Source organism: Oryctolagus cuniculus, chromosome 12, assembly GCF_051225735.1.
Source record: "Oryctolagus cuniculus isolate XC-2025 breed Fujian yellow rabbit chromosome 12, ASM5122573v1, whole genome shotgun sequence".
NCBI classification, from domain to species: domain Eukaryota; kingdom Metazoa; phylum Chordata; class Mammalia; order Lagomorpha; family Leporidae; genus Oryctolagus; species Oryctolagus cuniculus.
Genome location: NC_142878.1, coordinates 3,105,745 through 3,173,776, shown reverse-complemented (window position 1 = coordinate 3,173,776; position 68,032 = coordinate 3,105,745). Strand labels below are relative to the sequence as shown.

The 68,032-nt window shown below is 62.3% G+C and overlaps 1 protein-coding gene and 1 long non-coding RNA gene across 2 annotated transcripts in view; both read left to right on the top strand.

The window, feature by feature from the left end:
* Positions 1 to 3,092, top strand: part of LOC149122913 (uncharacterized) — an 8,168-nt gene extending 5,076 nt beyond the window's left edge. Inside the window, exons 2-3 of the long non-coding RNA XR_016218654.1 lie at positions 1,353 to 1,448; positions 1,769 to 3,092. This is a non-coding gene — a long non-coding RNA (uncharacterized LOC149122913). The remainder of the gene's footprint in view (positions 1 to 1,352; positions 1,449 to 1,768) is intronic.
* Positions 3,093 to 12,417: 9,325 nt separating this feature from the next.
* On the top strand, positions 12,418 to 35,260 carry FAM174B (family with sequence similarity 174 member B). The gene is made up of 3 exons (XM_070053480.2): positions 12,418 to 12,841; positions 26,730 to 26,861; positions 34,018 to 35,260. Exons 1-3 carry the CDS (start codon positions 12,432 to 12,434, stop codon positions 34,019 to 34,021), a joined length of 546 nt encoding a protein of 181 aa, XP_069909581.2. The 5' UTR covers positions 12,418 to 12,431; the 3' UTR covers positions 34,022 to 35,260.
* The last annotated feature ends 32,772 nt before the right edge of the window (positions 35,261 to 68,032 follow it).

The window sequence follows — 68,032 nt, the reverse complement described above, 5'->3', positions numbered from 1 at the left end:
CTAAAATCCCAAGAGGAGCTACTTGTAGGGAAGCGGTTGATTTCCGTTACAGCTGCCGAGGCTCGCGGTCCAAGATCAGTGTCCCCTTTCGTCTGCAGGGCCGTGTGCAGAAGCAGGGAGACAGGAAGTGCTCTCTCTGCGAGGACACGCCCTGGCCACTCACAGGGCCCCGTCCGTGTGCCGTCACCGTCGGCATTCACGCAGTCCATCAGCTGCCGCTCCAGTCTGCGCCAGGCCTGTTGAGACCACGGCAGTGCTGGAAGCGGAGGTGGAGGCAGCTTAGGGCCGTGAGGTCATAAGTGCCGACCTGTGCACACTGAGCAGGCGAAGCTCGGGGCCAGCCCAGCGATGCCTCGGAGGGAGGGCGGGGGGTGCCAGGTCCACAGCCCTGCAGGGAGGTCTGGGCTGAGCGGGGCGGCCGTGCCCTCGGCGTGGGAGTGAAGCCAGCTGGCGGTCGGCTCGTCTGAGGACCTTTCATCCATATGGGACCACGGTGCACCTGCTGCACCTCGGAGTCTCTTTTGCTTCTACTGCCTCGTGCCAGCGGAGCGCTCACTTCCCCCGGGGGCCTTCTAGGCCCCCTACACCTGCGTCCAAGCCCCCACGAGTCACGGCCGTGATCCTCCGGCAGGCCTGCGATCGCCCTAGCGTGTTTCAGATTCACGGTGAATTGAAACTGCCAGCACCAAACACTGCCCCAGGCGGGGTTCACGGCACTGGTGGGAGGGAGCGCATCTGTCCCCTGAAGGAAGACACGGGCCAAGTGGCCTCCCTCTCATTTTTCCAAAATCCTCTGAGAACTCCAGCTGTGAAGACCCCACCGGGAGCAGCCAGGGGCTGGTCTGAAGGCTGGGAGGGGCTTGGGGCCAGGCCAGGAGTGGCTGCATGGAGGCCACCTGCTCCCTCAGGCCAGCTGGGAGTTCTCCAGTTCTTGTCCTGAAGGGCACAGAGGGAAGGAAGCAGGTGCAGCTGGCCCAGATAACCGCCTGCAGTGAGGAGGCGGGAGCAGCCAGCCCCGCCCTGCAGGCCGAGGTCCCAGCCTAGCCGGCTTGGATTGGGGCTGATGGGTGGCCTGGCCAGGGAGATGTGGATTCAGGGGCCAGGGGCTGGCTGCAGGTGTTTGAACAAGTCCCCCCGGGGTCTGAGTGTGTAACGCAGGCTTCCCCACTGCCCTGGGGAAACCTCCTTGGTGCCTGTGTTAATCATTAGCTGGGGGAAGGGAGCTGACCGTAAGGAACTGTATGCTGACTGTAATGAACAGAAACCCAGTGCGCGTGTATTGGGAACCTGTTGCATTCCTGGCGTCCTGTGGGCCACGTTCCACACATGGGTCTTGTTATCTCGCTTCACAGAGAGGAAGCGGCTCAGCGACCCCAGACAGTGCCTGCAGCATCCAGCCACGAGCAAGCGGATGCATCAACCCAAGCGCTAACGCGCCCAGGCTCAGGGTGAGGGCCAGGATCGGAGCCGCGACCCAGCGCTTCATAGCACCCAGCAGCAGGGGCTGGGCTGAGAGTGGGGGGTAGCACCCAGCAGCAGGGGCTGGGCTGAGAGTGGGGGGCTCACGGAGGGAGGGGCCGGAGGTGGAGCGGCACTCCGGGGAGGTGGAAGACAAAGTCGCTTGTGGGACAGACAGGAAGGCTGGGAGTGGGCCCAGGACGCAGGGACAGAGCCGGGAGACTTGGGACCGCGCTGTGGGGAATGGGACAAGCACGGCTCCTCCTGGGGTCGTCTCAAAGCTGGTCTTTCCCGTCCGCTCCCCTCCAAGGCCCGAGCCCTGCCTGGGAGTGAAAGCACACATCCTTGCTCCGGTGAGGCCGGAGCCTGGCCTTTGCCGCCTGTGGCAGCAGCCAGCAGGGACGGCTGGAGGGACATTCCTGAGCCGGGACGACAGCTGGTGCGTGTCTCAGGCCGGGTCCGGCCCCACGGTCAGTTCTGACTGTCCAGGCAGCCCGGGGCTGGTGAATGGCCCTCCCCGCCCTCGGCTCTGCTCTGCCGCCTCCCGGGAAGAGGCCTGAGGGGCACAGCGGGCAACAGGAGCCACTCAGGTGGGCGCCCTTGGCTCCCGGGCTGCCCCACCGCGCCCCTCGGGATGGCGCACCCTGCTGAGTCCCCAGTGCGTGAGGGTCTTTAAGAATGTCACAGAAAATGTGGAATGTGAAACAGCTCTGCCTGGATTTCCGTTTTCTTGCGCTGAAATCATCGTTTAATTCCGTTTTGCGTGAGCTTTCTGAAGTCGCTCCTCTTCCTCCACCTGCTGTTGGCAGGACATTAAGACCTGTTTTCTGGGGGGGGGTGACATACTCGCTGGACCAGTATGCCTGAGGCATGCAGGGCGTGGCTCCATGTTTTTAAAAAAATATTTGTATATTTATTTGAAAGAGAGGAGGAGGAGGAAGAGGAGGAGGAGGAGGTGTTACCGGAGAAACAGCAGGGTGTTACCGGAGAAACAGCAGGGTTCTTGTCTTCGCACAAGAAAGAATTCAGGCGTGAGACAGAGTAGTGGAAAGCAGAAGTAGCAAAGTTTATTAGGGCAGGGACATCTGCAAGAACGGATGGGCACTTCTCCAGACAGGACCTGAGAGAGAGTGCAGAGAGTACACCTGGCCAGACCAGGCGGGCGGCTCAGCAGAGAGGCAGAGGGCTGAGCGGGCAGTGGCTCAGCAGAGAGGCAGAGGGCTGAGCGCCGCCTGGTTGAGCGGGGGAGTTAAGGAGATGGGTCTCTGTCTTCACACATCTCCTCCTGAAACAAAGGATTTTATGGCTGCAAATACTAAGAAGCTCCTATCTGAGTTTTTCCTTGAAGGTATCAGACAGGAGGAAGTCTCGCTGGTGCCATCCTGGTTCAGAGGAAGGGTGAGCAGGACCCCCTGGAGAATGGGGATCCGGAGCAGGGTGTTTGAAATGCAGATACTGGGCTGCATCTGGGAGATTGTGGAAGATTTGTCAGGCAGAAGGGGCGGGACCCCCACCTGGCAGGTTATCAGGTAGAAGGGGGCAGGGCAGGATCGAATACAGGGCTGCCCCTGGAACATTGTCAGGATGACTTTGAGATGCAGATGCAGATGCTGGACGTAGATGTCTTCTCTTTAGGCCTGTCACACAGACATAAGCTCATACCTAACTTCCTGCCTAACAGGGGGAGGTAGGGAGGGAGGGACAGAAGGAGGGAGGGAGGGAGGGAAGGAGGAAGGGAGGGAGGGAGGGAGGGAAGGAGGGAGAAAGAGAGAGAGAGAACTTCCGTATGCTGGTTCACTCCCAAAATGGCCACACGGCCTGGGCTGGGCCAGGCTGAAGCCATCTGGGTCTCCCACATGGGTGCAGGGGCCCAAGCACTTGGCCATCTTCTGCTGCTTTCCCAGGCACATCAGCAGGGAGCTGGATCAGAAGTGGAGCAACCAGGACTTGAACCGGCACCCATATGGCATGCTGGCGCTGCGGACGGCAGCTTAGCCTGCTGCACCACGGCACCGGCCCCACGGCTCCCTTTGCTCCCAGCCCTTCCCCAGGCCCCCAAGGCCTGTGACCCCTGCTCCTGGTTTGCCCAGAAGGTTCTGATGTAGCCGTGGGAGTCTTGGCCTGGGGCCTCCTCAGTCCAACAGCACTGTGAGCTTCTTTCTGAAGATGTTTCCAGAAACATCTCAGCATTTCAAAGACTCATCACAGGTAACAGAGGTCTTCCTTCCCTCTGAGAGAGAACCAGGGCTGCGTGTTGGGGAGATACTGCGGGCCCCCTCCAGCTGTGGTTTCCAGTTCCCACGGTCAGTGATCGCTCCACTCAGTGTCTGGCTGCCCTCTGCCGTAGCGGCCACAGCTCCATGTGCCTTTGTTTATCTCTGGGTTGGTATCAGCAGGCATCTGTGCCCTGGGGGCTTGGATTTCCCAAGGGTCTCCCGTTACTTGCACGCGCAGGTGCAGGTGCTGCTGAGGGGGAGCCCGCGGGGGGAAGCGGACCTGCCTTTTCCAGGCTGGATGATACGTTTTAGCTTGGGGACGTGGTTCTCCAGCTCTCTGCGAGGCGGTACATTATTATTTTATGAATGAGGCATTGACGCTTCTTTCAAATATTCTAGCTTCAGGCTATTTTACTTTTGTGCAGAAAAGATGAATTATTTATGAAGACAGGCATGAATATCATATGATAATGCTCTCATTTCAGAGGAGGCAAAACGGGCTACAGCTGGTGGGCCGGGGGAGGGGCTGGCCCTTCCCCTCACCCCCACCCCACCCACCCTCACTCTCCTGCCCCAGCCCCCCCCACCTCCTCCTCACCTTCCAAAGTGCCCCTCCCCCTTGCAGCTGTGCATCCTGGGCAGGGGCTGATCTCTGAGAGGCAGCAGGTTCTCCCAGACTTGGGGGGGCAGGAAGCCGCCCCCCCCCCCGCCTGTCACTCAGCCCTCTTCTCCCCCTCCTTCCCTTCCCTGTGCACACTTCACGTGCGGTCTGGAGATGCTTCACCCTCTTTCAGGCTCAGAGTCTGCAGCAGGGGCCACCACTTCCCCCTTGGCCCCGTGTCAGAGGTCCGGCCCCAGGTGGTGTGTGAGTGGCAGCTGTCACTCTGTGTGCCCGTGGGGGGCTGGGACCACTGGCACCTGAGGGCTGTCCCCAGCTGTCCCCCGGCTCTTCCTGGCTGGTTTGAACGCAGACCGTCCTGCATCCTCAGAGGCTCGGCTTGCCTGGGCCCCTCTTCCTCTCCTCCCAGGGGGCCGCAGCCTGAGGGTACTTCCCGCCTGCCTGGGGCCCGGGCAGCTGAGGACTCCTGCTGGGTGGCACACACGTGGGCGGGGGTCACCGCCCAGGGATGGAGCCTGGCGTCTGGATCCTGCCTCTCGGGCTGGATGCCTTTTGGACCGTGTGGGCTGCAAATCGCAGTGGCCTCCCTCGAGGCCAGAGGCCACAAGTCACCCGTCTGTTCCCTTCCTGTGGCGCCCAGCATGGGAAGCACCTGCTGCCCAGGGGAGGAAGCCCCCACCCCGCCCAGGCCCGCTCTGCGCTCCCCACGCCACGCTTCCTACCTTGTGGTTCTGGGCTGTTGGCCACTCCCCAAGTCCCCCAGGGGAGCCTGCACCGGGCCACCCCTTTCCCCCACAGCCAAGCACAGGTGCCCACCTGAGAACTGCTGATGGGCTCAGGCTGCCCCTCTCCCCCCAGTTCTTATTCCTTTGAAAGGCAGAGTTGGGTGGGGGCAGAGAGGGAGGGTGGGAGGGAGAAGAGAGCCTGCAGTATCCAGACGGCCACAACCACCATGGCCGGAGCTGGGCCGATCTGAAGCCCGGAGCCAGGAACTCCATCTGAGTCTCCCATGTGGGTGGCAGGGACCTGAGGACTTGAGCCCTCGCCTCTGCCTCCCATTAGCAGGGAGCGGGATCAGAAGCAGAGGCAGGACTTGACCCCAGGCACCCCGATATGAAAGGCAGCTCTCTGCTATGGCCTGGGAAACAGTGGAAGATGGCCCAAGTCCTTGGGCCCCTGCACCCACGTGGGAGACCAGGAAGAAGCTCCTGGCTTCAGATCGGCCCAGCTCCGGCCATGGTGGTTGTGGCCATCTGGGGAATGAACCGGTGGATGGAAGACCTTTCTCTCTGTTTCTCTCTCTCTGTAACTCTGCCTCGCAAATAAAAATAAATAAAACCTTAGAAAAAAGGTGAGTCTGTCACTATTAGTTTTTTTTTTCTTCTTTTTTTTGACAGGCAGAGTGGACAGTGAGAGAGAGAGACAGAGAGAAAGGTCTTCCTTTGCCGGTGGTTCACCCTCCAATGGCCGCCGCGGCCAGCGCGCTGCGGCCGGTGCACCGTGCTGATCCGATGGCAGGAGCCAGGTGCTTCTCCTGGTCTACCATGGGGTGCAGGGCCCAAGCACTTGGGCCATCCTCCACTGCCTTCCCGGGCCACAGCAGAGAGCTGGCCTGGAAGAGGGGCAACCGGGACAGAATCCGGCGCCCCGACCGGGACTAGAACCCGGGGTGCTGGTGCCGCAAGGCGGAGGATTAGCCTAGTGAGCCGCGGCGCCGGCCACTATTAGTTTTAAGCAACAAAATAATGTTTAAAAAATATCATGCCTGTAAAAATTACAAAATTAATATGTATTTATTATGGAGACTAGAAAATTCTGTTGAGGAAAACACCAGCACCCTGGGATGCACAGCTGGGGCAACCGCTGTTAACGCGTCGCTGTATTTCCTTTCCATCTTTTTTCTCTGGGGTCCTTCACTGTAAGCCAACTTTAGTCCCAAAGAATGTAGAGCGTCTTCCTGCCTGAGGCCCGTGCTCGCGCTGACGGATGTGGAACCAGGCGTCCCGTGGCTGCACCTGCTCCGAGCTGGAAGGTGAGCCAGACCACGTGACCTGGGACGACCAGGTCAGCTCTCACCTCCCACAAGTGTCCCAGGCAGGACGCTGCTCCCTGGGTACAGGCAGCTAATTCCTGCCACCTCGGCGCTCCGGCTCCACCGTGCTAATATCGGATTAATAATTAACATTTGCCGAACTGGTAACCGTTTCTTAGATACTGCACTGAGTGTGCTGCAAGAATTAAACTCCTTGCGTCCCTGAGAGACTCTCGCCTGCTGGGACCTCTGATTTTACTTTTGAGGAAATTTAGGTGTGGGGGTCACACAGTTAGTGAATGGTCTACTGGTTGCATCACTTGTATTTCCCGTGCTTGTGTAGTCCGTGCACGCGTGTGTAAAATGTGTGTAAATGAGTGTATTTCTCTCTCCCCATCACCTAGCCGTCTCTGCTTCTCTCATTTATCTCACGTCTCTGCCATCAGTATCTGTCATCCACCTGTATCTTCTATTTATTAATCCCGTCTGTCCTACATATCTCTAATTATATCTCCATTTCCCTATCATCTCTCTGTCTCCACCATTTCTGTCATCTGTCCTATCTGTCCTATGTCTAATTCTATCCTCTATTCCTCTATCATCCATCAATGTCTATCTTCCTACCTGTCTTGGATTGATCTGGATAATTTCTGAAGACTCTCCATCTGGGGCCAGCCCTGTAGCATAGCAGGTAAAGCCGCCGCCTGCAGTGCCGGCATCCCATATGGGCATCGGTTCGAGTCCAGGCTGCTCCAATTCTGATCCAGCTCTCTGCTATGGCCTAAGAAACGGTGGAAGATATCCCAAGTGCTTGGGTCCCTGCATCCGCGTGGGAGACCCAGAAGAAGCTCCTGGCTCCTGGCTTTGGATCGGCACAACTCCGGCCACTGCAGCCATTTGGGGAGTGAACCAGCAGATGGACGACCTCGCTCTCTCTCTCTCTCTCTGCCTCTCAAATAAATAAATATTAACTAAAAAAAAAAAAAAAACACCCAAAAACAGAATCTCCGTCTGCCGTTTACTGCCCCCACAGCCCTGTGCGCTTCTCATTCTGAGGGTCCTTGCAATGGTGTAGCCTTGGTGCAGGAGGACCCCGTCTCCCACGTGGAGACCAAGAGGGTGGGATCGGCCCACCGCCCTCCTGGCACAGGCAGGTCGATGACACGGGGCTTAGGTCAGCCCACCGTGGAGCAAGGCGGTTCCAAGTCACTGGGCGGTGGTGGGGGCAGCACCCCCAGTCCAGTGGCAGAGGAGGCAGAGGGTGGTGGAGGCCGGAACCCCTGGGGGCAGTGCTGTGTCTTGACCGGATTCTTCCTGAGGGCTGATTGTGGCTCTGGCCCGCCAGCCCCAGCTCCCTGTCCCCTGCCTGTCGGAAGGGAGCCGTAGCCGTGCTGCACCCATGCCTTCCTCCTCCTCACTCTCCTCTGGCCCCAGCTCCAAGGCCAAGGCAGGGCACGGCATCACTCGGGGGACCAATCCTGCAGAGAGGAGACCCACCACCGTGTGGATCCCACACGCGGAGAGCACTTTCTCTCTCAGCACCTCTACAAGGGCACGTCACAGAGTTTGTGCCAAAATGGAACAAAATGGATGGAATGTGCTTATCTTGATGCAAAAACAAAGTGGGGATCCACGCAGAGCTTTCCAGCACACACGGTTCCCGTGAGCTTTCGTAAGACCCCTCAGGTATGAGCAGAAGTCAAGCCGTCCTGCTGGCCAAGAGGCTGCCCTTCTAAGGTTGACGCCAATGCTGTGGGCAGCAGAGCAGAGTGATGGGAAGACCCAGGGTGTTCACTCCATGCACCTGCTGAGTGCTCCCCGTGACCTGCTGAGTGCTCCCTGTGACCTGCTGAGTGCTCCCCGTGACCTGCTGAGTGCTCACCTGTGCACCTGCTGAGTGCTCCCCGTGACCTGCTGAGTGCTCCCTGTGACCTGCTGAGTGCTCCCCCTGCACCTGCTGAGTGCTCACCTGTGCACCTGCTGAGTGCTCCCCGTGACCTGCTGAGTGCTCCCTGTGACCTGCTGAGTGCTCCCCGTGACCTGCTGAGTGCTCACCTGTGCACCTGCTGAGTGCTCCCCGTGACCTGCTGAATGCTCACCTGTGCACCTGCTGAGTGCTCCCCGTGACCTGCTGAGTGCTCCCTGTGACCTGCTGAGTGCTCCCCCTGCACCTGCTGAGTGCTCACCTGTGCACCTGCTGAGTGCTCCCCGTGACCTGCTGAGTGCTCACCTGTGCACCTGCTGAGTGCTCCCCGTGACCTGCTGAGTGCTCCCCGTGACCTGCTGAGTGCTCACCTGTGCACCTGCTGAGTGCTCCCCGTGACCTGCTGAGTGCTCCCCGTGACCTGCTGAGTGCTCACCTGTGCACCTGCTGAGTGCTCCCCATGACCTGCTGAGTGCTCCCCATGACCTGCTGAGCCAGCCAGCCCTGAGCGCTCCCCTAGGCAGCTACTGAGTGCAGAGCCAGCCAGCCCCGGAGCTGCCCAGCCAGGCACCTCTTTGCACAACAGAACAGATGCCTTTAAGTCAGCTCAGGGTGAGTGTTCTGTCTCTACAGCAGGACCACTCCTAATTGGTTTCCCCAAAGCTTGGCTCTCTGAGCTCAGCATTTCTCAAACAACTTTCTGGATCAGGACTCCTTTCCACTCTTAGGAAACACCGAGGACCCCAGAGAGGTTTTGTCAGGTGATATTCACCGTGTGAGAAATTAAGATGGAGAAGTCCTCAGAATATTAATTCATGCAAAACAAATCCATTAGCATGAATGACATCTTTATGAAAAATAATTTCCAAAACAAAAACATCAGAGAGAATTATGGCTTTGTTCCAGTTTTTTTTTTTTTCAAATGTCTTTAATACTGGCTTACTGGATAAGAGGCGGATTCTTGGACCTGCCTTTGCAGTCCGTCTGTCGCACGTGGTTGTTTTGGTTGAAGAAGGAAGCAAATCCAGCCTTGCCCCAGTACGTGCTGTAGGGGGTGGGCACTCCTCTGATGCTACACCAAGATGTGCAATGAAGAGTTCTTCAAAAATTTAAAATTTAACTTACCTATTGAAAGGGATGGAGGGACAGACAGAGATCTTCCATCCACTGCTTCAAGACTTCAGTGCCTTAGCCAAGCCAGGGCCAGGAGCCAGGAACTCCATCTGGGTCTCCAGGGACCTGAGTACTTGAGCGGTCACCTGCTGCCTCTCAGGGTGCACGTTAGTGGAAGCTGGATCAGAAATGGAGGAGCTAGGACTCAAACAGGCTCTCAGATATGGGACGCAGTTGTTCCCAGCGGCCGTTTGAACCTGCTGTGTCACAACGCCTGCCCCTGACTAGCCTCATTGTGAAACACGCAACTGTAGCACAACGTCTTGTTCTTTGTTACTTCCCGGCCAGTCCCTGGGATGCTCTCTGCAACTGCGCACTGTGCGCTTGGAGACACTTGCTGGCAGACTTAGCCAGATCCTACCCATCTTAGTGTGTCTTGTTACAGTGTGTAAAAAACACTAAACTCACCCCCAGGCATCAGAACAGTTCTAAAGATTGGCAGCTGTCAAACTCAGGGCAGAAAGCACCTGAACGGCCACGTTTTCTAAAAACTTCGATTTTTGCTCGAAGGCTCGCATTTCATCTCTGGCTCCAACGCTGCCGGTTGGGATCCTTGAAGCCTCAGCCGCTCCTGATGCCTGCCAAGCGCCACTCTTGGGGTTAAAAGTGCTCCAGGAGGAAGTGGCTGCTCAGCTGGCCACTCTCGGAGCTGCACGTGGGCTCCCCTAGAGCCGGTCCTCAGGCTCAGGGCGCTTTAGTCTGTCCTCCACGCGAGATTTAATCATTTCATGTTTTCCTCAGTCAAGTGCAGTCTAAAGTAGAACTGGCTCTTCTGCTTTTTATAAGATTTATTTATTATTTGAAAGGCAGAGTTGAGAGAGAGAGAAAGTCTTCCACCCGCTGGCTCACTCCCTAAATGGCCACAATGGTCGGAGCTGTGCCCATCCGAAGCCAGGAGCTTCCCCAGGGTCTTCCACGTGGGTTCAGGGGCCCAAGCACCTGGGCCATCTTTTACTGCTTTCCCAGGCCCTAGCAGAGAGCTGGATTGGAAGTGGAGCAGCCAGGACCGAACCGGCACCCACATGGGATGCTGGCACTGCAGGCGGCGGCCTCACCCGCTACGCCACAGCGCCAGGCCCTTTTGCTTCTTTATAAGCAGCGCTCAGGTGTGAAGACGTCCATCACCGGGACTGGGCTCTGCCTGGGTCCCAGCTCAGGCACCTTCGGATTTTCTCTGTGCATCGGCACCACGAGTGTGGATGTCCACGTGGTGGTCGGGGTGAGCCGTGTCTTGGGATCATTACGGGGCTGGCGCTTGCTCCAAAGATGCCCTGGGGTCCCAGGGACCCCAGAGGTGCCAGGCCACACGTGACCAACGCCGGCTGTGGCTTCTGGTTGACTCCGGGACTTCCTCCTCCTGAAAGCAACCACAGTGGGCTTCTGCCGCCCGTGACCAGTGTTCCAGGCTACCAGTGCCGTCGTTCATGGTTATGTGAGTCAGAATGCTGAAGGCACTGAGGTGTAGGGCAAGCGCTAAGCAAGCGATGGTCAGGAGGACCAACGCCTCCCACAGCCTGGTGTGCAGCCGGTGTTAAGCGATCAAACCCACGACCTTGCCGAGGTGGCTGACATTGTCCTTATTTATTTTTTTAGATTTATTTATTTATTTGAAGGGCGGAGTTACATAGAGGGGGGAAGAGAGATCTTCCACCTGTTGGTTCCCACCCCAAACGGCCACAACGGCTGCAGCCGGGCCAGGCCAAAGCCTGAAGCCAGGAGTTTTATCTGGGTCTCTAACACGAGTGGTAGGGCCCCAGGATTGCGTCATCTTTTGCAGCTTTCCCAGGTGCATTAGCACGGAGCTGGGTTGGAGGTGGAGCAGCCGGGATGGCACCCATATGGGATTCCAGTGTCTGAGGTGGCGGCTTGGCCCGCTGTGCCGGCCCTGGCGCCCTAGATTACGTGTTCAAACTGGCATTCAGCGGTTAGGTCACTCCGTGGGCAGACCTCTTATCCAGACTGCGTGGATCCCAGCTCAGGAAGGCAGGAGGCTGCGGTGCCCGAAGTGCTGACACGGAGAGCGGCTCTCCAGGGAATTCTCTCCCGTCTGTCATCTCTGACCCTGAGAATGCGACCTTTTAGTTGTGTTTTATTTGGGACGCTGATGTGTGTGTGTGGGTGGTGCTGTGGTAGAAACACAGGGAGCTCCTCTCTGTTGGTTCTCTACCCAAACACCGACAACAGCTGGCGCTGGGGAGAGGACCTCAACCCAGGCCTCCCCCGGAGGTGACCGGGACCCACCGGCTCAGGCGTCACCTGCTGCCGGCGGACGTGTACATCAGCAGGAATCTACGGCAGGACCGGGCCTGGGACTTCCTCCTCAGGGCACGCTCGGGTCTCCAGGACGGGGCTCTCCTGGCGCTGGGCCGACTCTCGCTACTGCCCACGTGGCCTGTGCACCAGGGTGGGGCGAGCTGCTCTGTGAGACGGCCCACGTGGTGAGGGACTGAGCGTGGCCTGTGGCCAACAGCGCCCAGGGACCGAGGCTCGGGTCTGCAAGAGGCCGGACCTGGCCAGCAGGTGTGTGGTGAGCCTGAAGCAGACCCTTCCCGCATTCAGCGTGCGGGACACTTGACCGCAGCCTTGGACAGCCCCGGGCAGAGCCCCGCGCGTGCCGTCTGCAGCTACCATGTTTCCGGGTAATTCCTGCAGCAATGGCTGGCTCCCACCAGCGCCAGGCTCTGGCGTAGGGCAGTCCTGGCCCCGGAGGTGCCCTCGCCACTCCCACAGCAGTGATGCCCCGCGTCTGAAATTCGGCCTGGGAGGGGGCGTCAACCCCCCAGCCCGGCCCCCAGCGGGGCGCAGCACGCGTGGAAAACTGAGGTCCCGGGTGGGAGACCCCGAGAGCAAGCGGGCACCAGGGGAGCCGCGGGCACCAGCATCCTGCTGGGCGCTCCCGCCGCGCCGCGGACGAGGGCAGGGGGGCACCTGTCCCGGAGGATGAGCGGGCACAGAGGGGCCGCGAGCCGCGTCGGGCTCTCCCCGCCCCCCGGGGCCGCCGCCGGCCGAATGGCTCCGCGCGACGTGTCGGTGGCGGCGGCGACGGCGCGGGCTCTTCCGGGAGCCGCCGCTTCCTGCCCAGCATCGCGCAGCCTCGGCGCCGGCGCGCACGGCTCAGCCGCCGCACGCGCGCTCGCCCGCACCATGCGCCCCGCGCCGCTGCTGCCGCTGCTGCCGCTGCTGCTGCTCGCGCTGCTGGCCGCGCCCGCCGCCGGCGCCCGCACGGCCGAGTCTGCGCCGCCGCCCGCCCCGCGGCCGGGCAACGACACCCGCGCCGGCGGCTTCAACGGCACCGGCGACGCCCTGATGACCCGCGTGTCCACGCTGCTCCGCGACCTGCCCGCCCTGAAGGCGGCCGTGATCGTGGCGTGCGCCCTCTCGGCGCTGCTCGTCGCCTGCCTGCTCCTGCGCGTTCTCAGGTGGGTCCCGCGCGCTCCCCTCCCGTCGCGCGCCGCCCCGCCGGGTCCCGGGGCTGGCAGGGTCTCCCGGTGGACGCCTCCGGGGCTGGCAGGGTCTCCCGGTGGACGCCTCCGGGGCTGGCAGGGTCTCCCTGTGGACGCCTCCGGGGCTGGCAGGGTCTCCCGGTGGACGCCTCCGGGGCTGCCTGGGTCTCCCGGGCGCGTCGTCGGGCGTCTTTTCGCTTTTCTTTAACCACGCGGAGCGCAAGTCCTGGGTTCCATCTGTGAACGCCGCGCCGACGCTGGCCGCGAGGTTTAGCCTTGCACCCATTTCCCAGAGGCACGAGGGCTTATCCCAGTCTGCACCAGGTCGGTCTGACCTGGTCCTGCGCTCCCTGTTCCGTTCCTGCATCGGCTGCCCCTCCCCCTCCCCACCTGCCGCATTTCTTTCCCTACAGTTTCTAATGCAAGGGCCGGGGTAGGTCCCCAAGAGCCCGTTGGGGGGCGCTTTGAGCCTGGGGTTGGAGCCGGTTGCCTGGTGGTCCTCGGTGGCCCCCGTGGCTTTCTGTTGCGAGGTGGGTGGGTGTGGGGCTGGTGTTGAGGGGAGAGGGCTAATGGTTCCCCTGCCTGACCAGGCTGCCCCAGGAACAACCTGGGGTGCCCTTGGAGGTTGCTCAAGTTTGCAGAGAAAGTGTCCGGGGACTTGGGCCCGATGACCCGGGTCCCTGGAGCGGCCAGGTGGCTGGGACCCAGAGAATGCAGGCCGACGGCCCTCTGAGTGCCTGGGAAATCCTGTTTTTGCAGGAAATGAGCCCCGCGTGCCTTGGCCCGGAGCTCTGGGTGTGTGTGTGGGGGGGGGGGGTCGCTGCAGGGCCAACCCCGCCACTTGCAAGTGCAGGGGTGCTCCAGTGTTTGATCAGCTGTCGCAGGCTGGGGCCCAGCTCACCCTCCCCGGCAGGCGGGCAGTGTTTTCCATGCAGGGGCAGGAGCCAGGCCCCGTGGAGGCAGGGGGAGGGGCTGCCTGCTGAGGTCTGCCCTGGGCTCAGCCACTTGAGGCTGGGTGTTTGCCGCGGCCTCACCCCTCTCCCCCCCAACTTCAGGGGCGCCTGTGGGGCCCCAGCTGGGCCCAGCCTACTGCAGCCGGCTGCCAGCCCTCCTGCGCTCTGTTGGGCTCAGCTCCTGCACAGGGCACAGTGCCCCCTTAGGGCAGGGGTATCCGGCTGGAGGCGGGCCTGGCACTCAGTGGAGACGCCACTGTTTGTCATTAAGCGGTCCTGATTGCCTTGGGCTGACCATGAGCCAGGAGCAGCTCCGAGCCTGCAGGTTGGAAACATTCAGCTCAAAACAGGCAGTGCCCTCGAGGCTGAGTTCTCTTTAAGAAGTGTTTGAACTACTTTTCCTGTCCCCTGTTATCACCCAGGAGTGGGTGGGGGTGGAGAGGAGGCAGCAGGCGGCCAGATGTGCGGCCCGGCCTGTGTCTGAGCGGGGGAGCGGCACTCAGTCCTGGGCGATGGCAGGGGGGATGCCAGCGCCGGGCAGGACCCGCCTCCTCTTCCCGGAAGGCGCTCTTGCCCGGCGGGTCCCCCTGCTGCTCCCTGGCTCCTGCAGGGTTGGACAGCAGGAAGGCCCCGGGGGCTGCACAGACCCGCTCCCTCCTCTGCAGGTGAGAGAGTTGAATCCCAGAGAGCAGAGGAAGTGGAGATGCCAGCACACTCTGCAAGTTGGTGTGGCCCCCGCAGGGCTGGCACCTCCAGCTGCTGCTCCGTGGTCGCTCCCCCCGCTACAGCCTCTGCGGGTCCCTCCATCAGGCTTGCCAGATGCCTGCGCTGTTGGCTGGGGTCCTCTTAGCCATCTGCTCTCCACCGCCTTTGTACGCAGGCACCGAGTCCTGCTGTCCCCTCTGCATCCCCCGGGCCGGTCTCACCCCTGCCCACACCGCCTTCCCCCAGGGAAGCTCCTGCCGCTGCTGCCTGCCCGCCCTGAGCCTCACAGTGGCACCCGTCCTTCTGGGGTCCGGCCTCTCTGGGGTGCTGGTCTCCCGCCCACCCCCTCACCTCCCGTCCAGCCCTGGTGCAGGGGCAGGGCTGGCTCTCCACGGCCCTCTGCCCGCTGGACCTCCAGGGCTTCTGCAGGGGTGTTGCGCGGTGGGGCTGCCTCGTCCTGCTCTGACCCTCTCCCCTGCTGCGGCTCTGGGTGCGTCCCCGTCTCTCCAGGCTGGCGGCTCTGGAGCAGGGCTGGGCCTTGCCCTGTGCATCTCTGACACCCAGTGTGGCTCCTGGCACAGCGGTGTTTTGTGGATATTTTTAGCCAAAGAATGCTGCTCTCCCAAGCGTTTGCTCTCTCTCTCTCTGTGACGGGGCGCGCGGCTCTGGCCGGACCCCGTGGGGCTGGGTTATGCTTGGTGGGGGGCTCTCCTTTGCACGCGTGTAGACAGGGGGACAGTGTCGCGTGCGTCCTAGCCCCTTGGTGGCCTTCCTGTCTGTTTGCCCGGAAACCTAGCCAGACTGTAGGAGGTCGTGGGTCTCAGGACACTTGAAATCAGAAGCAGCGTACGGATTCTGTTAACTGCACGCGTGTCCCCTCGCACAGCGGTCCTGATCCCCGGCGTGTGTTTCACGGCAGCGCCTCTGGAGTTGATCAGAGAAAGGCCGGTGCCTGCGCGTTGGTTCTTGGAGAAACCGCTCTGTTGTGAAAAAGGTTGAATGACCCACACGGCCCAGTGCCCACAGTCGGACCTTGGCTCAAACACCCAGCAGTTGGGCGTTGGTGAAACAGTCGGGGGTTAGAAGGAAACCCGTGGAGAACGGTGCTGACGCCGGGTGGAACAAGGGGCCTTTAAGAGCTGTGGGGAAACGGAGTTGAAGGTGAGGTCGCTTTGGGTGCGAAACTGCCGTGAAGTCCACGCGTGCTTTTCGTGATAGGCGTGATCCGTGAACTTTCTGAAGGACACTCGTGTGCACGGGTTCGAAGTGCTCTTGTATGGAAACACACGTGTCTTTCCACTCCATTTTCCACGCAGCCCCTTCTCCTGCTACAAAGCAGCGTGTGTTCTTCGAAGTCACTGAAAGTAACCCTAAATTATATAGTGGGTGTGCAGATCGTGTGTGCGTGTGGGAGGGTGACTGTCTTTGTAGTGTGTTATTCGTGACCCGTTTCCCTGCCGCCTGAATGCTTTATGCCCAGCCACGCGTGTGCATGACGTCCCGCAGGTGCCCTCTGCTCCATGCTGTGTTTTGGGGTCATTGTTGGCCCATCCACGCGTGTGCATGACATCCCGCAGGTGCCCTCTGCTCCGTGCTGTGTTTTGGAGTCATTGTTGGCCCATCTACGCGTGTGCATGACGTCCCGCGGGTGCCCTCTGCTCCTTCCATGTTTCGGGGGTGTCGCCCTGGCACCCAGCAGGACAGCCATCCTTTCGCTCACGCTGAGACCTGAGGGCAGCTGTAGAAGTGGCGAATACTCACCTCCCATACTCAGTTTGTGTGAGAACGGGGAAGTGTTGGACACATTGGACACAGCAGAGGGTCAGGTTTTTCCCTCTCTGAGTTGGGAGCGTGGCTTTGATGCCTCTCTCCGTGAGGACAGGAGCCGGCCCCTGGGTGGTCTTCACCGGGGCAGAGTCGTCGGTTGTGTCCGGAGAGCTTCGGGTGGGGCCGGGGACCTTGCTGCTGGCCTCTCGTGAGCAGGGCCCCCAAGGCTGCTCAGCACCCAAGTGCTCGGGACAGCCCCCTTCAGCGGGTGCCCTGGGGCGGCTGGGGCTCCGACGTGAGCAGGTTAACCGGCGTCTGTTTCCCATTGTTAATTAGTGCTGCGCAGAGGGAGATTGTATGAGCCCAGGTCCTGGCTTGGCTTTATGCCCTGAGTGTCCTCTTGTATTTATTTATTTATTTTTTGACAGGCAGAGTGGACAGTGAGAGAGAAAGACAGAAAGAAAGGTCTTCCTTTTCCGTTGGTTCACCCCCCCAATGGCCACTGTGGCTGGTGTGCTGTGCTGATCCGAAGGCAGGAGCCAGGTGCTTCTCCTGGTCTCCCATGGGGTGCAGGGCCCAAGCACTTGGGCCATCCTCCACTGCACTCCCGGGCCACAGCAGAGGGATGGCCTGGAAGAGGGGCAACCGGGACAGAATCTGGCGCCCCGACCGGGACTAGAACCCGGTGTGCCGGCGCCGCAGGCAGAGGATTAGCCTAGTGAGCCGCGGCGCCAGCCTGTGTGTCCTCTTGTTTTTAAAACACTCCGCAGACAGGTGTGTTTCACACCCGGCCTGCTGCTCCTGCTTCTGCCCAGACGGCGGCCGGCACACCTGGACAGGTGCACAGTGACAGGTTCATCTGCCGCAGAGCCCCTACAGAGGAAGTCGTGGGTTTACCGTTCACGTGCGCTGTGATGGGGGTACCCTGTGACTGCCCCCGTTCCCAGGCCGTGAGCCCCGGTTCCTTCTGGAGCGAAATCCTCTTTAACCCAGGCTCCCGCCCTCTGGCGCACTCCAGGACAGCAGGCACGTGGAGGGCTGGGTGGGGGCGGGGAGGACCCCCCCCCCCTCGGGAGTTCCACAGGGAGGCTGGGTGTCTCGTGTCCTCTCGGGGACCATGTTTATGGCTGATGTTTCGGGCCTGGCTGGGACCGTGGATTTAGGATCATGCTGTTAGGATTCCACTTGGAGACGTCTGTGCAGTTCCAAGGCGCCCTGCCGGGAGTCCGCGTTGCGGGTGACTCCCCTAGAGAGCCGGCAGGAGCGTGGGCGGGGCCCTTCCCGCCCTGGAGGCTGCGCTGTGGGGGTCTCTGCATTCGGAGCCCCTCTCACCTCCCTTCCTCCACCCCAGGGCAGAGTGGAGGGCTGCGGGGGGCACCCGGTGAGTTTGTGGGAAGGGCAGGACGGACGCCCCCTGTGGGGGTTCTGTGTCCGGCTGGGTCTGTCCAGCACCGGAAGACACGGCTGAATGGACAGAGCATTCTCCTGGGGTGTCTGACGAGCGCCTGGGGAACAGAGGGTGCTGAGGTGGCCGGGCGCTCGCTGGAGGGTGCTGAGGTGGCCGGGCGCTCGCTGGAGGCCCAGGGACATTGCTTACCTCTGGCAGGGAGGGCAGAGCCCTGACGGCTTCTGCCCGGTGGGTCAGGAGCCCCAGTTCCAAGGGGAGCCACTTGGTCAGGTGAGGAAGGCTGGCCCTGGGGACAGAGGAGCGGGCTAGCCAGCATGGGGGTAAGAGGGGTCCTCCCGGGCCAGGCCGGGGTGGGGGAGGCAAGTGGGCTCCTCCCGGGCCAGGCCGGGGTGGGGGAGGGAAGTGGGGTCCTCCCGGGCCAGGCCGGGGTGGGGGAGGGAAGTGGGGTCCTCCCAGGCCAGGCCGGGGTGAGGAAGGGAAGTGGAGTCCTCCCAGGGCCAGGCTGGGGTGGGGGAAGGGAGGTGGGGTCCTCCCGGGCCAGGCCGGGGTTGGGGGAGGGAAGTGGGGTCCTCCCGGGCCAGGCCGGGGTGGGGGAGGGAAGTGGGGTCCTCCCAGGCCAGGCTGGGTTGGGGGGAAGGGAAGTGGGGTCCTCCCGGGCCAGGCCGGGGTGGGGGAGGGAAGTGGGGTCCTCCCAGGCCAGGCTGGGGTGGGGGAGGGAAGTGGGGTCCCCCCGGGCCAGGCTGGGGTTGGGGGGAGGGAAGTGGGGTCCCCTCGGGCCAGGCTGGGGTGGGGAAGGGAAGTGGGGTCCTCCTGGGCCAGGCCGGGGTGGGGGAAGGGAAGTGGGGTCCCCCCGGGCCAGGCGCAGGAGCAGGTTTTGCTGTGGGTGGGTTTTGCAGTCACTTGGAAATCAGGATGTTGATCAGAACCACGATGACCAGTCGTTGTTAATTATTATTATTATATTTAATTATAATTATTGATCCCTTCCTGTGTGCCGGGCTGTGTGCTGAGGATTTCACATTTCCTCCAACCAGAGGTGCAGCTGGGTGGGCAGACCAAGGCCCTGAGGGTGGTCTGGCTGACTGGCCGTCACGGTGGGTTTAGGGAGACAGCAGCGCCCGCTGGAGGGCTGGGATCTGTAGTAGGAGCGGGGAGCGAGTGGAGCAGGTGCATGCGGGAGCGGCCGGGACGAGGTCAGCGTGGCGATCAGCGTTGCGTCTGCCGAGTGAGCCCGTGGTGGTACGTGGCTGCAGCCGGGCACAGGTGAAGCTCCATCACACAAAGGCCGGCCCTGCAGCAGGGCGCCTGGGCTCGGAGTGGAGGGGTTGGGAGCGTTTGCCAGGAGGAGTGGCCTCTGGAGTAGGGGTGCAGAGGGCTGACCTGCCAGGCCTCCCCCCACGTGGCAGGGACAGGTGGCCGCCAGGAGGAGCGCTGGGGCCTCCCGGCAGTGGTCAGGCCCCCGAAAGCCCCTCCTGTCCCCGTGCTGCTGGCTCCCCGCGTGAGCCCCACCCCCCACCTGGCACCGCCTGCAAAGTAAAGCAGACCCAGCCCTTTGCAAACGCGGCAGCACCAGGCCCTGGGCACTGCTGTGGCTGGGCACAGGTCACACGGGTGGGGGTGGGCTGATTCTGGTGCGGACAGTGAGGGCTGGGCCTGCCCCCCAGGGGCCGGGCACAGAGCAGGTGAAACCCACGGAGTCACCCGTACCCGGGCTCCGTGGCAGGATCCTGCAGGGCAGGCTGAGCCACGTGCCGGCGGCCAGCGTTGGGGTCACCGTGGTGCTGCTTGGTCAGTCCTGAGGGGGCGCAAGAGGAAGCAGCTGGGGTACACAAGCAGCAGCAGGGACCCCTGAGCCGTGGTGCATGCTGGGGCCAGCGCGTGCACCGGTCCATCGCCTGTGCTGTGCAGCCAGGACCAGGTCAGCACAGCCAGGAGCAAGGGCAGAGGCTGCCCAAGCCTGGCCCCCACGAGTGATGTGGTGTCTGGCCCCCACGAGTGATGTGGTGCCTGGCCCCTACACGTGATGTGGTGTCTGGTCCTCACACATGATGTGGTGTCTGGCCCCCACGCGTGATGTGGTATCTGCCCCCACGCGTGATGTGGTGTCTGCCCCCATGTGTGATGTGGTGTCTGCCCCCATGAGTGATGTGGTGTCTGGTCCTCACACATGATGTGGTGCCTGGCCCCCACGCGTGATGTGGTGTCTGGTCCTCACACATGATGTGGTGTCTGGCCCCCACGCGTGATGTGGTGTCTGGCCCCTACGTGTTATGTGGTGTCTGGTCCCCACGCGTGATGTGGTGTCTGCCCCCACAAGTGATGTGGTGTCTGGCCCCTACGCATGATGTGGTGTCTGGTCCTCACACATGATGTGGTGCCTGGCCCCCATGCATGATGTGGTGCCTGGCCCCCATGCGTGATGTGGTGTCTGGCCCCACGCATGATGTGGTGTCTGCCCCCACGCGTGATGTGATGTCTGCCCCCCACACGTGATGTGGTGTCTGGCCCCCACGCGTGTTGTGGTGTCTGGTCCCCATGTGTGATGTGGTGTCTGGTCCCCATGTGTGATGTGGTGTCTGGCCCCACGCGTGTTGTGGTGTCTGCCCCCACGCGTGTTGTGGTGTCTGAACTGCGTGCTGTTTTTAGCAGCTGAGGTGGTTGAGAACACCTAAAATCTGGGGTCTTCACGTGAGTCTCCTCTCCTGCTCCCCCGGGCAGATGGGACAGCTGGAGGTGCCAGGCCCCTGTCCACGGGTCGGACGGTCAGGGGCTGGGGAGGTGTCCCCACCTGGGCTGGGCATGGCGCTGCTCTGTCTCCCTGGCTCCGGACGAGCACGGACACTGCGTCATCACGTGTGCGCCGTGTTTACGTCACACATGCTGGTTGCGCTGGTTCGTGTGTCGTGGTTTCCTGGGACAATGGGGTTACTGACCTGGAACTCCAGTCACTGCGCTTGGCTGGGTGTTGGGACACAGGAGCTGCAGTGTGCAGGGAGGGGCAGCCCCAGGCCAGGGGTGGGGCTGAGCCCACGCGCCCGGCTGCGTCCACTCTGCAAGCCCTCGCTGCACGCACACACACACACACACACACACATGCACACAATCTGCCATCTGCTGGTTTATTCCCCAAGTGGCTGCAACAGCTGGGACTTGGCCAGGTCGAAGCCAGGAGCCTGGAACTCCATCCGTCCGGGTCAGGGCTCCAAGGACTTGGGCTGCCTTCCCAGGCACACTGGCAGGGAGCTGGATCAGAAGTGGAGCAGCCGGGACTCAAACCATTGCTCATACGAGATGCCGGCAACGCAGGTGGCAGCCTAACCCACTGTGCCACAGCACCAGCCCTGTCTTTCTGGTAAGGATGGAGACACCGGAGGCCAGCTCGGCAGCACGGTACAGGGAAGTCACTTCTGCTCTGCTCCCTGCTGACTTGTCCGTGAGTGACATCTGCGCCCGTGCGGCGCCGGCTGCGGCATTTGTGCTCATCTCGGCTCTGGAATCCACGTGGACGTTGCCCTGGTAAACAAACTCTTCCACTGTCCTGCAGGGCTTCCTTCTTCAGTCCTGAGTCTCGGGTTTCCTTCCCGGTTTCTCACGTTTCACCTGCTTCCCGGTGCCAGGAGAGCAGGGAGCTCTCTCCTGGTGCCAGGTGCCGCAGAGGAGCTGGGCTGGTGGGTGGTCTCCAGGTGGCCTTGCGAAGGGCCTCCCGCCGGAGGGGCAGCCTGGACCAGCTTAGCAGTTACCGATTTGCACTGGACGAGGCTGGTCAGTTGCTGTGTAACAGAGAGGCCGGCGCTCTGCCCTCCTGGAGGGATTAACGTGGCTCTCTTGAGAGTGGGTTAGTTATCCGGTCAGTGGATGCTGTAGGGTGTCCGGTCCCCTCTCCGCCCCTCGCCCTTCATGCGCTTTGCCATCCACAGGGCAGCACAGCTTTTGCCAGAGCCTGAGCAGGTGCAGCCGCTGGTCCTGGGCTTCAGCCTCTAGAACAAACCCCTCTGAAACAGCACAGAAAACCACCAGGGCAGGCAGTCACCTGTTGGGGGAGACCCCACGTCCCGTGTAGGAGAACCTGGGCCCCTCTCCAGTCTGACTCCTGACTCCACCTTCCGCCAGTGCGCCCCGGGAGGCAGCAGGGGAATGGCTGAGCTGCGTGGGCTCCTGCCGCCCACATGGGAGACCTGGACGGAGTTCCCAGCCCTGGCTGTTGCAGCTATCTGGGGAGTGAACCAGAGGATAGGAGCTCTCTGTCTCTGTCTCAGTTGCACTGTCTCACAAGTAAATGAATTTAAAAAGGTCCAGCATCGTGCCACAGCAGGTAAAGCCACCACCTGCGGTGCCAGCATCCTATATGGCTGCCGGTGTGTGTCTTGGCTGCTCCACTTCCCATCCAGCTCCCTGCTGGTGGCCTGGGAAAAGCAGCAGCAGATGGTCCAAGTGCTTGGGCCCCTGCACCCACATGGGAGACCTGGAGGAAGCTCCTGGCTCCTGGCTTAGGCCTGGCTCAGCCCTGGCCATTGTGGCCATCTGGGGAGTGAACCAGCGGGTGGAAGACCTCTCTCTGTGTCTCTCCTTCTCTCTTTCTAACTCTAATTTTAAATAAATAAATAAATAAAGTATTTAAGAAACTGTCCTCAAGCGTTCTGTGACAGCCATGAAAATGGACTAAGACACTTGTTTTGAATTTTATTTATTTACTTATTTTAAAAATAGGTCATATGTTCATGTGGCTCAAAGTTGACAAGGAACAGAAAAGTCTATGGTGGAAAATCTTACCCCCCCACCCCCCAGCCACCCAGCTTACCTCACCGACAGCTGTCATTTTCTTGGGAGTTTTCCCAGAGTGATTTTACAAATGTAGAAAGAGATCCTGTAGTTTACCACGCACACACACATCTGTGTCCGCTAGTGTTCATAAAGTGGTCGTCTGTGTGCTCAGCGTGTGTGTCCCTCAGTGACGTCAGCTTTAGAACCGCGTCGTCTCTCCACACCAAAACCCTGCATCCCTGGCCGGCACCCTGCCCTGTGCCCTGCCCGTGCCCGCCCCCGGCTCCAGGCAACCCCGCTTCACTGAGTCCGTGGATTTCCGTGTGCTGGCTTCACGTGGGAGCGGGGCTGCACGGCGTGTGGGCTGGGGAGTGGCTTGCTTCTTGGTGTCCTCCAGCACTCACTGGCGTTCTGCACGGGCGAGTTCCTCTTTCCTGCCAGGCCGTGCTCTGCTGAGGGGCAGGGCTGCCTTTCACCAGGGCGGTCCCTGGGTGGGTCTTGGAGGTGCCCTGCCCTCTGGCTACTGCTCGGACCCCCGTGTGCAGGTTTATGTGGACAGGCGTTTGCCTGGCTCGGAGGCACCTGCCGGGGAGCTCAGCTGCCCGGCTGTTTCCCAGAATGCTGTGTGATTCCACATCTCACTGCAATGTGAGGGTTGCAGGTTCCGCAACCGCGTCCTCTCCCAGGCGGTGACTGTGCTGTGGGTGGGTGTGGCATCGTGGTTTTTGGCAGGTGCGACGTGGTATTTGTGGTTTTTAGTGGATGTGATGTGGTCCATGTGGTTTTTAGCAGGTGTGATGTGGTATCTCGTGTGGTTTTTAGCAGGTGTGACGTGGTCCATTGATCTTTAGTGGGTGAGACTAAAGCATTCTGGTTGCAGCGTTCTAGTTGTAGCTCCTGCATAGAAGTCTTACGTGTGTATACACTTACATAGAAATTCCATTTTGAGGGATTTTGTGTGAATGGTGGAGTTAATTCTTTTATGTGGTGCAATGGGGGTCAGACTTGGTACTGTCGTGTGTAGGTGCCCTGCATATCTTTTATTCTATTATTGTTCTAAAAATATTTATTTATTTGTACGAAAGGCAGAGTTACAGAGAGGCAGAGACAGAGAGAGAGAGAGAGGTCTTCCATCCGCTGGGTCACTCCCCAGATGGCCACAGTGGCCGGAGCTGTGCTGATCTGGAGCCAGGAGCCAGGAGCTTCCTCTGGGCCCCCACACGGATGCAGGGCTTGACCATCTCTGCTTTCCCAGACCGTAGCAGAGAGCTGGATGGGAAGTGGAGCAGCCGGGACTTGAACGGGGGCCATATGGGATGTTGGCACTGCAGGTGGCGGTTTTACCTGTTAAGCAACAGTGCTGGCCCCCGCCTATCTTTTACACATATGCTGTGTCATGTTGCTTTTTTTAAAAATAAAGGTTGTGTTATTATTTATTCATTGGAGAGGGAGAATTAAAGACAGAAAGAGAGAGAGAGAGAGAGAGAGAGAGAGAGAGTTCTTCTGTCTACTGGTTCAGTCCCCAGATGGCTGCAATGGCTGGAGCTGGGCTGATCTGAAGCCAGGAGCTTCCTCCTGCTCTCCCACGTGGGTGCGGGGCGCAAATACTTGGGTCATTCTCCACTGCTTTCCCAGGCCGAGCGGAGAGCTGGATAGGGAGAGGAGCAGCTGGGACACCAACCACAGCCCATATGGGATGGTGGAGGCTTAGCCTACTATGACACAGCTCTGGCCCTGTTGCTTTTTAAAAGCCTCTTGGGACAGGTGTCGTGGCATAGCAGGGTCAGCCACTGCTCGCTGTGCCGGCACCTGTACCGGAGCGCTGGTTTGGGTCCACCTGCCCTGCTCCCTCTCCAGCGTTCCTGGTAAGGCTGCTGGGAAGACGGCTGGAGAGGGCCCAGGTGCTTGGGTCCCCGCCCCTCATGTGGGAGACTCGGCTGGAGTTCCAGGCTCCTGGCTTTGGCCTGGCCCAGCCATGGCCACTGGTGGTCATTTGGGGAGTGAACCAGCAGATGGAAGACAGCATGCTCGGGGCCAGGGCTGTAGCGTAGCAGTGCCTGCATCCCATATGGGCGCTGGTTCAAGTCCCAGCTGCTCCACTTCCCATCCAGCTCTCTGCTGTGGCCTGGGAAAGCGGTGGGATATGGCCCGAGTCCTTGGGCTCCTACACCTGCATGGGAGACTCGGAGGAAGCTCCTGGCTCCTGGCTCCTGACTTTCTGCTGTTGTGGCCATTTGGGGAGTGAACCAGTGGATGGAAGACCTCTCTCTCTCTTTCTGCCTCTCTGTAACTCTGCCTTTCAAATAAATAAATATAAAATAAAAACAGACCTCACTCTTCTCCATCCTATCACTCTGCCTGTCAAAAAATTTTTTAAAAGATTTTATCTATTTATTTGAATGCCAGAGTTACACAGAGAAGGAAAGGCAGAGAGAGAGAGAGAGAGAGAGAGAGAGAGAGAGAAGTCTTCCATCCATTGGTTTACTCCCCTGTTGGCCACAATGGTCGGAGCTGTGCTGATCTGAAGCCAGGAGCCAGGAGCTTCTTCTGTGTCTCCCACGTGGGTGCAGGGGCCCAAGGACTTGGGTCATCTCTTCTGCTTTCCCAGGCCACAGCAGAGAGCTGGAAGGGAAGTGGAGCAGCTGGGACTTGAACTGGCGCCCATATGGGATGCTGGCACTGCAGGCAGCGGCTTTACCTGCTCCACCACAGCACTGGCCCCGTGCCTGCAAATAAATAAATAAATCGGAAAAAAAAGGAGTTGTTCCACCTTAGGGCATATCCAGGTTTAAAATCACCTACCACCTCCGAGAGGCCGCCTCTGCGTGTTGGCTGCTCGGCGGAGTTCATGCATCCTGCAGGGTCAGCGTCTGTCCCCGCCGTCCCCGTTGGTGGCCCGGGAGGAGCTGTTGCACGTGGGCGGGGCGGGTCCCCAGCACAAGTTCCTAGAAAGGGGACTGCTGGCCACGGCCCGTTCCTTGGTGGCAGCCAGGCCCTGGCAGCCGGCTCCTGGCCGTGCTGTGACGGTTCGCACGCCCGTGGGCAGAAGTGAGAGTTTCATGCATCCTTGCCAACAGGCATCTGATGTTCGCTCCACTTAGAGGTGGAAAATGGTTCTCTGTGAGGACTGGATTTTCACTTCCTCACTGAGTGTGAGACTCGGTGCTTCTCACTAAAACGCAAGGCCGCTGGCCAGGTGTGTGCCTGTGGGAACTGGTGTGCGTGTCCTGGGCCAGGGGTGTGTGTGTGTGTGTGTGTGTGTAAGAGCTGCCTGTGCCGTGTCCTGGGCCTGTCACTCAGGTTACTGGTTTTTTATCGACGAGTAGGACTCGGAACGCACCAAGGAGCTGAGTTGTCACCACTCCCGCCTCTTCGACTTGGACTTGACTTGTAGCGTTTCCGCGTGGATGAGTTTGTCATCTTTTTCTCTTCGTGGCTCTGGAGTGTCCTGTTGTCTCCTAGGTTTTGCCGTCTGCGTTCAGGTCTGGTCCTCTGGTTGTGCCGAGTGTGCGGTGGGCGGCCTTGCCTCCCGCCTTGGAGATCCGCCCTGTCCCCTAGTGGATTCCGGGGCTGCCCGGCCTGAGCAGGCGTCCCTGCCCAGCGTCTGTCGGGGACTTGGAGCGGCTCTGCCGGAGGCGGCTTCGTGTCTTCCAGGGCTGCTCCTGATGTGGGCGTGGGCAGACAGGTGCAGGAGTCAGCCCACGGTGAGGGACGAGACACACGTTCCCGAGTGGGGCCGCCCCACGGAGAAACAGCCACCAGGACAGGGCCAGGGCGCTGCCCGCGATGGAGGGGGAGAGAACGGCGCCTGCAGGCATCTCCCACCCCGACTCTGAGGGAAACGGTGGGCGCCCCGGTCTGCGCCCCCAGCCTGGCCGTGCCGCTCGGCTCTGTCCACACTGGGCGCCCCCGGCTGCCCTCAGCCTGGCCCTGCCGCTCGGCTCCGTCCACACCAGGCGCCCCCGGCTGCGCCCCCAGCCTGGCCACGCCGCTCGGCTCCTTCCACACTGGGCGCCCCCGGCTGCCCCCAGCCCGGCCACGCCGCTCGGCTCCGTCCACACCGGGCGCCCCCAACTGCCCTCAGCCTGGCCATGCCGCTCGGCTCCGTCCACACCGGGCGCGTGGGCTGCGCCCCCAGCCTGGCCCTGCCGCTTGGCTCCGTCTACACTGGGCGCGTGGGCTGCAGGCCGGGGGCTGGGCAAGGCCAGGCTCCGGCCACCGGGCGGCCCCGCGCTCGGCCGCCCCTGAGGCCCCGCCTTCTCCCCCGCAGGTCCGGCCGGAGGCTCAAGAAGACACGCAAGTATGACGTCATCACCACGCCAGCCGAGCGCGTGGAGATGGCGCCGCTGAACGAGGAGGACGACGACGACGAGGACGCCACAGTGTTCGACATCAAGTACAGGTGCGGGGAGGGGAGGGGAGGGGAGGGGACGGGAGGGGAGGGGAGGGGACTGGAGGGGAGGGGAGGTGAGGGGAGACGAGGGGAGGGGAGGGGAGGGGAGGGGAGGCGAGGGGAGGGGAGGGGAGGCGAGGGGAGGCGAGGGGAGGGGAGGCGAGGGGAGGGGAGGCGAGGCGAGGGGAGGCGAGGGGAGGGGAGGGGAGGGGAGGGGAGGGGACGGGAGGGGAGGCGAGGGGAGGGGAGGCGAGGTGACGGGAGGGGAGGGGAGGGGAGGGGGGTGCGGCCTTTCCTCTTACGCGGCAGCCTTGCCAAGTTCTTGCTGATTCCAGGACTAGAACTGTGGCTGCTTTGGGCTTTCTTTTTTTCATTTTATTTGAAAGGGACCGGGAGGGAGGGGGAGGGGAGTGACGGGGGGAGGGGAAGGGAGGGGAGGCGAGGTGTTTCCTTTTATACAGCAACCTTGCCAGGAAAGGGACAGGGAGGGAGGGGGAGGGGAGGAGGGAGGGGGAGGGGAGTGACGGGGGAGGGGAGAGGGAGGTCCTCCATCCTCTTGTTCACTCCCCAAATGCCTGCATCTGCCGGGCCCGGCCAGTCCCGAGCCGGGAGCCTGGGGCTCTGGCGGGCTCTCCCCGCTGGAGGGGCCGGTACTTGGGCCGTCGGCCGCCGTCTGCAGAGTGGGCGTCAGCAGGGTGCTGGCTCGGAGCCGGGCACTGCAGGCCGCCCTCTCTCGGGGTTCTCTGTGCATGGACGGCGGTGAGGCCGCTGAGAGCCTCTCTGTCGAGGCTTCTTGTACTTGGCCTCTGGGTTGTTCTTGGGTGGCAGTGGGGTTCAGGCCCCGGCCAACTCCTGATGGCGGCTGGGGTGCTTCTGTTGCCGGGCCATGAGGGGAGTGTTGGCTAGCAGGCAGGCCCGCCCCTGCATGCCCCCACCCCTGCCCGCCCCTGCATGCCCCCACCCCTGCTCGCCCCTGCATGCCTCCCACCCTCCCTCCCGCCTATTACCGGTCTGGGGGGGCAGTCGCAGGAGCCTGTCTCCTGGGTTCTTTTCCTCAGCCCGGTATAGAAATAAAAAGCCGGGGAACAGCTTGCAGAGACTTTTATTTGACAGGAAAGAAGCTTTTATTTGATTGGCAGGTGACAGAGAGAGCGTCTGGCCCGGGAGGAGCCCAGGAGGAGAGCCCGAGCGGCCGCTGGCCCCGAGGAGGTGTCCCGGTGTCTAAGGCGTGCTGTCTGCTCACTGGGTGGGGGTGCCCACTGGACGGGGGTCTCACGCACGCATGTTGATTGGCTTGGGGCTCATGGAGGTAGCAGGGTCTCCTGGAGGTGTCTGTGTCCTTAGGGCCCAGCCCCCTCCCCTGCCAGCTCTGGGTCAGAGATGGCAGCCACCTGGAGGTGTGGCTTAAAGCCCCAAGGCCACACAAGATAACCAGGGTCTCCTGGAGCCAGTCCGACTCTCCCCAGAGAGAGCCCCCTCCTCTGCCAGCTCTGGGTGGAAGATTGCGCCCACCCTGGAGGTGTGGCTTAAGGCCGCGAGGTCACACACGCAGCAGGGAAGCTGTTAGTGGGGAGATGCCGGTGGGTGGAGAGACAGCTTTCCAGCCGCAGCCGGCGGCCTGCTTGTGGAGGACGTCCTACCTGCTCTGAGGGGCCACAGACCCCGGCCCCACTGCACGGCCTCACCTCCCTCCCTCCCTCCCTCTCCTCCCTCTCTTTCCCTCCCTCCCTCCCCCCTTTCCCTCTCTCCCTCCCTCGCTTTCCCTGTCTCCCTACTCCCTCTTTTCTTCTCTCCATGTATTTATTTATTTGAGTTACAGAGGAAGAGACTGATCTTTCGTCCGCTGGTTCACTTCCCAAGTGGCCGCAGTGACCAGGGCTGGACCAGGAGGAGCCAGGAGCTTCGTCTGGGTCTCCCACATGGGTGCAGGGGTCCCACGCGGGTCACGGGCCGTCCTCCACAGCTGTTTCCAGGCCATCAGCAGGGAGCCGGCAGCCCAGACACAAGGGGAAGCCGGTGTGGGAGCCGGTGTGGCAGGTGGTGGCTTCCCCAGCTGCGCCACAGCGCCGGCCCTGCTGGTGGGGTTTCCGTGACCCCTCATCGCAGCCCCCTCGCAGCCCCCTCGCAGCCCCCCCCCCCCCCCCCCCGTTCCTAGGTGGCTGCTGCAGGTTTTCATTGGACGCTTTTCCAGGCTTTATGGAGGTCATCTTCAGCGTGGTGGTTCTCTGGGAGGAAGTCACTGAGCGCCCGTGGGAGGGAGCTGCACGGGGGAGGGAGCCCGGTGGAGCTGCATGGGGCCCGGTGGAGCTGCTCGGGGCCCGGTGGAGCTGCACGGGCCCGGTGGAGCTGCTCGGGGCCCGGTGGAGCTGCACGGGCCCGGCGTTGCTGCCGACTGTGTGCGGAGGGTTACTTGGGCTCCGGGGCTCCCTGAGGGGCCGAGCTCCGCTGTGTCATCTCCTGGGCTCTGGTGGCTCCTCAGGCTCTCACAAGCTTTACCAGCCTGGGCTGGTGGGGAGGACCCCCGTCCCATGTCCGAGAGCCTCGGGTTCAAGTCCGCGCTTGGCCCGAGTCCTGCTTCCTGCCGATGCACACCGCGGAGGCAGCACGGTGGTGGCTGAGGTGCTGGGGTCCCTGCCTCCTGGGAGAGCTGGGTGGCGTCCCGGGCTGCTGACTTCGGGCTGTGCCAGGACTGGCTGCTGCGGTCAGCTGGGGGGTGGCCCAGCAGATGCAGGCCTGTGTGTCTGTCTCTGTCTCTGTCTGCCTTTCAAAGACAAAGACAAAACCAGAATGCCCCGGGCCGTGTTTCCTCGTTCCCTCTTGGGTGGCTGTGTCCGGCTGGAGCGCTTCTTTCCTGTGTTGGGTGGAACGCGGCTGTAGGGGTCAGTGGGGCCATCTGGTCTCCGACTCAGGTTTATCCGTTTCTCCGTTTTCAAGCGTATTCTCTGCAAGTCAACACATTCGCTTCTCGTCGCCGTCTAAATCTTTGTAGCATCTGAGCTGTGGCCCCACCCTCACTTCTCATTCTTTTTTTCATTTTTGTAAAAAATTCTTTTTAAAGATTTTATTATTGGCCAGCGCCGCGGCTCAATAGGCTAATCCTCCACCTAGCGGCGCCGGCACACCGGGTTCTAGTCCCAGTCGGGGCGCCAGATTCTGTCCCGGTTGCCCCTCTTCCAGGCCAGCTCTCTGCTGTGGCCAGGGAGTGCAGTGGAGGATGGCCCAAGTGCTTGGGCCCTGCACCCCATGGGAGACCAGGAGAAGCACCTGGCTCCTGGCTTTGGATCAGCGTGGTGTGCCGGCCGCAGCGCGCCAGCCGTGGAGGCCATTGGAGGGTGAACCAACGGCAAAAGGAAGACCTTTCTCTCTGTCTCTTTTTCTCACTATCCACTCTGCCTGTCAAAAAAAAAAGAAAGAAAGAAAAAAAGATTTAATTATTTATTTGAAAAGCAAAGTTAGAGAGAGAGAGAGAGAGAGAAGGAGGGAGGGAGAGAGAGAATCTTCCATCCGCAGGTTCACTCCCCAAATGGCCGCAACAGCTGGAGCTGCATCGTAGAACCTGCAGAGGAAGAGCAGGGAACTGGATCCCCTGCGGCCTCCCTGTGACCCCCTGGTGTGCAAGGGGACCTCACCGTGAACCCCTGGCGTGCGTGGGGACCTCACCGTGAACCCTTGGCCTGCGTGGGGACCTCACCGTGAACCCCTGGCGTGCGTGGGGACATCTCTGGGGCGTTCGTTTGTGTAGGAATGGGACTGTGCTGTACGTGCTGTTTCGGGACATTTTCGCCCTTGTGAGCCGCTTTTCAGGTCAAGGAGCACTGAGAATGCGATTTCTAGGCTCCCTGTGGGTCTGGTTCATTTCTGGAGAGCTGCGGGCTGCCTGTGCGCAGGGTCTGGTTTTTCCTATTTGGACAGAGCTCGTCCGGGTGTGCGGGTTCTTTCCAGGACAGACTGCCTTGAAGTCGGGTGCGTGGAGACCTGACTCTGGGCTATTTTACGATTGAGTGGAAGAGGAAAGTGGTGTTTTTGGTGCCAGCAGGGTGGGTGAGGCCTCTTGTGGCTACGCATGTAGCCCTCTGATAACATCTCGTGCCCAGGGCCAGGCAGGAAATGCAGAGGGAGGAGGGGGAGCAGGCCCGCGGACTTGACTGGCTGCCCTTGCAGTCGCTGCGTGCCGCTGGGGCTGGAGGAGTCCCTGGGAAGAGGCCGCAGCGTGCAGGGCCACGTGTGGGGGGGTGTCTAGCTGAACCAGAGAATCAGAAACACTGGCTCAGTGGGGTACGCAGAGCCCCCGCCTTCCAGAGGGCCCAGATCCCAGGAGGAGGCCTTCGGGTTTTGGCTGTATGTGTTGATCCTGGTTGGCCCCAGGTGCAGCTGTGGGGCCCTTTGGGGTCTCTGTGAATCCTGGGTTAGCAAGGAGACTTCGTTCCGCTCTGCCGCCAGGAGAGGCAGATGTCGCTGTCCCTCCTGTGGGGGGTGTGAGCCCTGCCAGCCCTGCCTCCACAAGGAGGGGCCTCTGCCCCAGTTCTGTGCGTGGCCCACGTGGGTGCCCGCCTGTGTCCACCCCTCCCCTGCCTTCGGCTGGAGCTTCCTGCAGGAGCGGAATGAGCGGCTGATGGGGTTCCTACCGTGCCGCTCACACGGTGCTGGTGCCTTGCGTGGGGAGCAGAGCTCCGCTGGGACAAGACCGACGGGGGGACGCGCTCACTCCCTGCTGTGGCTCTGAGTCCCTGTGGACCCTCTGCCCACCCTGGGCTTCCCACGCTCCGGTGAGGATGAGCCGCTGCACTGCCGGGCGTGTTGGCAGGTGGGTGGCTGCAGGCTGTGAGGACTGGGAGGAACTCCAAGGAGCCAGCATTAGAGAGAGCGGGGCGGGGGGGGGGGTCAGAACGAGAGCTCCTGCTCCCGCTGGTTCACTCCCCAAAGGCTGCAATGACCAGGGCTGGCCCAGGCTGAAGTCAGGAGCCAGGAGCTTCATCTGGGTCTCCCGCATGGGTTCAGGGACCCAACACCTGGGCCATCCTCCGCTGCCTTCCCAGGTGCATTGGCAGGGAGCCAGATCAGAAGTGGAGCAGCCAGGACTTGAATCAGCGCCTGTATGGGATGCCAGCGTTGCAGGCAGTGGTTTACCCTTATTCCAGAATGCTGCCCCCAGAAATAACTTTAAGTTCATTGCTTTATGTCTATCCAGTGCGTGGTTAGGTGGTGTCTGTGGTCGGCGCCGGTAGGTGATGGCTCTGTCCTTCCCAGGTCCCTGGAGTTGGGGCCCGGGCACAGGTTCAGTTTGCAGATGGCATTCATTGCACACGTTCCCCTCTGTGTTCTGACGGTGCCTGGGCCAGGGGCTGCCAGGTGAGCAGGCTCTGACGGGGGTCTTGCCTGTGGAAGTGCCTGGCCCTGGCAGGACACAGCACTGATCTGACAGTTGCATGAGCCCGGGGCCACGTGTGACCCACTGCCTGCTCCCGGACAGTCACTAGGGCTGGGTTTACGTTTCAGTGGTTGAAACAGAGCCCTGTGACAGCACAGTTCACAACAACAACGACAGAAATCACAGTTCCCTGTTCAGTGTCCACGGGGCTTTACTGGAGCACAGCTGTTCCAGGCATCCTGTGCTTTCTGTGCCGGCTTTTCTTTTCCTTCCTTCCTTCCTTCCTTCCTTCCTTCCTTCCTTCCTTCCTTCCTTCCTTCCTTCTTTCCTTCCTCCCTCCCTCCCTCCCTCCCTCCCTTCCTCTCTTCCCTCTCCTCCTCTCCCCTCCCCTCTCCTCCCCTTCTGTGGGGAGCAACTGAGACTAGACTAAGTTACTGGAACTAAGACCAATTCTATGCATCTGCTCTCCACAATATGGCGCTGAGAGACAGCAAACAACCTCTACGCAGCTGCCTCACCAGTTTGATAAGCTGCAGGAGCTGATCCTGCTCCTGATTGGAGGAGAGCAGCGTGCTCGGCGTGTGGGCAGCAGAGCAAGGATTGGTGGAAGAGGACTATAAAGGAGCAACACCTGAGGAACATCTGAGCAGCCCCCGAGAGAGCCGGTCGGCGGTGTGCTGCTCCTCTGCGGAAGCGGGGAAAGCGGCGGGGGTGCCGCCCCTCCGCGGAGGCGGGGGCCGGCAGCTAACCCGGGACAGAGTCGTTCCTCCGCGAATGGGGGAACGGCAGCAAACCCGGGAAGGGCCGGGCAAGGAGAACAGCGCAGGGTCGGGTGTCGCTCCCCCTCTCATGGAGGGATTTATCTACCTATTTGAAAGAGTTAAACAGACAGAGAGAGAGGTCTTCCATCCGCTGGTTCACCTCCAGTTGGTCCCAATGGCCGGAGCTGCGTTGATCCAAAGCCAGGAGCTGCTTCTGGGTCTCCCATGTGGGTGCAGGGGCTCAAGGACTTGGGCCATCTTTTGCTTCCCCAGGCCATAGGAGAGAGCTGAATCGGAAGTGGAGCAACCGGGATTCAAACTGGCACCCATATGGGAGGCCGGCACTGCAGGTGGCGGCTTTACCTGCTACGCCATAGCGCCGCCCCCTTGGCTGCTTTTCCATCACAACAGAGGTTGTACTGTTGGCTTCTGCCGTGTACCGCCCTTGGCATAGACAGCCATAGAAGGACCAGGATGGGGCGGGGCCGGGGGGCGCTGCAGGAGTGAGGAGTGGGGCTGGTGGTGTGGTGCAGTGAGTTAGGCTGCTGCCCGCAGTGCTGGCATCACATTTGAGTGCTGTTCCGAGTCCCAGCTGCTCCACGTATGGCCCAGCTCCCTGCCAAGGCCCTTGGGAAAGCAGTGGAAAATGACTTAAGTCCTGGGGAGAGCTGGAGGAAGCTCCTGGGTCCTGGCTTCCACCGGGTCCAGCCCCGGCCACTGCGGCCATCTGGGGAGTGAGCCAGCGGACGGAGGACCTCATTGTCTCTCTCCCTCTCCTGCTCTAACTGTGCCTTTCAAATAAATACTTTTCGGGGAAAAAGCAAGGTGCTGTGTGCCGGTGGTCTGTGCAGGGGCTGAGGGAAGGGAAGGCGTTTCCCGGGCGGGAGGGGCGCCTTCCACGCGCATGCGCCAGGTCCTGAGGCCGGGCTGCGTGCAGGGATGGGGAGGAGAGCGCCACCTAGCGCCGGAGGCTGCTGCGGTCAGGGCGGGCTGCGCGCTGGCCGAGCCGCTGACTCCGGGCGTCCTTTGCTTTCAGGTAGAGCCCGTCTGCCAGCCTGCTGTCGTGCTGTGGGAACTTGGCCAGCTGCAGCCTGGGCTGTGAAGGATCTGGAGCCACCTGGCGTCCGAGGGGTTAAAACCAAAGCAAGCACAACTTGGGAGACTCCAGCACACTCATCGCTCAAGGTCACAGCAAGCCTGTTTCCAGCGCTCCACGCCGCAGTCACCATCGCCGTCTCGGTGGCCCCTTTAAAATGGCACCACCCTCTCCCCTCCGGGGGGCTCGGCCTTGCCCAGGGGCCCAGCGGGGAGGTAGAGAATGCACAGGGGCCTGAGGACCAGGAGTCTCCACCGCGCTGCCCCTGGACCTGCCCGCCGGGCGGCCGCCGAGTGGGGCCACCTGCCAGCGGTGAACACGGCCACGGCTCCGCTCCCTTCCTAAAGGGTCCCACGATGGGCACGGCGCGTTCGCAGGCGGTTTCGAGTATCAGGGAACGACGTGTGTACATGTGTGCACGCGCGTGTGTGTGTACACGTGTGTATGCGGCTTAGGTAACTGCCGTGGGAAAGCGCTCCCTGGGTCTGGTTCCGGGCATCTTGTGCTGTCCGTGCGCCTCTCTGCCCTGTGGCGGCCCGCTGTTTGTCTTAGAAGCTGCCCAGAACAGAAGCACCGCGTGGGTGAAGTGGTGGTGGCTTGGCTGAATAAAAACGCACTGCCTGGTGGCGGTCCCCCGCCTGGCGGAAGCCCCTCCCACAGCCTCGCCCCGGGGTTGGGCTGCAGCTGAGCCTGTGCACCCTGGGGTTTGGCTTTTGAGAAGGTGTCACCCCTCTCTGTCTCCCGCTGTGTGGGAGGGGACCCCGGCCTGCCCGATTCCCCCCACTTTCAAGCCCCTGGGTTTCCTGAGCAGGGGCTGCCAGTGTGGTGGGGGCCCCCACGGGCATGGGTGCTGCGTGCCGGAGGGGGAGCCCCGGGAAGCCCTGGCGGCATCCTGCCTCCTCTGCTCTTTCTTCCTCTCCCCTGTCCTGCAGAGGAGTGAACTGGAAACAGACTGAGCCCTGTGGCCGGGAGCGCGCGCCCTCCCCTCCTGGCTGGGACTGGCTCACCGTGTGTGCTGGCAGCTAAGGCCTTCGGAAACGCCGGGTTCCTGGCCTTTGGTGCGGCCCCAGCTGCCCAGCGGGCGGGCACCGTGCCTGGAGGGAGCGGCCGCCGCCAGTGCCTTCCAGATCCTGGGTGGAGCTTCAGCAGCGTGGGCTCACCAATAAAGAGCTTTACACGTGAAGCGTGCCTGCGTGGCTTGAGCGATCTCCAGTGGGAGCAGCAGGGAGCCCTGGCAGGTGGGCCCAGGCTGTGTCCAGAGAGCACGGACCTGGCCGCGTCCATCCCTGCCTCCTGCCCGGCATGGAGGGCGAGAGTGGGGTCCGGCCGGCGGCTCTGGTGCTCAGGGCCGGTTGCCACCCTAGCCGGGGCCCGAGGCCAGGCGACTTCCTCCCCTTCACTCCTCAGAGCCCCACGCCCCCGAGGAGGGAGCCAGCCACGACTTCAGCCCCACTCACCAGAGTTTGTGGCTTTGTTTACCAGAGAAATGCAGACGACGTGACGTGGGCTCAGTGCACGGGGCTCAGCGTGTGCAGGCAGCTGGGATAGATAGACGGGAACATTCCGGGAGCCGCAGCCTGTGTTGCTGCCCTGTCTTTGGTGCGCAGAGTGCTCAACGGGTGCTGGAAGTGTGCTGTTGCTTCTTTTCTGAGATGTACTTGGAAGAGTTACAAAGAGGGACACACACACGCAGAGTTATCTTCCATCCGCTGGATCATCGGCCAGATGGCCACAGTGGTTGGGGCTGGGCCTGGCTGAATCCAGGAGCCAGGAGCTTCTTCCGGATCTCCCAGATGGGTGCAGGGGTCCAAGCGCTTGGGCCTTCTTCTGCTTTCCTGGCGCAGCAGTGTTTAGCTGGGCCAGAAGTGGAACAGCTGGGCCTCTTCACTGGCGCTCACGTGGGGCGCCGGCCTTCCATTGGCTTAAGCCACTGCCGCGTGGTGCTGGCACAGGCACTCATTCCTTGTGGGGTTTGGTGAGATGATCATTTGGTTTCTCAGCAAGCTCCCTCCTCCCTGGGGGCCCAGCTGGTATGTGGGGGGTACAGGGAGCTCGTGTGAGTTGGCAAAGCGTGGGTCCCCCCTCGTCAGCTTCGAGAGTCGTATGTAGTGGCTGATCCGGCCGGGGAGCTGTGAGCGGATGTCCTGTGGCCAGCAGGTGAGTGTTGTGAGGGAGCGTGTGTGTGTCTGGAGGGAATCAGGACACAGACACACCTGCGTGTCACTCCGGGCCTCACTTTTCCCATCTGGGATATGGGAGTAAGCCTCCTGCCTTCGCTTCTGTGATCACAAAGCATGGAATCTGGCAGCGCACGTGTGGTGCAACGTGGCACGGGTTCCTGGGCTCCCCTCCCGCGTGCCCGGCACCCACACAGGCCTCAAGTGGGTGCTGTCTTCTCTCTCGAGTGGACGCGGGCGTTCCGTGAGCGATCCCACAGCCCCGTCTGATGCCGCAGAGCCGCTTCCTGGTGCCGAGCGCGGCAGTGTCCCGAGCTGGAGCAGCCGCGTGGGAGGCTGGCTGTAGTCTTCGTTTTGTACCCAGAGGGGACACAGGTCTAGGAAGGTCCCTGGATGTCCCGGGTCACGTGGCGTGGGAGGGGCAGGTCCTGGGGCCCCAGCCCCCTGCCCTGCCCGTGCTCCCCGCTGAGGGAAGAGGCGGGTGGGGCCAGTGCAGCTACAGTGGGATGAGCTGTGCGCTGGCTCTCTGTGGCCCTCCCAGTGGGTGAAGGGCCAAGGGCTGTGTCCCCGGGGGCCATGCCCTTCCCTTGCTGGTTTTCACTCGGGTGCCCTGAGCTGGCTCCCAGTGCCCGCACCACGTCCCTCCTCGTGTGTCCACCCACTCGGCCCTTCGTGATGGAGTGGGGTGCGGGTGCAAGAGCCGGAGAAGGGGCTGAGGTCGGGGCCTCCCTGGAGCCCTGCCCTGCCCAGCAGGTTCTGGGGGCAGCGTGGTGGGGCTGGGACCTGACGCGGGTGTGCTCTGGGGAAAGCTGCGCCCTGGCTTCCGGGTTAGGTCTGATCTCAGAGACCCGGCCACCTTGGAGCCTGCGATGGCACCGCGGCGGCCGTGGTCCTCGGGTTTCCCACGGCTGCTGCTCCTCCCGGTCGGTCGGTGGTGTCCAGGGCGCAGCACGACTGCCCCTGTTCCGAGGTTGCAAGTGTCCCTCCCAGTGAGGGGTGGCGCCCCCCGGCCTGGCTCCTGCTTGCTTCCCGGTTCTCTTCAGGGCCCCTTCCTCACTGAGGTGGCGTTGCCGTGCGTGGGAGACACACTGGAACAGGCAGAGACGCAGTGCACAAAGGAATGGCTGAGACGGAGTGGCCTCTTCCTTTGAGTGACCCCCAAAAGCCTGGCAGGTGCTGAGCTGGTGGACAGGAAGTACCTCTCACCCAGGTACTAGGTTCCAGCTTGTCCCGTGGCGAGGGCAGAGGGCTCCCTAAATGAGATGGCATTTGGTACACACTGGCATGGTGGTGACCAGATTTGGGCTCCTAGAGTGGGCGGGACATAGGTTTGCACGCAGAGCCCAGCCACTAAGAGCCCAGCTGCTTTCCGTGTGTTCCAGGCCTCGTGTTCTAGAATGTTTGGACTCTCAAGCCAGATCCCCTGGACATGAATCCTGGTCCTCTGTCGCTCCCCGTCTTCGTGGAGGAACGACACAGGACCCTGAGCTGTTCTTTTGTCTGCTCGGCCCTTCCCGGGTTTGCTGCTGATTCTTCCCGGGTTGGCTACCGATCCTTCCACCTCCGTGGAAGGGCGGTTCCCCCTGCCACTTTCCCCACTTCCGCAGGGGAGCGGCACACCGCTGGCCGGCTCTCTCGGGGGCTGGACAGGTGTTCCTTCAGATAGATGTTCCCGGTGCATGTTGTCTCTCTCCTCCTTTATAGTCCCTTCCACCAATCCCAACTCTGCTACCCACACGCCGAGTACACTGCTCTTCTCTAATCAGGAGCAGGTCCTACAGTTTATTGGTTAAACTGGAGGCAGCTGTGTAGAAGCTGTTTCCTCCTCTCCCAGCGCCATATTGTGGGAGAGCAGATGCATAGAATAAGTCTTAATTCCAGTAACAGTCTAGTCCGAGTTGCTCCCCACAGATCCCCCTTTCTTTTTATTTTTGGCGTTGATACGCACCTGTCTTCGGTGCCCCGCGGCACACACTCTGCTCTGCTTGCTAGAGTTGCCCACAGGTGCTTACAAGCCCTACCAATCAGGCAAACCAAATCCGGGTCCTCTCTTTGCCATGTTGTGAGGAGGTTTTTAGGCGCTGATGCGTGCCTGTGTTCGGTGCCCTGCAGCGCATGCTCTGCTCTGCTAGAACTGCCTGCAGGTGCTTACAAGCCCTAGCAATCAGGCAAACCGAATCCAAGCCCTCTCATTGCCGTCTTGTGGGGAGACTTATTGGTGTTGGTAACGTGCCTGTCTTCGGTGACCTGCAGCCGGTAAGCTGCTAGCCGCCAGCAGGTGCTTATCGTCTTACTAATCAGGCAGACCGAATCCAAGCCCTCTCATTGCCATGTTGTGGGGAGGCCTTATTTTTCTCTATTTCTCTATCTCCGGGCATTCCTATTTCTTCTGTTTTACTTCTATCTGCCAGCATTCCTATTTCTCTCATTTTACTTCTAAACTTCTGTTTCTCTTATCCCCGCGGCTTCCCGGCGCCCGCCCCAAGGCTGCTTCTCGGCGCCTCGCCCCGCGGCGGCTTCCCGGCTCTGCGCCGCTTCAGCCCACGCTTCTCTCATCTGCGCGGCTTCCCCGGCTTCGCGCATGCTCCGTGGTCTCCGTGCCCTTCATGCCCACACCACGGTCTTCGCGCTAGCCCCGCGTTCCCTATCTACTTGCGCCCCGCGTGCTCTCTCTGCGCGTGGCGGCTTCCGCGAGTCACACAGCCTAGCTCACGTTTCCGCCACCGGTATTCAGTCTAAGTTCCCCGGGCTAACCTGGCGAATTCAACCTAGCTTACGTCTGCGCCTTTCGGTTTGGCTTCCCGTCTTTTGCTCCCCGGGCTAATCTGACGGATTCCAACCTGGCTTACGCGTCCGCCTCTAGTTTTAGCTTTTCGCCTTTTGCTCCCCGGGCTGACTTGAAGAATCCCAAGCTAGCTTACGTCTCCGCCTCAGCCTGCCCCCGCGGCTTCATCCTCCCTAACATATTTTTCTCTACCTGGTATGTTTCCTAACTTTTCTTCCAACAATATTCCCCTCTCATTTCTCCTGGCTTCTCCCCACAGTCCATATCCAAGTTTCTTCTAGCTTTCACTTTCGCTTTTGACCTTAGAGATTTCTCCCAGCTTCCCCGCCATAGTCCATATCCGAGTCTATGCCTAGGCTTTCAATAGCTTCTTCCGGCACCTTTTCCATCCGGCTTTTCCCTAGGCTCTTTGCTAGTCTCTCTCTCCAGTATTTTCCCACTTCTTCCCGTTTCTTCCCTCCTAAGCTTCATATCCGAGTCACGGCACCATTATGTCACTCCCCCTCTTCGTGGAGGAACGACACAGGACCCTGCGCTGTTCTTTCGTCTGCTCGGCCCTCCCCGGGTTTGCTGCTGGTTCTTCCCGGGTTGGCTACCGACCCTTCCACCTCCGTGGAAGGGCGGTTCCCCCTGCCACTTTCCCCACTTCCGCGGGGGAGCGGCACACCGCCAGCCGGCTCTCTCGGGGGCTGCTCAGGTGTTCCTTCAGATAGATGTTCCTGGTGCATGTTGTCTCTCTCCTCCTTTATAGTCCTCTTCCACCAATCCCAACTCTGCTACCCACACGCCGAGCACGCTGCTCTCCTCCAATCAGGAGCAGGTCCTGCTGTTTATTGGTTGAACTGGAGGCAGCTGTGTAGAAGCTGTTTCCTCCTTTTGCAGCGCCATATTGTGGGAGAGCAGATGCATAGAATAAGTCTTAATTCCAGTAACAGTCTAGTCCGAGTTGCTCCCCACAGTCCTCATGGTCACTTCTGTGGTCCCGGGGTGGCTCAGTGTCTGGCCCCTCCCTCGTGTGCATCACACAGGCACACACAGCAATGCACGTGCGTACACATTCACACATGCACACACGTGCACACGTGGAACCGCCAACACTCGTGCTTTGGATGTTCATCCTGCCCCTGCTGACTGCCCCTTTGGCCCCAAGTCTGATCCCGCTTTGTGCTCCTTCCTGCCTCGCCCCCTGTGTACACCGTGACCTCCCGTGTGCACGTGTGCCGTCACTTCACCCCCTTCTCCCAGCCTCAGAATGACCACGTCAGGCTCGCGGGGCTGCCCCTTCTGTGTGAGCGCTGACCAGGCCGTGCGGCTCCTCTCCAGGTACATAGCATTCTCTGGGGGGTGCACGCCTGTGACGTCGCTGGACCCCCCCTCTCCCCCCAGCCCGGCCGTCAGTGCGGCAGCTCAGCTCTGGGCAGGTTGTTAGGTCTCATGTGGGCGGCAGGGCAGGCAGCACCTTGGATGGTGACAGTGACAGTGGTAGGGAGCCACCGAGCCTGTGGTCCACACCAGACAGGAGGTGACCCCTCCACCATCCGTCAGCACTCTGGGCACGACGACAGGGTTGTGACTTGCTCAATGTCTGTCTCTTGCTTAGCTGAGACCACACCCGCACTGCCCACAGGGAGGCCCCGGTCCTAGCATGGCACCTGGCGCACAGTGGGACTGGCGGGCTATCTCCGAGTGAATGAATGAAGTCACAGTTGTGGGGAAGCCGGGGCAGACTGCAGACTCTGCTGGACCTCCACCTCCTGCAGGAAAACCAGGAGCCCGTCTCCTTCTCCCACTGGTCTCCCTTCTCCGTAGGAGACTTTTTGGGTGCCTGGAGCAGCTGGCAGTCTCCGAGGACTTTCCCAAAGTCACTGGGGGGGGGCAGGTCCCTCAGGCAGATCTTTGGGGCTTGGGAGTGGGAGGGGAGGCAGGTGGGGAGGGGCTGCACCTGCTGTGTTGACCCCAGCATCCTGGGGGTAAGATACAGTCAAAACTGAGGCTCAGCCAGTATCTGGAGAAGTGGGCAGGTGCTGGGAGAACGGGCCTTGTGTACGGCACACACACACACGCACATGGATGTACACACATGTACACACACATGCTCACATGGACACGCATATAGGTACATGCACACACACACAGCAGTGCACATGCATACACATTCACACACAGCAGTGCACACACAGCAATGCACATACATACATATTCACACACACACATATTCACACACACGTGCACACCCACACAGCAATGCACACACATGCACACCTTTCTTCTGGGAGCCCCCGGTGGCTCCCCGCGGGCAGCAGTTTCAAAGTCCAAACTCTCACTCAGCCCAGGAGGCCCCTCTGCTCACTTGCAGCTGAGCGAGCCACGCACCTTCCCTCCTGCACGGGCCTGTCCACGAGCCAGGCTTCGGGGGATGCAGGGCCCCGGTCAGCTGCGTCCCCTTGGCAGGCGCTCCTTGGAGGCCACCGTGGCCTCCCGCCCCGCCTCTGTGCACCGGCGGGGCAGGGCACACACAGCAAGCCCCAGCACAGCCGGCCCCGCCCTGCCCTGGCGCTTCCCTCCCTGTCTCCCCGGCAGTGAGGGTCCGGTCCTCCCCCAGGTCCTCCTCCAGCCTCGCAGCCAGGACACACCAGGTCCAGGAGGACGTCCAGTGACCTGCGTGCAAATGAGGAGGAAACGGACGGCAGACAGCCACGTTCCAGTTTCCCTTGGCGCCCCTCGGCCTGGACTGGCAGTGCTCTGAGGAGCTATAGGAGCCGTGCCATCCATCAGGCAAGGGGAGGGCCCTTCAGCAGCCCCTCCCCACCTGCCTCCCCTCCCCCACTCTCCCAGGCCCCAAAGATCTGCCTGAGGGACCCCCCCGAATCTCTCCATGAGCCCCTGGAGTCTCCCGGAACCCCTTGGCTGCCAAGGTCTAGACACCTGGCCCCTGCCTGACCTCGGACTTGTCCTGGCAACAGGTGGGAGGTACAGTGCTGGCAGCCCCCCACCCCACTCCCAGGCTATAAATAAGGCAATGGCTGCGGGCGAGGGACTGGAGCCAAGGCAAGGACACAGCCTGTGGCAACACAGACACACCAGGCACTGCTGCCGTTAGCATGCACCCAACTCCACACCTGGAAGAGGCGCGCCCTACCATGATGCACACGAGTGGAAGCCCCCCCCCAAGGGAACTTCCTGGGCTGCCTGGGCGGGGCTAGGGTGCCAGTCTCCTGTGTAGGGGCAGCAGCTTCCCAAGGAGCTGGGGGAGCCGCCACCCCACCCTCGCCCTTTGGACAAGGCTCTGCACCCTGAGCCGGGAAGGGTGGGCTCGAGAGCGGTGGCCACTGTGTCTTGTGTCTGGAGTGACAGAGGGTCGGGGGCTCGGGCTGCTCTCCGTGTGCCGGACCAGGAGGACGCCTGGCCGCCTGTGGGCTGTGGCCGTTCAGGAGGTGAGTGGCGAGCCTGTCTCTGGTTGTCCCTTGGGGTAAAAGTCTTCTACGGAGATGAGATGAGGACGGCGTGCGTGGTAGAGGCTCAGAGCTCAGCTCTGCTGTGGAGCCGACCTCCACCTGCGGAGGGGCCTGGAGAACCCCTGCCCGGCTCACGCAGTCTCCTCGGAAGCCCCTCCCCTCCCGGGCCTCTCCTGTGGCCATTGCCCCCCTCCACATCCAGAGGCCATGAGGTCCCCTCCCCCCGCTAACCTAAAATGTGGCAGGAATCGTGCGTGGGTCGAGGCCGTTGAAGTAGAGGAAGTGCGTTGGGAACGTGAGCCCTGGCAGCCAGCGGTGCGTCCTGGTGGCTCCAGCTCTGTCCCTCTCCCCTGGCAGCTCTGCCGGCGCCCGAGGACAGGAGGGCCATCGCCCCCTCACGAGCACGTCTTAATTCTGATCGTTTTTCTGAAGAGAGGCTGCCTGGGCGCCCGGCGGGGTCTCCCCGCCTACCGAGCGCCCGCTGCCCCGCCGTGGGGAGGTGGGTGCTGAGCAGTGTGACAGCGTCAGTGCTGGTTGGTGGGCCCGGCCCTCGTGGCATCCGTGGGCGCACCGTGAGTGCACTGGGGGATCCCCCGGAAGGCGCACTTCTCAGGGCTGATCCGGAGCCGGCCTGGAGTTCCGCAGGCGGCTCAGAGGCCACGTGAGCCCTGCCGCGGGGCAGGAGCAGGGGCTGCCCTTGGGGGCTCAGCAGGCGGGAAGGTGGCGTGGGGCGTTTCTCCGACCCTAAGGCCCCACGGGCTCCTGAGATGCCGCAGCTTGGTGGGGGGGACAAGGCAGCTTTCAGAGGTCCAGGATTTGGGACGCTCTTCCTGGGAGTCCAAATCCACAGTGGCCCAGGGAGACCCTTGGGGTGGGGGGCAGAGGCCAGTGTTTGTGGAGGGAGGACAGCTTGGACCATGTGACCTCACGTCCTTGTCTGAGAGTGACAGGTGCCGCTTGCTCCGAGACCCTGGGGCAAACAGCCACAAGCAACGGCAGGTTGTCAAGGGCGACGGGCTGTCAAGGGCGACGGGTTGTCAGGGGTGATGGCTTGTCAAGGGTGACGGGCTGTCAAGGGTGACGGGCTGTCAAGGGTGACGGGCTGTCAAGGGCGGCGGGTGTCAAGGGTGACGGGCTGTCAAGGGTGATGGGTTGTCAGGGGTGACGGGTTGTCAGGGGTGATGGGTTGTCAAGGGCGACGGGTTGTCAGGGGCGATGGGTTGTCAAGGGCGATGGGTTGTCAGGGGTGACGGGCCGTCAAGGGTGACGGGTTGTCAGGGGTGACGGGCTGTCAAGGGTGACGGGTTGTCAAGGGTGACGTGCCGTCAAGGGCGACGTGCCGTCAAGGGTGACGGGTTGTCAGGGGTGACGGGTCGTCAGGGGTGACGGGCCATCAAGGGTGACAGGTTGTCAGGGGTGACGGGCTGTCAAGGGTGACGGGTTGTCAAGGGTGACAGGCTGTCAAGGGTGACAGGTTGTCAAGGGTGACGGGCCGTCAAGGGCGACGTGCCGTCAAGGGTGACGGGTTGTCAGGGGTGACGGGCCGTCAAGGGTGACGGGCCGTGCGGGTCTCTGGGAGTGCCCAGCAGCTGGCAGTCTCCTCCGTGCCGCCTTCCAGAGGGCCTCCATCCTCATTGTAGACCCTGACTCCCAAGCTCTGAGCGGGGCTTCCCAGAAGTGCCCGCTTCCACCGTCGGGTCCACGTGGGATTTGTCTTCCGTTTCTCATTTGCTCGCTGTCGTGAGACTGGGTGTCCACATGGAGGTGCCCTCGGCCACCCTGCTCTCAAACCTCCTAGATGGCAGAGGCCAGAGAGCGCCCTCGGGAGGCTGGCCGCCCTGCTCCGGCTCTGCTTGCTGTCACCCCGACCTTGGGGATGCTCCCCGGCGCTCCGGCACGCCCCAGAACATGACAGGCAGGGGGCCCGGCCGTGCCCTGCCCACCCAGCCCACACACTGCTGTTCACTCCGAGAAGCAGATGAAGCAAAAGAGAAGAAAAACAAAACACAGAGCCGCAGCCTCTGCCGGGGACGCCCGCCCCGGGCCGGCTCTGGGGGAGCCGAGGGCTGTGGCCGGCTCTGCGCCCTGGGTTCCCTTGGGGCCCACGCAGTGCCCTTGGCGGGGCCACAGAGCGCTTTGCTCCTGACTGGAACTTTCTCAGCGCTTCTGCAGGCCCTGGTCCGCCTCACCCCTCCCTCCCCGCCCGTGTCTGTCCGTCCAGCCTGGCGGACCTCTCTCCCCTCTGCCCTGCCACCGCAGGCCCTCCCGTGCGCACCGGGCTCTTGTCCTCTTGTTATCTCGTGTTTTGACTCAGATTCAATATATTTTTTTTATTTTCTGATTATGAAGTTGTCTTGTGCTTTCTGTAGAGGATGTGGGGAGTTAGAGGGGACCGCGGGGTCCGGGTCTGTCCCCTGTGTCAGCGGCTAGCGGCGACCCCAGGCCCAACGTCCCTTTGTGTCTCGCTCTGTCACGTGAGCGTGCTCCCATGTGGGGGCGCTGCCCGGGCCTGGCACTTGTAACCACACCCACGTCCTGCCCCCATGCACCTGTTTACTCCACAAAGGTGGTGTTCGTGGGCATGGCCGCTGGCTCCCAGTAACAGTGGCTGGCCCGGCGTCCCGACAGAGGATGGGTTAGGTTTTTGTTCTTCATTGTCAGAGCTGTTGCCGGTGTGTCACTCCGGTGCATAATCGGGTTACAAGCAGAGACTCTTTGTTTCCTGGTTTCTGTTCCAAGAGTTTGCACTTCACTGAGATCCTGTTGTCCCAGTCGTCTCTGAGTTACGGGACTGAACTTATGTTGAGATTCCAGATTACTTTAAAGGACCGCACGTTTCTCTTCGTGTTCATCAAAAGCAAGAAGGGGCTGGGGCCTGCGCGGTGGTGAGGCAAATGAAGCCACTGCTGTGCTGGTGGCATCCCAGAGGGGCGCCGGGTCAAGTCCCAGCTGCTCCACTCCCAATGCAGCTTCCTGTCAACGCTCCTGGGAGGCCGAGGAAGCTGGTCCAAGTCCTTGGGCCCCTGCACCCACGCGGGAGACTCAGATGAAGCTGCTGGCTTCACAAGGCCCAGCACTGGCCATTGCGGCCATTTAGGGCGTGAACCAGTGGCTGGAGGGAGGATTGATACCTCCCCCGCCACACCCTGCTCTGTTCTGCCTTTTAAACAAACAAACAAACATCCATCAACCTGAGAAAGAGGAGGAGGGGGCGTGTAAGGGGCATGCACAGCTCTGCGTGGGGCGCCAGGGAGCAGGACAGCCCTCAGGGGCTCCTGCGACTCCTGGTACTGCGCTGTTCACGGCGCTCTGACCGGCACAACCGGAGTAGGGTTGAGACCTTCTAGGAAATGGAGCCGTGGGTTGTGAGAGCTTGGGGCGAGAAAGGCACACAGGCAGGCAGGGCCGGTGTGCCCCACACAAGCTCCTGGGGCTTCCGGAGTTCTGGTCCCAGGGCCTCCAGCCGGGCGAGCCGGGAGATGTTTCCCAGCCTTCGGCTCCGGCACGTGTTTTCAGACAGCTTCCTCTTCCGGCCAAGTGTGGGTGCTGCTGTGTGCTGACTGCACCTGCTGGCCGCCGTTCAGGACGGGCTTGCCCGGTGCTGCCGCTCGTCCTCAGCGCCCCCTCCTTTGCTCAGAGCCGGAGCAGACCTGTTTAGAAGCCCGCTGTCTCCAGGCCCCGAGGCTTACGTCCTCCTGTCCCGTGTTCAGCCCAAGATAGCTGCATTTCGGTTTAATCAAGAAAGCAAAACAGTGCTCATTAAAGCTTTGAAAGAATTCAAATGCTAAAAGGAAAGCATGGACGTGACTTCTTAGTGTAAAAATGTCAAATCCGGAGCCACGCAGTGAGAAGCCACAGCTCCCATTGCCTGCCTGTCCCCCCGCCCAGGACCCCTCGCGGCCCAGCTCCTCCGTGGCGGGGGTCCGTGACTCGCGTCTGAGTTCTGCCCACTTTTGTTTGGGCTGGGGGCTGTCCCTCAGCTCCCAGAGGCAGCTGCAGGAGTGGGGGGGGGGCGTTCACCGAGGGTCCCGTTCTTGCCTAAGCCACGGTGGCAGACAGCCTGGGTGTCACACACCTAGAGGTACAAAAGAGTGGCCGTGAAGCCGGAGGTGATGTAACCCACGGCGCTGGCCTGGAGGGGAGGCGTGGACCCCTTGAGGACGAGGGCCAGGGGCTTTTCTGTCCAGGGCAGCCCGTGGGAAAGTGGGCTCCTTCCTGCTCAAGGAGGGAGGGCCCTGTCAGCCGTGGAGCATGCTGAGTCAAAAAAAGATTGCCTAGGGCCAGCCGCCGGCCATATGTCCCGGAGAAACGGCGCCACCGCTGCCTTCAGGTCCATCTGGTCCCCTAAGCAGCCCACCTGGGCATCCCTGTGAGTTGTTAGCACTGGATTGAGGGCATCCCAGAACCCTCCGTGGCCTGCTCTGTGGTTCCCGAATCCGAGGCTAATCCCAGAGGAGGGGACCACCCCTGCTCTTCCACCCGGGAGCCTGGCTGTTCTGAATCAAGTCCTGGAAACAGAGGGGCGGGGCAGGGTCCCTAGGGCACCCAGACCTGGAGCCTCACCAGCCCCGGCCCATAAGGATACCAGCTCTCCTCTCCCCTCCCCTCCCCTCCCCTTCCCTCCACCCTCCCCTCCCTTCTTGGGGCCCTTGCCAGTGGGTTGCTGAGGGGTCTCAGGCCCCAGGAAGTGCCAGGAACCCCTTAGACCCTGAGGGAGTGGGCGTCAAAGTTCCCTGCCCGAGGCCCTGTCACCCCGCATTCTGCGTTTTGGAATCCGTCTAGGAAGAGACCAAGACAAACTACCTGGCAAGTGCAAACCCTGCTGGGGTCCTCCCGAGCCGTCCCCGGGCCTTTCCCTCTCAGTGCGTAGCCGAACATGAACTTGGGTGCTTATTGGATTAATGTTTCCTGTCAGGCCCCCAGATGATCCGTGTGCACACGGTCTCCTGCATGGGGTGCCCGTCAGTCTTCCGGGCTGCAAAGTGGGGGTGTGGGAGCTTCGGGGCTGGCTCCCTGGGGACAGGGGCGGGGTCTGCAGTCCTGGAGGTCCTTTAGGTTTGGGTCTGGGGCTGCTCAGAGTGGGGGTGCCCGGCGGCAGCAGCACAGCCGTGTGTGTGGGGAGAATACCTGATTCTGCGCTGGCTTTGGGCTTGTCAAGGTTGACCCAGGCAGGTGGATGCCGGGGGGGGGGGGGGCGTCTCCCAGGTCCCAGGAGCTCTAGAGTGAGGGGGGGTGGAGTGGCTGTGGCTTAGAGACGTCACCCAAGCACGCGGGTTTGGTGCTTGGTTGGGAGGGAGGCGAATGCAGAGGGGGAAATGGATCCGAGGGGCCAGGTGGGGACGACCCCCGCAGGCGAGAGCCCTCACTCAAGGCTTTTCTGGGGCTGCTGGCCCTCGGCCCTGAGTGTCTAGGAAGGAAGATGGACACACAGACGACCTCCCGCCTCCAAACCCGAGGACCAAAGCGCAAAGCCGGAGCAAAAAAAGAAGTTGACTCTGGTGGGGGCTTTGGGCTCGGCTGCCTGCAGGACAGACCGCGTGATTTACAGAGCCGCCTCCGGGTCCATGTCCCCCGACCCGGCAGCACCTGGAGCTGGCGCCTCCCACCCCCCCAGAAGCCTTTGATTGGCGCTCAGGCTGGGGGTGCTGTCTGGGCAGAATGGGGCCTGCTTAGGCAAATGGGTACAAGGTGACCATCAGGCCCTGAGACCTTAGCAGTGTTAACAGGCCGTGTGGAAGGACCCCTGCGGTGTTTGTGTGAACCTGCCATCTGCTGATTAGGCAAAAGCTTTGCCGGGAGAGACTGGAGAACACCGTGGGTCCCCTGCCAACAGGTCACCTCGTGCCAGATCAACACCAGGCAGCGTGGTCTCAGCGGTCACGTTTCTCGGGTGGTGGGCAGGGTAGCGTTTGTTAACTGCTCAGGAACCGTGGCCAAGACGAAGCAGCCGGCTGCTGGGTCGACGCTGTGTGGAGGTGCTTTCTCTAAGCTCCCAGCACCCACACCTGGTGGGGACCTCCCTCGGGGGACCCTCCTGGGCAGCAGCAGCCCCGCCCTCCTGTCTCCACAATTCTCTGTCTCGCTGCAGCTTTCCCTCTGCCCAGCCTCACCGTCTGTGTCGGAGACAAGGAACCGACCCTAAGTTCCCGTAGCAAGGCTGTGGGGTCGGGCCACGTCCTGTGGACTCCACCCGGCATGCTGGCCAGAGAGGACATGGGACAAATGGAATTGGGCGAAGCAACGAGTGTCACCAGGCAGGGCTGCGGGGAAGCCAGGACAGCTCGTACAGGGTTCACAGGGGTCCAAAGACCTCATTTTAGATCCCAGGAGCTATGGCCCATAGCAATACGGGAATGTTGCCTTTCTGAGCCTGGTCCATTAGATATCCACTCCTGGTGCCGCCCAGGCTGCTGACCCCAAGAGCGGCCGGCAGCAGCTTCTGCGTTGCCAGAGACCATTGTCCTTGGCGCGGCTCCACCTGCGGCTGACCCCAGATGCTGCCAGAGGTGATGGCAGAGCAGAGGAGAGACCCCCACCCCCGTCAAGTGTGTCGACCAGGGGTTCAGGAGATGTGGCTGGACTGGGGGACACTGGCTCTGTGTGCTGTGAAGAACCAGAGTGCAGAGCTGAGCCGAGCGTCGGCAGGGGGTGCCTCACTCTGCTGCCGTGAGCACGGATGGACTCGGGTGCTGCCTAGACCCGGCCACCAGCAGGCAGCGAACCACACCCAGCCCCTCTCCCCAGCCCCCTTGGCCTCGCCCAGCCCCCCTCCCCAGCCCTCTCCCCAGCCCTCTTGGCCATGCCTGGCCCCTCCCCCCACCCCTCTCCCCAGCCCTCTTGGCCATGCCTGGCCCCTCCCCCCACCCCTGTCCCCAGCCCTCTGTGGCCGGGCCCGGCCCCTCTCCCCAGCCCTCTGTGGCCACGCCCGGCCCCTCTCCCCAGCCCTCTGTGGCCACGCCCAGCCCCTGTCCCCAGCCCTCTGTGGCCACGCCCGGCCCCTCTCCCCAGTCCTCTGTGGCCGGGCCCGGCCCCTGTCCCCAGCCCTCTGTGGCCATGCCCAGCCCCTCTGTCCAGCCCTCTATGGCCATGCCCAGCCCCTCTCCCCAGCCCTCTGTGGCCATGCCCAGCCCCTCTCTCCACCCCCTCTCCCCAGCTCTCTGTGTCCGTGCCCAGCCCCTCTCCCCAGTCCTCTGTGGCCGGGCCCGGCCCCTGTCCCCAGCCCTCTATGGCCATGCCCAGCCCCTCTCCCCAGCCCTCTGTGGCCACGCCCAGCCCCTGTCCCCACCCCCCCTCCCCAGCTCTCTGTGGCCACGCCCGGCCCCTGTCCCCAGCCCTCTGTGGCCACGCCCAGCCCCTGTCCCCAGCCCTCTGTGGCCACGCCCGGCCCCTCTCCCCAGTCCTCTGTGTCTGGGCCCGGCCCCTGTCCCCAGCCCTCTATGGCCATGCCCAGCCCCTCTCCCCAGCCCTCTGTGGCCACGCCCAGCCCCTGTCCCCACCCCCCCTCCCCAGTCCTCTGTGGCCACGCCCGGCCCCTGTCCCCAGCCCTCTGTGGCCACGCCCTATGAGATCAGGGTCCAGCTGTCTGGGTCCTGGGGGCGCCTGGCTCCCGGGCTCAATCCTTCCAGTCCTTTCAGGCCCCCCTGACAGCAAGGGCTTCCTGGCACTGCCCAGCACTTGTTACTCCTGGGCTCTTCGCGCCCACCCGGCTTCCCACTGCCCACAGATTAAAATCCAAACTCTCTAGCGCGGTGCGGGGAGGGGGCCAGGTGGTGCTTTGTGCCTGCCGCCTCCTGCAGGTGGCTCCCACCCCCGCCCCCACCCGCAGGGCCAGAGTCCCCTTGGCTTCTGGTACTTTGTGCTTGTCCCACCTTCTCTTTCCATCTTGAGGCTTGAATTGCGCTCCGATGCCAGCCTACGTCTCCCAGCCCCCAGCGGTTGAGGCCCAGGTGTGGGCCTCCCCGACCCGGCTCTCTTTAGGTGTCCACGGGGTTCCGGCTCCGCCGAGCTCATGTCCATGGCCTCCTGCATTGGCGCATCTGTCTCTCCCATGACCCTGTGAGCTCCTGGGTGGCCTGGGTTGTGTTTTCACAACCTCAGCCTCGAACCCAGGGCCTGCTGCTGGCTTGCAGGTGTTCAGAGTCTCCTGCCATGCCTCTCCCCCTCCCCCCGCCCCGGACTGGACACCCGGAGAGCTGCACAGGTGCACTAGCTGACCTCACATGTGCGCTGCAGGAAACCGCGACAGAGAAATGAAATGAGCAGGAAGAAACCAAGAGGAGGAGAAAGAAGAGGCCAGCAATGGCGGGAAGGCCCCGCTGCCATGGCTCTGGCCATGAGCGCCCGTCCAGGGGCCCCACCGCCCGCCTGGCTGCTAGCCCTTGGGAGCGTGGAGGAGAGTGTGGGGCAGGGGTGCAAGGCCCTTTGCCCCCTCCCCTCCGCTTGCCCAGGGGCAGGGACCACGTGGGGACGCCGCAGGACTGCAGGTTTCTTCTGTCCGAACTGAACGCCTCTGCTGAGCGGTCCCGGCCTCGCACCCTCCTCAGACTGGAGCGTGACCATTTCACATGTCCCCGGCCCCAGCCGCTGGGGCGACAGCTTGCTCTCTGCCGCAGAGATGGTTTTCGGGATGGAGAGAAGGGATGCGAGGCCCCAAAGATGGGGTCCTGCACCTGCTGGGGGCGAGGGGGGAAGCTGGTGACCAGGCCTGCCCACTGCAGTGCCCAGCAGCCCTGGATGGGGAGGGACGGTGCCAGCCCCCACCCCGGGAGCAGCCCCCCGCTTTTCCCCCCAGTCCCCTTCCCACAGGGCTGCCGCAGGGACCCCAGGCTCAGCCTGCGTTCACCCCACAGCTTGTGAGTGAGAAGAGGTGAGTGGGGAGGCCCAGGGACAAGAAGCCGCAGTGGGAGGGGTGGCTGAGCCCTGTGCCCGGCCTGTCCTCGGGAGACCCTGCTGGACACCTCCCCACAGGCCGCTTGGGGGTGACAGGGGCCTCGAGAGTGAGGAGCTGCGGTGCGGGGCCACAGGACCCCCTCGCCCACCGTGCGCAGCAGGGCCGCCCGGGCCGCACACCCTCCATTAGTGCGCTGGAAATCAGCGTGGCGGTTGACAGCCGCACCTGTGATGCGCTGGACTGCCAATGCAATCTCATCAAGGGGCACTCCCTTTTCCCAGCTGCCGGACGCCCATCCGTCCGCAGGTGCACCTGAACCTGGGCCCACATTTCGTGCAGGGGTCTGTGCTGGGTGAACAAAAGGCCTGGAGCGCTCAGGAACCGCTGGCTCTTTGCCCACCCCGTCCCTGGGAAACGGGTGGCCAGCTCTCTGGGCCTCTGGTTGGGAAGGAGTGTCTGGGCCCCTCAGTGCTGCTGGCCCTGGGGTCTGCCAACTGCACTTGAGGGCTGCAGGGTGGAAGGAGTGAGGCCAGCTGAGCCAGTGGTGGGGGGCAGGACTCATCTGGCACCTGCTGACGGGTGAGCTGGTGCTGGGCAGGACTGGCTGGAGCCCGAAACCCGAGATCCCTCAGAAAACATGGCCGTCGTCTTGGCATTCAGACTGAAAACGCCCATCGGGATGGAGGCCATTGGAGAATTCTCAAGGGACTGGGGAGGGGCCGTCCGTCCTGGATTCCCTAGTTGCTGTGTCCGAGGAAGGACCAAGGGGGCCCGACTCCACCGCCCATCACGGTGCTGTGTCACGGAGCGCAGAGGGAGGCGCTCGGTGGGCACGGCAGGTCGGGGGCAGGGGGCGGCACACTCTTTGCTAAGGAGCGTCTGGCACGCAGCCGTGGGCGTGCTCCACGCTGAATTTCATCAGAGGGATGATTGCACCCCGAATTTCGGAGTTATCTGCACTTGTTATTCTACCTGGGAACCAGGAAAAGGGCTTTCCCAAAGTGTAGGTCCCCGTGGCGGGGAGACTGTGCAGATGCAGCGGAAGTGTGGCCCCCGGCTGGTGGCGCGGGAGTGACAGGGTCAGGGTCATTGTGCTTTGTTGCTTTCACCCCCTCCCCATCGGGAGCCTGCCCTGTTCCCCGCCTCTTCCCTCCCCCCACCTCCCGGCTGGGGCACCATTGGCTGAGTTGCAGCCACCTGGAGAAGACAGGGAACTGACAGGGCCGGGGGTGGGTGTTGTGTCCAGCCTGGAGTTCAGGGCCCCTCCTGGGCACTTCCCAGACCCGAGCTGCGGTTTTTTCCCGTTGGAGAAGCTGCTTGCAGCCAAGTTTGTGCCGTTTTCTTCTCTAAGACGACACCTGCCCGAGGCCGTTTTGCACAGCAGGTGCTGAGCCCCTGTGTCCACTGCCCTGCGGCCAGGTGAGTGAGTGCCTCCCAGTCTTTGACCGCTGAGAGCAAAAGACATACGGGGCCAGCGGCGGCGGGGGCGGTGGCCAGCATGGCGTACAGAAGGCAATTCTACCGCTCTTGTCGCTTTACCACGGGGCCCATGGTGCAGGTTGACAACACAGGGCGTGAGACCCCGGGGTGCCTCCCGCACCCTTCACTTTCAGCGGGGATGGCCCCGGCAAGGCTGGCATTACCAGGCTGCAGAAACGGAACAGCTAACTCAGACCCACGGTGGCAACACAGCGGCTCTTTTTCAAATAAGTTGCATTTCAGAAAAATCCGAGACCGACACGCCTGCCGTCTCTCACTCTGGTAGGCGGCACTGAAAGGCACAGGCAGGATTCCTGGTCAAGGATTCACACACTGGTCATACCCAAACTCTGGGACCAGCCCCCCTCCCCCCCTGCAAACTAGTTACAATTTTCCAAGTGCCCACGGCAGCACCTGCTGTGGGGACATCTGGCCCAGCAGCCATTTCCTTAAGCTGGGCGTGTGGCCGGCCGCCAGAGGACCCTCTGTGTGTGCCTGTATGTGCCACATCCCGCCTTGTGTCCTCCCACGTCTTGTCTCTGGCCAGCTCCTTTGAACTGGCCGTGGCTGCTTTGTTTCTAGCACAGCAGTGGCAGGTCAGCCATGAACTTGACCTTGATCGTGGCTTCCAGTCTGTATCAAGAGCTCGGTGCCAGAGGCTGCGGGTTAAGGGCTTTCAGGTTAAGGGCTGGTGACTGCCTCGTCGGATAGGCCCTCCCACGGATGCCCACGTCGGCAGAATCTGCCTTTCTGGCCGTCAGGCGACGGGCGGCCTCCCCTTTCCTTCCTGTCCCCGACCCCTTCTCCCTGCTGCCCCCTCCCCGCAGGCCCCGGTGCTGCCGGCCCTGCCCTGCACCCCTCCCAGGTCTACGAGGCCCAGGCTGTCCCCAGCTGCGCTGCTCCTCTGTGCGTGGCCTTCAACTGCCGTCGGAATTCTCCCTCGTCCAGATTCTCAGCGGTTGGAGCCCTGCTTCTGCAGCCGGTGGGCTCTGGGATCCCGAGGGGCAGGGTCCAGAGCTTTGTAGGGGCCCCGCCACCTGCGAGTTCCCTGCAGAGGCCCGCCTGAGAGTGTGATGGGCCGTGGGCCTTTCCATGGCCGTGTTGTGCCCAGATCGTTAGATCCTCGCAGAGACCCCCAGAGAGTCCATCGCATCGAACTGCAAAAGCAAGGTTCATTCGGGAGTACAACCGCGACAGGGACCCCATCCAACCAACCCGCGCAGCGGAGGAAGGAGTGAGGCCCGGTCTTTGTTGGGAGAGTTTTTAAAGGAAAAAAGGGCTACATCAGCAGGAAAAGAGTTACATACAGCACGGAGCTCTGGGTACAGGGAGTTACAGGGGGGCTCCCAGCACGGGTGCTCTGGGTGCAGGGAATTACTTTGTTTAGCACTCTCTACTGTGCTGTCCTTGGCCTACCAAGCTAGCTGTCCCTGGTGAGCTTTGACATCTCCGGAATGCCTGAATGCCTGCTCTTACAAGGACTCGGGTCTGCTATGGGAAACGGAGGCTGCTTTGTTATTGTTTTAAAATGGAGTCACTTTGGCTCTTCAGGCCGCCCCTGCCTTGGTGGAAGACGTGGTGAGACGTCTGGCCAGACCCCTGCTTTGCGCCAGCCCCTGGGACCTCCACCAGGCAGCTGGGGATGGGGGTGTCTCTGCCCACAGAGATGGGGCTGGAGATTTTTAAAAAAGATTTATTTATTTATTTGAAATGCAGAGTTACAGAGAAGCAGAGGCAGAGAGAGACAGGTCTTCCATCCACCAGTTCACTCCCCAGATGGCTGCAATATCTGGAGCTGGGCTGATCCGAAGCCAGGAGCCAGGAGCTTCTTCTGGGTCTCCCATGTGGGTGCAGGGGCCCGAGGACTTGGCCATCTTCCATTGCTTTCCCGGACCATAGCAGAGAGCTGAGTTGGAAGTAGAGCAGCCGGGAGTCGAACTGGCATCCACGTGGGGTGCCAGTACTGCAGGAGGCGGCTTTACCTGCTATGCCACAGCGCCGGTCCCTGTTGGGAGGTTTGGGGCTGGATGAATAAACAGTCTCCCTTCTGACGGCAACAGGAGAGATGAAAGTCTGCAAGGCTGGGTGCACAGGCCCCTGCCCCCAGGGCTTCTGTCTGTGCCGGGCCCTGCTGGCCTGGGGTGCTGTGGTGGGTGGGAGGGGCTGGAGAAGAGGCCCCCATCATTGCCCCCAGCTCCTGCAGGTTGACTTGGAGCCGGTATCAAAGGGCGCTTGGAGGATCAACGGCCAGGCAGAACCTCGACGATTCAGAGGCTGACCGGGCCGCAGCCCTGCGCCCTGCTCTCCTTGCCCCCACGTGAGGTGCAGGCGCCGTGAGACGCAGGCTTCCACTCCAGGGCTGTGGTCCTCGCTCCTGGTGGACCAAGGCCTTGAGGCCAACTCTGAGCCCTGGGGACGACAGTGGAGCCCGGCCTGGCCTCAACACAAAGAACTCAGCGCAGAACGCTGACGTGGCCCTGGAGCTTCTACACACGGCTTCCCGCGGGCTCGTGGCACTTCCACGCCTAAGAAATGGCTGGCCTCGCTGGCAGCAGCCGTCCATTTGCCTTGTGAGGGGCCTGTGTGGGGCAGGCACTGAGTTAGCAGCAGAGACCATGGGGACCTGGGTGCTGGTCACTCAGTAGCTGGAGCAGAGTCCCTGGGGAGGGTTGCCCAGCCTGGCCCGTGCCCTGGGGAGGGCTGTGGGGCAGGGAGAGCCGGAGCTGGATACTACTGAGCTGAGCCAGGCTCGGGGGGAGCCTGGCTGGGTGCAGCGGGTGACACTGGTGAGGGTGGAGGCATGGGGGGCAGTCCAGAGGAAACTGGGGACAGGCGGGGGCAGAAGAGTTGTGGGGTTTGGGGACAAGGCTGCGTGCTGTGCCCTGGAGCCGGGGGGTCAGGCGGGTACCTTGGAGGGAGCTTGCTGGTCAAGGGCAGAGGAGGCCTCTGGGATGGACCAGGCTGGAGTGTGTGTGGGGGGGCAGAGACAGGCGTGCAGGCCCCGGGGAGGGAGGGACTAAGAAAGAACAGACGGGGCAGTGGGGTGATGTCCCCTGAGTGGGGCATCTGGAGCCTGGTGCTGTGAGAGGCAGGCTGCCTCTTGCCCAGAGTGCCCTGGCTGGGGTTTGGGGGGGGGGTCCAGGCACCCTCCCCTCCTAGCAGCTTGGGTGCTGGGTGGGAGCTTGGTGAGTGGTTATGTTACTGGTGAATGGCAGGGTTCTTGTCTTCATGCAAGAAAGAATTCAGGCGTAAGACAGAGAGTAGTGGGAGGTAAAATAGCAAGGTTTATTAGGGCAGGGACATCTGTAAGAACGGATGGGCACCTCTCCAGGCAGGACCTGAGAGAGACTGCCCAGTCGCTCGGACTGGTCGGGGGAGGAGCGAGGCTACATGGTTGAGTGGAGAGATGACAGCTGGGCGGGCAGGCGGGCAGGCGGGCGGCTCAGCAGAGAGGCAGAGGGCTGAGCGTGCTGCCCGGTTGAGGCCGGAGGTTTTTAAGGAGATGGGTCTCTGTCTTCACACATCTCCTCCTGAAACAAAGGATTTTATGGCTGTAAATATTAAGAAGCTCCTGAGTTTTCCCCTGAAGGTATCAGACAGGAGGAAGCCTAGCTGGCCATCCTGGGTTCAGAGGAAGGGTGAGCAGGACCCCCTGGAGAATGGGGATCTGGAGCAGGGTATTTGAAATGCAGATACTGGGCAGCATCTGGGAGATTGTGGAAGATTTGTCAGGCAGAAGGGGCGGGGACCCCCACCTGGCAGGTTATCAGGTAGAGGGGGGCAGGGCAGATGCGACACTGGGCTGCCCCTGGAACGTTATCGGGATAACTCTGAGATGCAGATGCATATGCTGGACAGGCCTTTGTCACACACACATAAGCCCGTATCTGACTTCCTACCTAACAGTTCAGCCCTGTGGACACAGCTGAGCACAGGTGCAGCGAGCGGGGCGGGTGGGGGGGGGCCCGAGGGTGGGGACGTGGGAGCAGCAGGGCAGTGTTGGGGGGCCGCGTGGGGAGGATGGGGAGGAAGGGGGCAGGGCCAAGCATGGGCTTCGGGCAGAAGCACTTTTTTAAAGATAAAGAGTGTCGACTGCTTCTCCCACCTCCCAAACCCCGGTGCTCCCGGTAGAACAGTCGGAAAAATGCCCTGACGCGTGAGGACGGCGGGCTCTCTGGGCTGCCCCCCATCGCCAGGGCCTTGCAGTGGCCTCCTGCCACGGGTGTTGGGGTGTCTGGAGGCATCCCTTGGTGCGCGGTCACTTTGCAACGAGGGTCTTTCTCTGTCTACACCTTGCCTGGGACGCCTCCAGGAGCAACAGGCACAGGGCGCCTGTGCCCTGATCCCACCTTCCCAGCAGCAAGGAAGTGGCCCCCATCTCGGTGGAACGGGCTCCCCCCGGCGATCGGACGCTGGTGCATCCCGGCAGCTAAGTCCTCCCACGCCTGCTGTGCTCTCAGGATAACTCTCCAGATGTCCCGGGTCGGGAGGGAGGACTTGCCGTCAGGACCCCACAGCGCACGCCAGGCACCCCCTCTGCCGGGCCCCCCACTCGCTTTGTTAACTTCAAGTGTTCACGCAGCCCAGCTGGGAAATGCCACATTTCAGGGGCCGTGAGTGACGCCGCAGGCAAGCAGGAGAGCAGGTGGGGAGGGCTCCCAGGAGGGGAGGGGCTGGCCTGGGAGAGGCACACAGGAGGTGGTCACGCCGTGGGCAGCAGCTCTGCCAGGGAGCGCCGAGCTCGGGGACTAGGTCCTGCTTCATCTGCTGAGGGCCCGGGAGGAAGAGGGAGGGCCCCAGGCCTTGAGAAGTACGACCGACAGCGTGGGCAGAACCAGAACCCACGGCCAGGCCTCCAGGCCGTGGGCGCCTGGATAATGTTTGCTTTTCCCCTTGAGGAGACGATTTTGGTGGGTTCTTTGGCTGACGGGTTCCGGGTGCAGGGGGAGGGGGTGTGGTAAGGACGCTGTTGGGGGAACGAGGGCCCCCTCCCTCTGGACTGCCCCAGCCAGGCCTCAGGGACCAAGCAGGAGTCCTCGTGCCCCCCAGGTAGGGCTCCAGTTAGGCTGCACAGTTGTGGCTGCGGTGGGGGGGCACCAGGACACCTGCGGCTCCTCCTGCCCATGGTGCGGGGCGGGGCTGGTGGGGTGGGGTCTTCCCTCTCTGTGCATCTCCCTTTGGGGAAGGGAGGAGTCTGCAGAACCCCTGCTTCCTCTGGGGGTCCCCCCGCCACCATGGCCCCTCCGTGCAAGGGGGCTGAGTGTGGGAGAAGCTGCATTTGTGCTGCTGTGGGGGCGTTGTTGTCCTTGGCAGCCGAGCCGGGTTGGCAGTGGACGCTGGGCCCCGGGAGGCCTCTGCTTAAGTGTCCCTTGATGGCAGGGCTTCCGTGCAGGTCCTGTGGGAGACTCTGCTCAAAAAAAGAAAAAAAAACCCAACTTGCCCTGCCCCTCTCGCTAAAGAGCACATGCGGGGTTGAAATGCCACTTTGAGAGCAGGAAGGAGCCAGCAGCCGGAGGCTAAGGCCGCGCTGTGATCGCCAGGGCCCCCCGGTACAGGCCTCGCCCACCCACTGCTCCCAGGCACCGCGTGCACCGAGCACACAGCCAGCAGCGCAGGTCTGAGTCTGAGTTCTTCCTGGGGCTCTGGGCAGGCAGCTGTGGCCGAGTCCACGGCTCTGCGTGGTTCCCCGGCGCCCACTGACTGGTGGGAGACCCGGCTGCCACGCGCCTGCTTCTGTGTGGTTTTCTCCTGACCGCAGTGGATTCCCTAGGGGACAAGGGGAGCATCTCGTGGTTCCGCGGCCCCGGGAACAGCTCAGGAGTGCGCATGGGGCAGGCGCTAAGGAGAAGTTTCAGTTTTGGGTGACAGTGGTTTCCTTGAAAGGCATTAGAGATCCTTCATCCACTGATTCACTCCCCAGACGGCTGCACGGCCGGGGCCAGGCCAGGAGCCAGCAACTCCGCCTGGGTCTCCCACTTGGGTGCAGGGCCGAGCACCTGGGTCATCTTCGGCTGCTTTCCAGGCCGTTAGCAGGGAGCTGGATGGGAAGTGGAGCAGGCAGGACACTGGCGCCCGTGTGGGATGCTGGCACCGCAGGCGGCGGCTTTACCCGCTAAGCCACAGCGCCAGCCCGGGACTGAGCTCTGACGCCATAGCCGTGCTGGCTCCTGGGGCTTCCGGTCTTAGAGGTGGTGGGCAGGGTGAGGCCAGGAGGACGCCGTGGCGTGGGTGTGCGCCATGGCAGAGGAGGAGACAACTCCTGAGCTTGCCAGGGCTGTGTCACACTTCCCCACACGATGAACGTGCGACCAATGACCTCAGTTCCTGGGGCGAGAAGTCGCGAGCGCTCCCCGCTGGGAGGAAGCGCTGGTGCTGGCAGCCCGTGCCCCTCACAGGGCTCCCGGGGGGATGTTGCCCGGCCTTGCCTCGTGGCTAGAGGCCACCTGCCCCGCTCACAGCCCCCTCCTCTGTGTTCTTCTTCTTCTTTTTTTTTTTTTTGACAAGTAGAGATATAGACAATGAAAAAGAGACAGAGAGAAAGGTCTTCCTTCCGCTGGTTCACTCCCCAAATGGCCGCTATGGCTGGCGCTGAGCCGATCCGAAACCAGGAGCCAGGTGCTTCTTCCTGGTCTCCCATGGGGTGCAGGGCCCAAGCACTTGGGCCATCCTCTACTGCCCTCCCGGGCCACAGCAGAGAGCTGGACTGGAAGAGGAGCAACCAGGACAGAATCTGACGCCCCAACCGGGACTAGAACCAGGGGTGCCGGCGCCGCAGGCAGAGGATTAGCAAGTGAGCCACGGCGCCAACCCCCTCCTCTGTCTTTCAAATTCATCTTGGTGACGTTGCTCCCCCTGTCCCCAAGGCTCCTCGTGATTGCTGTGGGCCCAGTCAGAGAGCCCAGGGTGGGCACGCGTGGGCTCTGCACCCCAGCCACCCAGACCCCCCGTGCAGTCTGAACCCTGCCTTGTCCTGCAGCACAGCAGGGCCACAGGGCATCGTGGGGGAGAACTGCTGTGTCTACCACGGAAGCCACGGTGACCAGCGCCTGCCTTCCACTCTCACGGGACGTGGCCTCGCTCAGGGAGTTTGTGTGGATTCTGCTGTTTGCGTGGCGGGGAGAGTCCCCTGTGTGCCTGAGCCGGCCCAGTCGGAGGCCGGTGGCTTCCTCTTCCTTCAGTGCCCCCTCCTGCACCTGTGCCTCGCGGCTCTCGCCGGCTCCGAGGAGGGGGTGTTGGGGGTCCGTCCCCATGTCCAGGTTGAAGGGACAGTGGCCCCTGGAGGGGTCAGAAGATGCACTTGGGCCGGCGCCGCGGCTCACTAGGCTAATCCTCCACCTAGCGGCGCTGGCACACCGGGTTCTAGTCCCAGTTGGGGCGCCGGATTCTGTCCCGGTTGCCCCTCTTCCAGGCCAGCTCTCTGCTGTGGCCCGGGAGTGCAGTGGAGAATGGCCCAAGTGCTTGGGCCCTGCACCCCATGGGAGACCAGGAGAAGCACCTGGCTCCTGGCTTCGGATCAGTGCGGTGTGCGCAGTGCGCCAGCCGCAGTGGCCATTGGAGGGTGAACCAACGGAAAAGGAAGACCTTTCTCTCTGTCTCTCTCTCTCACTGTCCACTCTGTCAAAAAAAAAAAAAAAAAAAAAAAAAAAAAAAAAAAAGAGGATGCACTTGACCTATCTGAGAAGCTGATTGCTTTGGCATGAGCTGTTGGGCTTGCTTGGGGACGCCTAGGCCAGTGACCAGCCCCCCCCGCCCCCCCGGGCCTGACGCCCTGGAGCTTCTCCCCAGGAAGCTTCCAGAAAGGAGCTGGTGGGCGGCGCCCCGGCTGGCTCACAGCTGGCAGTGCTGTTTGTTCCTGGCAGCCAGGAGTGGACAGCGCGAGGAGCCCACCAGCCAGGTGAGAGTCCAGGGCCTGGGCTGTGGGTGTCACAGTCTGGACCAGGGCTGCCCCCAGCAAGGAGGGGGTCTCAGCTGCCGGGGTCTTCCATGGGTGACGAGGGCAGGGACTTGGTGCCCAGGCCGCTGCCTGGCACTGGTGTCGGGGGGAGGGGCTTGTGAGCAGGCAGGGTGGGCTGTGCCTTGGATGGGGGCGCTCGTCAGCCCGGGGGGCGTTGTTTGTTGTGCAAGGGGGCGCCTTGGAGAGGGGGGTGATGGAGACGGTTCCTCGAGCTGCGAGGTGGGGCAGGGGTGTCCCTGTCTCCCCCCGTGCAGCTGAGATCCTGCTGGCCTAACCCGCTGTGTGTAAACCCTGCAGGATGTGAGAGGTGAGCCGCCTGGGTAGAGCGGGAAGGGGGACACGGGGGCAGTGGTGGGACCCTGAGCCACCTGGGCAGCAGCTGCCGAGGGCTGGCTGGGCCCTGGGCTCTCCCGCCGGCAGCTGCTGGCTTGGGAAGCCTGGAAGTTGGGGTTTTCTTTCAGGAATTCCGTGTTCAGCTGGACAATGTCAAGAGGACCGTGACGGCGCTGGCTCCTCCCTCGGAGCAGCCCGCGGTGAGAGCCCTGCAGAAGCAGGGGTGAAGCCCTGGGTGGGAACCGGGGCTGGGGGAGAGGGGAGGTGTCCAGGGGGCCCACCCAAGAAGCCCCAGGGTTCTGGGGAGCCTGGGACGGGCAGCCCCTTACATGGGGGAACTTGTCTGCCCCAGGTCCAGCCAGGATTTCTCAGGGAGACCCCGCTGCCCTCCCTCTCTGTGCCATTGTGGAGGGCGAAGACTGGCATGCGTGCATTGAGCCCCGCGGCCCTGGAGCAAGGGGGTGCCCAGAGCGCCCGGCCGGAGGTGGGTGTTTCCAGGGGCTGCAGCGGGCCTGGCTGGGACTCCCCGGGGGCACGTGGGAGCCGGTGCATCCGCTGGTCTCAGCCAGCTCAGGTGCGGCTCACACGCAGCGCCGTCCAGGATCAGGGAGCCAGCACGGCTGTGGGCCGGGGCGGGCCCCCGGCAGGTCTCACACGGCCCGCCTCTCCTCGGGTCCTCACGCACCGGGGAGGACAGGGAATGAGCCAGCCGGGTCCCCCGGGTAAGGGCTCTGCACTGGGCGTCCCCGGGAGCCGCCATCTCTGGGACTTGTGCTGTAGCCGGGTGTCCGGCTCAGCACCGCTGCTGTTGGAACCACCAGGCAGGGCGGCCCTCGTTACTGTAAAATCCCGCAGCGCGTCTGCTCTGCTGGCCCACGGGAGTGTCCATGGCGTGGCCCGCCACGTAGCCGTCCCCGTGACCCGGTGCCACCTGACCCCACGGATTCTCCCCGGAAGCAGAGCCGCGTCGTGGGGTCAGAGCCGCCCCGGGGTGGGGGGCGGGAGAGGGAGGTGGCCTGGAAGCCTCCAGGGCTGGGCTGGGTCTAAGCGGGACCTCAGCCCACACCATCCTCTGGCTTCCTCATGGGTGAAATGGGGATAGAAGCAGGGATCACAGCATCGCGGTGTTCTGACGACAGGCGACAGGACGCGAGACGACGCTGCCGGCCGTCACCCTGGTAGGGCAATGATTCCAGAACATGCACCAGCTTATCTTGGCTGCTCCAGGTCCGGAGCCCAGCACGTCCCTGGGGGGCGGTCGCCGTGCGGCGCCGTGGGGCCGCCTCTGCTATTGGCCGCCGTGGAGGGGCCCGCCTCTGCTATTGGCCGCCGTGGAGGGGCCGCCTCTGCTATTGGCCGCCGTGGAGGGGCCGCCTCTGCTATTGGCCGCCGTGGAGGGGCCGCCTCTGCTATTGGCCGCCGTGGAGGGGCCCGCCTCTGCTATTGGCCGCCGTGGAGGGGCCCGCCTCTGCTATTGGCCGCCGTGGAGGGGCCGCCTCTGCTATTGGCCGCCGTGGAGGGGCCCGCCTCTGCTATTGGCCGCTGCGGAGGGGCTGCCTCTGCTATTGGCCGCCGTGGAGGGGCCCGCCCTCTGCTAGTGGCCGCCGTGGAGGGGCCCGCCCTCTGCTAGTGGCCGTCGTGGAGGGGCCCGCCTCTGCTATTGGCCGCCGTGGAGGGGCCGCCTCTGCTATTGGCCGCCGTGGAGGGGCCGCCTCTGCTATTGGCCGCCGTGGAGGGGCCCGCCTCTGCTATTGGCCGTCGTGGAGGGGCCCGCCTCTGCTATTGGCCGCCGTGGAGGGGCCCGCCTCTGCTATTGGCCGTCGTGGAGGGGCCCGCCTCTGCTATTGGCCGTCGTGGAGGGGCCCGCCTCTGCTATTGGCCGTCGTGGAGGGGCCCGCCTCTGCTAGTGGCCGCCGTGGAGGGGCCCGCCTCTGCTATTGGCCGTCGTGGAGGGGCCCGCCTCTGCTAGTTTGGCGTTTAAGAAGCAAATGAGAATTCAAAGCTGCAATAGCGGCTTTTGTTCGGAGTCCTGTGTGGGAGAGGCCTCCTCCAGCTGGGGCCGCGTCCTCCTGGCTCCTGGACGCTGCCCACGTGCCACAGGCAGGGAGGAGCTGTCGGAGCCCCTGCCTGGCTGTCCCGGCGTGGTGGGAGCTGATCCCAACCGGCGAGTCCCAGACGTGACGTCACACTCGCAGTCAGTCCCCGGTGCTGTGCAGTGCTGTGCGGGCCGCGTCCACACCGCCAGTGACCAAGACAGTCCCCAGTGCTGTGCTGTGCTGTGTCCACACTGCCAGTGACCATGGTGATCTCCAGTGCTGTGCTGGCCGCGTCCACACCGCCAGTGACCAAGGTGGTCCCTGGTGCTGTCCAGTGCTGTGCTGGCCATGTCCACACCGCCAGTGACCAAGGTGGTCCCTGGTGTTGTCCAGTGCTGTGCCACGTCCACACTGCCAGTGACCGTGGTGGTCCCTGGTGCTGTCCAGTGCTGTGCCACGTCTATACCGCCAGTAGCTAAGTCCCCAGTGCTGTGCTGTGCCATGTCCACACCGCCAGTGACCAAGACAGTCCCCAGTGCTGTGCTGTGCTGTGTCCACACTGCCAGTGACCATGGTGATCTCCAGTGCTGTGCTGGCCGCGTCCACACCGCCAGTGACCGAGGTGGTCCTCAGCGCTGTCCAGTGCTGTGCTGGCCACGTCCACACTGCCAGTGACTGAGATGGTCCCCAGTACTGTCCAGTGCTGTGCTGGCCATGTCCACACTGCCAGTGACCGAGGCGGTCCCTGGTGCTGTCCAGTGCTGGCCGTGTCCATACCTCCAGTGACTGAGGAAGTCCCCAGTGCTGTCCAGTGCTGTGCTGTGTCCACACCTCCTCCGTGCTTTACCAGCCAGTCCTGTGACCCTTTGGTGCTGTCGAACCGACAAGCGGCGTCCAGGTCGGTAGTGTTTGCTGGATCTGTACCTAGCAAGCCGGTGCAAGGAGTGGGGGCTCGCGGTGGGGTGGGGGCTGGGGACCCTCGGGTTCCAACCCCGGGTCTCACCTGCTCAGGTAGGTGCTGGCACTGCAGGCTGGGGCTTTACCTGCTATGCCACAGCGCTGGACCCAATTTTAACCTATTTTTTAAAAAATTTATTTGACAGGTAGAGTTATAGACAGTGAGGGAGAGAAAAAGGTTTTCCTTCCGTTGGTTCACCTCCCAAAGTGCTGCTACAGCTGGAGCTGCACAGATCCGATGGCAGGAGCCAGGTGCTTCTCCTGGTCTCCCATGGGGTGCAGGGCCCAAGCACTTGGGCCATCCTCCACTGCACTCCCTGGTCACAGCAGAGAGCTGGCCTGGAAGAGGAACAACCGGGACTAGAACCTGGTGTCCATATGGGATTCTGGTGCCGCAGGTGGAGGATTAGCCAAGTGAGCCACGGTGCCGGCCCAATTTTAACCTATTTTTTAAAAGATTTTTTTAATTACTTGTCAGTTTCTCCGTCTCTGCCCTCTTTGGTGCTTGACTGACTTTCCCTGGCGTGCTTTCTCGATTCCTTCTAATCTCCTTTTTGCTGTGTTTTCTGGTTGTTTCCTCGGTGCTCACCCTGGGATCGCAATTAGCACCTCCCAGTTCTGCACACCCAGGTGGGATTCATACCAACGCGGCTTCCGCATGCGCAGAACCCCGCCCCCGTACTGCTGCTCTGCCGTTACCCCAAATCCCGACTTCTCATCACACACCCGTTGGCGTAGATGTCGAATTGTCCTTCTTCAAGTATGTCTTTGAAATCACATTAAACACAGAGAAGGTACAGTCTCGGAAGAGATTCCCACTGGCCTTTGTATCTTCCTGTGTGGGAACAGGGGCTTTCCCTGGCATCCCGCGTTTCTCTGCTGGGAGTTAGCGTCTGGTCCCCCTGGGCTTCCTCCTGGCTTTTCTCGTCAGCTCCCTCGGATTTGTCCGCGAGTGTCTTGGTTTCTCCTGGTGCTGACCGAGGTGAGAATCTGGTTGGCGGCGTTCTCTTCCTTTCTGGGCTGTCCGTACAGCACCCAGTGCTCTCTGCTCTGCAGGGGCCCTGCTGTGCGACCGGCTTCTTCTGCCTGTCCGCGTGTAGGCAACTTGACGGCAGCGCGTCCTGGCCTGGCTCTCCGGCTTTCTCCTGTGGCAGAGTTTCTCGGTGTGCAGGTTCCCGTCGTCCGCCAGCTCTCAGGAGCCCTTGGCCGTTATTTCTTCAAATCCTCTTTCTGCTCCCTCCCCACCCCGTTTTCCCCTCACCCCTGGGGCTCCCGCTGTGCGTGTATCCCAGCGCCTCCGGGGTCTCATGGTCTCGGCCCCCAGCCCTCCGTGGATCCGCCCTGTGGGTCACCTTTCTTCCCCGCGTTGTTCAGATCCGCAGCGGCCCGGGGTACTGAGTCTGGTTTCATGCTCGCCGTTCGCCCGACTGCACCCGCTCGCCCAGACGTTGCCTGGCGTCCTTTAGCTCTTGTGTGCAGGCGGGCGCGTGTGAGGTCTCTGTCTAGGGAGCCCGCTCCCCGGCCTGCCTCTGGAATGGCTTCTCTCGGCTCCTTTCTCTCTCGGGATCAGCCACGCTCTCTTGCTGCTGTCCGCGCCCCCTTTGTTGCGGTGGAAAAGGGGGCGTTGTGGGCGCTGCCGCGTGACGGCTCCTGCCCGTCCCCAGGACTTGCTGCCACTGCCTCTGTGGGAGGAGTGTGCTGGCTTCATCTTGGCTGAGTTGGTGCTGTACGGGGGATGGTCTCTGTTCCTGTCTGCGCCCGCGTCCTAGCCTTGTCCTAGGACAGCACCAGGCCTGTTGGATTCGGTTCCGACCTGATGGCCTCACGCTACCACAGTGTCTCCTTGGAAGTGAATATGATGATGGCTGGGGGCTGGGGGCTGGGGGCTCCATTGCAGCTCTCCTTGTACTCCGGTTTCTCTTCCTCCCTTCGCTCCTCTTGCCTGGAACTTGCCACTGCCACCCCTGGGAGAGGAGGGCCAGGAGCAGCCCCACGTGGCGCCCGGGTGAGCGGCAGCCTGCACCCCCGAGGATCTCGCGGCGAGCAGGTGCACTGCCTGGCTGTGGGGTGTCCATTTGGCCACCGGTCTGTTTCTCTGTGAAGTGGGCACTGCACAGGCTTCCTGGGAAGGTGAAGTGAGCTGATTTAGTCACCAGTGCTTAGCAAACACGTGCATACACAAGAGGTCGAGAAATACTGGCCGGTTTGCCTTTAATGAAAACTATAAACTTGCTTCTCCCGCCAAGCAGGCGCACCGCCCTCAGGGAGCAGTGACAGCTTCCGCGCGCCCTGCGTCCGCGCCGTGCCACGCGTGGCGCTGTTCAGTCCTCGGCAGCATCTCAGGACGACCGTGCCTGCTCTCTGTGCTCAGCGAAGGCAGGAGCACGGGGCTGGCTTGCTCCCCTCCCCCTTGCCCGGTTCTCGGGTGTGGAAAGGGTGGGTGGCGTCCACAGATCTCCGTGCCGTCATGCCTGGTGTAAGGATGTCCCCATGGCTGCAATCCGGGTGCTCTCGAGGTGGGACCGTCACACAAAGGCAGGAGAGAAACCGTGGCATTGAGCTCTGCGGGCCCTGGCCGTCACTCACTCCCGGGGCGGAGCTGGCTTGGGAGCCAGGCAGCCGAGGTGCTCTCTACGGGCCGACCGACGGGCACACAGAGCCAACGCACTGCCGCTGGGGGTGCTGCTGAGGCGTTTGGGACAGAAGACTGAAACTGGCACCGGTCAGTTAGCACCGCTGCATCGGAGGCAGAGGGCGGCACCCAGCCGCTGCCCCGAGTGGCCTTTTCTTAAACACATGGACACTGCAGAATTAGACAAAGACTCATTGCATCGGTGGGGCTGAGTGATGGGGAGGGAGAGCCTGTTGCTAAGGTCAGGCCGTGGGGCTGGCACGAGAGCCACTGCCCACCTTCGGCAACTGTGGCCGCCCGGGACAGTCACATCTCTGGGCAGGGGTCTGATGCCAGCCCCAGCCACAGCTCCCCCTGGGCTCCCCTGCTGCACCAGGGAGAGTGCATGCTCCCCTTCACCCCGAGATCCCACCCCAGCCGCTGCTCGCTCACCGCACACTCCCCCCAGGTCCCACGAGATCCGCCAACGTCAAGTCCCAAACCTGCAGAGCCGGCGCCCGGCCCGTCCTGCCCATGGGAGACGGTGCTGTTTCCTGTGCGAGCCGGAAGCTCTCGGCCGTCACACGGGCAGATTCATCAGCCTTCTACAGCGTGCTGCTTCCCGCCCTGCTTAGAAACTGGCACGATCAGCCTCTCACTAGGAAATCTCTCAGGTCCCGACTTCTGCCATTTCAGCCCTCGGTCCGCGCCGAGTTGACTGGCAACGATGCGGGGCAGCTTCCCAGTCTCTCACTGCGGGGCGAGGTCTTAGTTCTCTGCGGTTCTGCCCGCCCCGGCCGCCTCCACCCCCTGCCTCTGTTGCCCGTTAGAACGGGCGGATCCCGGGGCCTGTGCCCGCCCCGCTGGTGACCTGTCCTTGCGTGGGTGAGGGTCCCAGCTTTGCCCGGAGCCCGCTTCTCTGTCTTCCTTCGGAAGTGCTTTGGCGGCTTTTTTCTCCGCTTGCTCTGGCGCATCAGTGATCTGTACGGACACCACCTTCGTGGGGACAAACGTGGTGGGATTTTGTTGGAAGGGACGTGAAGCAGTGGGGAGAACGGGCAGCACCGGGCCTCACTGTCCAGGCTCGTTCCCGTTTCTGCGTTAATTCAGGCCCGCAAAACGCCTCTTCCCCACAGAGGAAAACTCCCGGGAGAATCGTTGACTCTTTTCCCAAGGAGAAGGCAAATAAACACCGGTTACCTTCCGGGCTGGGACTGACGGCTGAGCGTACGTCCCCTGGAGCCGGAGAGTTTTGCTGGGGGGGGGGGGGTGTCCTGC

What these genes read in the sequence shown, in the direction of transcription:
- FAM174B (XM_070053480.2), top strand. Translation starts at nt 12,432, where the DNA reads ATGGCTCCGCGCGACGTGTCGGTGGCGGCGGCGACGGCGCGGGCTCTT. An exon ending in CTGCTCCTGCGCGTTCTCAG is followed by an intron (nt 12,842 to 26,729) that starts GTGGGTCCCGCG and finishes TCTCCCCCGCAG; the next exon opens with GTCCGGCCGGAGGCTCAAGA.